The sequence below is a fragment of the Dreissena polymorpha genome, chromosome 5 (assembly GCF_020536995.1).
Source record: "Dreissena polymorpha isolate Duluth1 chromosome 5, UMN_Dpol_1.0, whole genome shotgun sequence".
NCBI lineage: Eukaryota > Metazoa > Mollusca > Bivalvia > Myida > Dreissenidae > Dreissena > Dreissena polymorpha.
The window spans coordinates 34,672,592-34,731,897 of NC_068359.1; the positions used below are offsets into that span (position 1 = coordinate 34,672,592).

General features: G+C 35.4%; 1 protein-coding gene and 1 long non-coding RNA gene across 2 annotated transcripts; both read left to right on the forward strand.

Annotated features, from left to right (window-relative positions):
• Nucleotides 1–212: 212 nt before the first annotated feature.
• Nucleotides 213–53,106, forward strand: LOC127831147 (plasma membrane calcium-transporting ATPase 4-like). The gene is made up of 4 exons (XM_052356139.1): nucleotides 213–635; nucleotides 44,409–44,705; nucleotides 51,408–51,599; nucleotides 53,084–53,106. Exons 2-4 carry the CDS (start codon nucleotides 44,531–44,533, stop codon nucleotides 53,104–53,106), a joined length of 390 nt encoding a protein of 129 aa, XP_052212099.1. The 5' UTR covers nucleotides 213–635; nucleotides 44,409–44,530.
• LOC127881713 (uncharacterized) lies at nucleotides 44,736–47,743 on the forward strand. The gene is made up of 2 exons (XR_008050212.1): nucleotides 44,736–47,118; nucleotides 47,274–47,743. It is a non-coding gene; the product is annotated as an uncharacterized LOC127881713 (long non-coding RNA).
• Nucleotides 53,107–59,306: the final 6,200 nt, after the last annotated feature.

Below are 59,306 nucleotides of genomic sequence, written 5' to 3' on the forward strand. Positions count from 1 at the left end.
CATTTGTGAGCAGCAATTTTTGTATTCAGAAAATATAGTGGTCTGTTTAGACTTAGTAAGAGAGCTGTTGATGTTTTATTTTTATTATAAGATATGGACATAAACATAAGAGCTATTAGTACAGATCTATGAAATTTGTTTACATGCCTTTAAAGTAAACATAGATCTGCTTAAGTGTACTTAACTAAACCAAGGGGGGGGGTGTGAGGTGTGGGAGATAGTTTTTACAAGTGGTTCGCTTGATCTACTCTGTGAAACCTGCTTTATAGAGATTAAGTGATAACGTTTTTGGACAGATTAAGACTGTGTAGTTTGGCAAACTTTGAACGTATCGTATTTAATCCGCGGAGATTTATTAATGCTTTACATAGCTTTAAATAGCTTCCTTTTCAGAGTATGTGTTGTAGCATGAACGATTGAGCAAATGATTGTATATAATATATGCGTGGATGAGGATCAAATGTATATTTACACCAGCTATGACGTCAATGGCATAATCATGTGTCTCTGTGGTAATTGAGTGATATGCAGTTGGATAGTGGTTACAATTAATAAGCTATTCACACAATTAACTGCTTGAATCTTGATTTTAATCGTATATAGAAGAGGATATGGAAAACTGTCAGGAAGATAGTGTTAGTAGCATTTAAACAATTGCTTTTTTATTGATTATGCAGGTGTCAAGGACAATTAAAAAAAACACAAACAGAATTGACTGACAGGTAAGAAGCATATCGATGCATTGAACATATTTTAATATTCATTTTGAGGTAATTTATTTTTAAGCTTTAAACTCAAAAACATCAGTATGTTATAAAAACTTATCAAATCGTTATTTATAGTGTATGAAGGTTAGTTATTAAGGTACTGACTTTAAAGGTGACTTTGCAGAATTAATTTCACTTATATATTGGTGTTTCTTGTAACAAGAGCCTTGTCACACAATAACGATTGGTAACAAAAATATGTAAACAACATATACTTTACACATGAACATTTATCAATTATTGTTTGTACACCCTCGCGTTTTTTTGCTGACCAGAGTGACACATTTCCCGTGGACTCACAAAGCATTTGTTACTCTTTGCTTTTATATAGCAATTTATTTTGCAAGTGCATAAATGCTTTGTACTGTACACAACTTTTGTCTTTTAGCATTTTAATTTTGCACATACATAAATGCATTGCACTGTACAATTAATTATTGACTAAAATTGCTCTTGGTGCTTCTAATAATATCAACCACCTTGGATCTTAATAGAAACCTTTCATTTTATTAGCTCATCTATTTTTTGAAAAAAAATTATGAGCTATTGTCATCACCTCGGCGTCGGCGTTGGCGTTGGCGTTGGCGTTGGCGTTGGCGTTGGCGTCGGCGTCCGGTTAAGTTTTGCGTTTAGGTCCACTTTTCTCAGAAAGTATCAATGCTATTGCATTCAAACTTGGTACACTTACTTACTATCATGAGGGGACTGGGCAGGCAAAGTTAGATAACTCTGGCGTGCATTTTGACAGAATTATGTGCCCTTTTTATACTTAAAAAATTGAAAATTTTGGTTAAGTTTTGCGTTTAGTTCCACTTTTCTCAGTAAGTATCAATGCTATTGCATTCAAACTTGGTACACTTACTTACTATCATGAGGGGACTGGGCAGGCAAATTTAGATAACTCTGGCATGCATTTTGACAGAATTATGTGCCCTTTTTATACTTAGAAAATTGACAATTTTGGTTAAGTTTTGTGTTTAGGTCCATTTTATTCCTTAAGCATTAAAGCTATTGCTTTCATACTTGCAACACTTACTAACTATCATAAGGGGACTGTGCAGGCAAAGTAATGTAACTCTGACTGGCATTTTGACAGAATTATGTGCCCTTTTTATACTTAGAAAATTGAAAATTTGATTAAGTTTTGTGTTTAGGTCCACTTTATTCCTACAGTATCAAAGCTATTGCTTTCATACTTGCAAGATTTATGAACTATCATAAGGGGACCGTGCAGGCAAAGTTATGTAACTCTGACTGGCATTTGAACGGAATTATGGGCCCTTTATACTTAGAAAATTGAAAATTTGGTTAAGATTTATGTTTTGGTCCACTTTACCCCTAAAGTATCATAGATATTGCTTTCATACTTGGAACACTCACAAACTATCATAAGGGTACAGTAAAAGGACAAGTTGCATAACTCTGGTTGTCATTGTTACGGAATTATGGCCCTTTTTTGACTTAGTAACTTTTAATATATGGTTAAATTTTGTGTTTCGATCCACTTTACTTCTTAAGTATCAAGGCTATTGCTTTCAAACTTCAAATACTTACATGCTATCATGAGGTTACTGTACCTGGCAACTTTAATTTTACTTTGACCTTTGAATGACCTTGACTCTCAAGGTCAAATTATTAAATTTTGCTAAAATTGCCATAACTTCTTTATTTATGATTAGATTTGATTGATACTTTGATGAAACTACTCTTACCTGACATACCACAATAGACTCCACCCAAACCATCCCCCGTGCCGTCCCCTCCCCCCCTCCCCCCTCCCCCCCTCCCCCCCCCTATTTTTTTTTTTTTTTTTTTTTTTTTTTTTTAAGATCATCTCACAAATGACCACCACACCCTCACACTATACCCCCCCCCCCCCACCCCACCCCCCCCCCTAATTTTTTTTTTTTTTTTTTTTTTTTTTTTTTTTTTTTTTTTTTTTAAGATCATCTCACAAATTACCACCACACCCTCACACTATACCCCCCCCCATTTTTTTTTTAAAAATGGTTATGTTTGAAATACCGTCCAACCATCGCACCCAAACCCCCCCCCCCATCGCCCCCCCCCAACCCCCCCCCCCCCCCCCCCCCCCCCCCCCCCCGGATTTTTTTTTTTTTTTTTTTTTTTTTTCGCTTTTTTGGAAGATAATGTAATAAATGTCCACAACCCCACACTATACACCCCTCTTCACTCCACTCCTCCCTCCTTTGTGATTGAAAATGAGAGTCCCTTCACCTTTAAAAAGAAAATAGATGAGCGGTCTGCACCCGCAAGGCGGTGCTCTTGTTCACCAAAGCATAACTGTTACTTTCATTTTGCAAATAATTATTCATGAAGTCATGTGACATAAATATTATGGGATGTATGTATATCCATATTTGCTCACTGAGTTGGATTAAAATAGAAACCATGCATTTACTGAAGAATTACTGCACCTTTCATTTTAAAATAAAAAATCATGAATTCAATGTAATATGACATAAATATTATATGGTGTGTTATCCAGATTTGCTCATTGAGTCCAGAGATGCCCTGTCTGTCATACTGGTTGACAGCACAAGTTCAGACTTCATTCATTCATGAAAAAATCATATTCTTAAGGCTGCCTCATTAGTATTCCTTTGGCAGATTTTCCTAGTCTTAATGTCAATCTTTTATGACCTTAGACAGAGGTATAAGTTTTGCTGACGCAGATTTAGTCTTTTTCACACACTGCTGACATCACTTTTTTTGGTTCCCAGGTTCACTATTGACTATATCTACATTATCTGGATGCAGACGTTCAGCTCCTTGCTTAATATTCATAAACATTAATAATACTTATGTGGAAGTGCTTTTTGGTGAAAGTTAGCACATCTTACTTGGATAATTGTCAACTTCATGTTAGTTTTTTGCGACTCCTTCCCAACGGAGGTTTTAGATTTTTTTAAAGTTAAGAACATTCTTGAATTATTGAATTAATTCAGTGTGTTACAAATGGAATGTATCTATCTGTTCATTAAACTTCAATTAGTCAATTTGTAAATAGTAAATTATTTTTATGCTCCCCCAAAAAATTTGGGGGGATCATATAGTTGCCGCTTCGTCTGTCCGTCCGTGTGTCCGTCCGTGCACAATTTTTGTCCGGGCTATTTCTCAGCAATTAATGACCAGAATTCAATGAAACTTTATGAGAAGCTTCACTACCAAGAGGAGATGTGCATTTTATCAGCCGGTTCTGGTCGGATGATTTTTCACAGAGTTATGGCCCTTTGAAATTTTCCATTAACTGTACATATAGTGCAATTCTTGTCCGGGCTTTTTCTCAGCAACTAATGACCGGAATTCGATGAAAATTTATGGGAAGCTTTTCTACCAAGAGGAGATGTGCATATTATTAGCGGGTTCTGGTCGGATGATTTTTCACAGAGTTATGGCCCTTTGAAATTTTCTATACAAACATTCTTGTCCCAAACATTCTACTGGGCCCTCAAGACGTTTTCTTTTATCTGAATATATAGTGCTATATTGTGACAAAAAAAACTTTGGGGAGCATCATCCGTCTCTGATGGTTTCTTGTTTTCATTTGTCTGAAAAATATAATTGTTACACAAGTCCTGAAAGACTTATTTTGTAACATATTTATCATGTTGGCGAAAACGCATTGTTGAAATAAATTATTAAACAGTGCCAATTAATCAGACCTTGCCTATGTATGAAGAATTGTTTCTGCCATGTCAGTTATTGCTTCCCGTCTGCCCTGAAATATTCATGTTACTGCTCTTTGGCTAATTAAGTTTTGACTGATCCTTTTGGAAGTTTCACAAGAACTGGTGTGAACAGTTTGGCTTGCTGGTATGGGTAATAAAGACTGAATGTGTTGACTGCAGCCACAAATAGTCAGAAGGACTTGCCTGGGGAATATTAATAGACCACACACCGTAAGGGGAAAACTGTTTTGCCAGATTTATGTTGACTGTGGCACTGATATGAAGTGTTTTCATTTTAGCTGCATCATCCAAAACTAGGTGTTACGCCATATGGTTTCAAAACAGCAAACACTCAGTCTGGTCAGGAGCTACCCTGTCCGCTACCCTGACCAGACTTTGTGATTGCTGAGGCTGGTCGGGTAGCTCCTGACCAGACTTAATGATTGCTGAGGCTGGTCGGGTAGCTCCTGACCAGACTTTGTGATTGCTGAGGCTGGTCGGGTAGCTTCTGACCAGACTTTGTGATTGCTGAGGCTGGTCGGGTAGCTCCTGACCAGACTTAGTGATTGCTGAGGCTGGTCGGGTAGCTCCTGACCAGACTTTGAGATTGCTGAGGCTGGTCGGGTATCTTCTGACCAGATTTTGTGATTGCTGAGGCATGTCGAGTAGCTCCTGACCAGACTTTGAGATTGCTTAGGCTGGTCGGCAGGTACCCTATCCACATATGGGTTAAGACCTTTTTAGTTCACCTGAGCACAACGTGTCCGTAGTGTGTTGTGCGACGTGCGGCGTCAACATTTGACTTGTTAACTCTCTAGAGGCCAAATTTATTGTCCAATGTTCATGAAATTGGTCAGAAGATTGGTCTCAATGATATCTTGGATGAGTTCGAAAATGGTTACGTTTGCTTGAAAAACATGGCTGCCAAGGGGCGGGGCATTTTTCCTTATATGGTAATATATGGCTATAGTAAAATCTTGTTAACACTCTAGAGGCCACATTTATTGTCTGATCTTCATAAAACTTGGTCAGAAGATTTATCCCAATAATATCTTGGACTAGTTCAAAAATGATGCCCGTTGGTTGAAAAACATGGCCGCTAGGGGGCAGGGCATTTTTCCTTATATGGCTATAGTAAAACCTTGTTAACACTGTAGAGGTCACATTTATTTTCCGATCTTAATGAAACTTGCTCAGAAGATTTGTCCCAATGATATCTTGGATGAGTTAAAAAATGGTAACCTTTGCTTGAAAAACATGGCTGCCAAGGGGCGGGGCATTTTTCCTTATATGGCTATATATGGCTATAGTAAATTCTTGTTAACACTCTAGAGGCCACATTTATAGTCCAATCTTTATGAAACTTGGTCAGAAGATTCATCCCATTTATATCTTGGACGAGTTTGAAAATGATGCCGGTTGGTTGAAAAACATGGCCGCCAGGGGTGGGGAATTTTTCCTTATATGGCTATAGTAAAACTTTGTTAACACTCTGGAGGCCACATTTATTGTCCAATCTTGATGAAATATGGTCAGAAGATTTGTCTTAATGATATCTTGGATGAGTTCGAAAATGGTTACGTTTGCTTGAAAAACATGGCCGCCAAGGGGCAGGGCATTTTTCCTTATATGGCTATATACAGTACAGCCAAAGCGGAACAAACGTATTTCGCGATCCGCGGCGGCAAGGCGAAACGAGTCGATGCCGCGTCAGTCGTTGAAGCCGCGTCAGTATGCGGCGGCAAGTCGCTTTTCGCCGCGAAACTTCGCATCTGTCCGCCGAGGCATGCCGCGGTCCGCGACATGATGCCGAGTCGATGCGATCATGAAATATTATTTTTTTTAATTATTAGTTACATGTAGTTAACAAATTTTGAAAGAACAATTATAATAATAATTAAAATCATAATAAATTTATTGTGCGCGGATTGTATTAGCATATACATGTAAGCATAGCTAATGTGTCTGGCCAATTATTAAGTTTGTTGCCCGCCCGTATAGCGTATGTATTTCACACATAAACAAGGTCACGTAATTATGTTTTCGCACATACAAGTGGTCAAGGCTGCAGCATATGGTGGATTTATAAATTAATTGCATGTTGATTCCGCTATTATATTTTAGCTGAGAAAATTAGCAGTTTGAAGCCACATCAATAATCAAGACGGTGACGACGTATTTGTAGTTTTGTTAATTATCAGCTTATTATAACTATTGTTTGAATATGCGTATATAAACACGTTTTATTTTGTTCATATTATACAGTTAATATCGCTACTAATTACCCGATAATCCCGTATATTCCAGTTTTAAAGCAAATGCTGGTAAATATTTACGATACACAAACATTCTCGATATTTCCTTAAGTATCAAATACATTTTGGCATTTGATACTATTTATAGAGATGATGAAATAACGTCTAATCGGGGCGTTTTTTTTCTCCACTGAACACGCGATTTACACCTGACGTGATGTTCATGTATTTATACAACACAAAATACACCCAAACTTTCCAAACGACGTTCTACATGTCTGCATAATTTTCGCGCGCTTTTTATGAAACAAAGGATATTTTAGCACTGTTTATTTGACGCTAGAATTTGCCAAAGGACGCGTTAGCATTAAAATTCGGAAGTGTGTTTCGGATTACAAATTTAATAATGATAATCGAACGAAACATAAACAGTTGCGCGTAATTAATTCTACGCTACACATACATGTATGTACATGTAGGTGGATATCTTTTCACTCGATCCGCCGCATACGTATGCGGCGGATTTACTCCGCGAAAGTACGCGTGGTTAATACAGACTCAGCGTCGTTGCGCGGATCGATGCCGAGTGCCACGGCGATACGCCGCGTGAACACACGATTCGGCCGCCGCGGACTAATAATCTGGCCGTGGCGTAGCCGCGGATTATGTTTGTGCCGCTTTGGCTGTACTGTAAGGCTATAGTAAAATCTTGTTAACACTCTAGAGGCCACTTTTATAGTCCAATCTTCATGAAACTTGGTCAGAAGATTTATCCCAATAATATCTTGGACAAGTTGAAAAATGATGCGGGTTGGTTGAAAAACATGGCCACCACGGGGGCGGGGCTATTTTCCTTATATGGCTATAGTAAAACCTTGTTAACACTCTAGAGGTCACATTTATTTTCCGATCATCATGAAACTTGGTCAGAAGATATCTTGAGTGAGTTCGAAAATGGTTTTGGTTGCTTAAAAAACATGGCCACCAGGGGCGGGGCATTTTTCCTTATATGGCTATTTATGGCTATAGTAAAACCTTGTAAACACTCTAGAGGCCACATTTATTTTTACGATCTTCGTGAAACTTGGTCAGAAGATTTGTCTCAATGATATCTTGTTATCTCAGGTTAGCGACTTTGGGCCTTTCAGGCCCTCTTGTTTTGAATGCCGCTACTCATATGTAGCTCAAAATGAATGATTTTATGGTAAAGTGATGTACAGTTTAAGAAATGCATACAATTTTTGACTTATCAAGCAAAATTATTGGCAAAATTATTTTAAACACAAAACTTAAAACTTCACATGGATAAGAGTGTTTTGATCACCACTGTTTTATACTTCTTTACCTTCTAGATTACTAATGCCCATTTTAAAAGACCCTGGTACCAGCAGCATTATAAAAGATAGAATGTTTGACTAACAGAAACAGTGTACATCTGTCTTGTTGGCTTTTCTATGACTTATTAATTTAATGGGCATACAAACTGTCCTTGTTTAAACATTCCCATGGTTCTTCATTGGAATAATTCCTCAGAACATAAAGAGATATTGATTGCCCATTGAATAAACTGTTGCAGATGTGGATCCACTTTTGTCAATAGCTATTTGTTGCCTTGTTTGGGTATCACTATGGCAAATTCAATATATTTATGAAGGCTTTCCAGAGGTTTCTACTTCCAACCGCACTTAGCCGGAATCTTTTTTTTTGTACATTTTAATGACCAAACCACTGAAGGTGTATTTACTCTATGAATTCTGGATCAGAATCGATCCTTGGAATTGCTGCTGTTAAGCTTGACATTCAATAAAAGCGACAAGTTGTTTTGTTCCCATAGAGCTAGATATGGATTGATTGGATGTAAAGAAATGTGTCAGCAATTTTAGTACTTGATTAATAGCATTCATTAAAACTTTGAACATTAGTATTTTGTGTCATAAAAAAGTTTGGGAGCAGTCGTCTAGTGGTGGGAGGCTGGCTTAGAGATCGAGAGGTCCCTGGTTCGAATCCCGCCCTGGTCACTGGAATTTTCCTGAGCAATAAATTTATCCCACATTTGCTCCTCTCCACCCAGGTGTATAAATGGGTACCTGTGAGAGAAATAAGCCAATGCTCCGTGGCTGCATACTGCGCCTAATGTTACGGACGACTTCTGACCCAGTGATCAGGGGTAAATGTGAAGTCGATTGAAGATCTACTAGTGTATCGAAATCAGACTATAAACACACCTTTACTTTAACTTTACTTTATACCTTTACTTTTACTTAAATTTACTTTATACAATTATGAATTAAAAATAACCATATGGTTTTTCAAAGTGCTTATTGCCAAGGTCACACTTTCACTGGATTTGCACCAAATTAGCAATGGATATTATTCAGCATCATTAGTGGCAATCTGTATTGGTTCGTAGCTTTCTGTATTCTATCCGTAGTTAGAAGTAGTAGTGCAGTAGTAGTAGTGCAGTAGTAGTGGGTGCACACCCATGACATTTTTCTGACATGCTAAAAACATGACCAGTCCTGTGCAATCTGGGACAACACTTTAGCACAGGTATTGAGCCCAATTTTCCCAGAACAAGTCTTATTGTGAGTCATGATGCAGATTGAAGACTGGGCTGTGCTTCTGTAAGAATAGTCAGGAATAAACCACCATATGGTGCATAGATTACAATACAGATTCAATCAACATTAATCAGTTTTTAAAATTATTTATGTGATGCTTTTATTTCACTGCCATTTTTATTTTGTTTTAAAGGTGTGACAGAGTCCTCAAGTAAGAAAATGTTTCTGCAAACAAATATAGACTTTGGTACCTTTAGTTTACTTTTTATACGCCCGTTTTCAAAACGGGAAGTATAATAAGATCACCCTTGACCCATATTTGAACTTGACAGACATATCATCTAGACTCAACTTCTGACCAAATTTGGTGAAGATCGCATGAAAACTACTTCAATTATAGAGCGACACCATGCTAAATGCTTGAATTGCACTAAGTGATGTTGTCCAAAACCTTCAAATGGGCGTATCTTGTGACAGTTTGGCACTCTTGTTTTGAGATTTGAACCCCTTCCTTATCTCCCACCCACCATTTAAATGAACTTGTTTACAGATTGTTGAAATGACAATTTTCCAATTTGTTGTGAGCAAAATTTTATGTCCTTTTGTCCTCTTAAATAGGTATTCGCAAGTTCTTTTCCAGTTCTTTGCCATGATTTGTATCAACTTGCCTTGATTGGTATTAGTTTAAATTGTGCGTGTCCCATGTCTGTTTATGTAACAAATCTAGATACAAATTATTTACAGCCATTAATTACAATGCAACCTCAGGTTTTGTGTATGTACAACTACAGATAATACTTTTCTCAAATACACCCACTTGCCTGAAGACACTTATCATTTATCAAAAAGCTTGTGTTACGCTTATGAATTAATTTTCTGACTTCTCTTCTGACTTGTAAGGAATATCAAATCTACTAACAATAGTTTTAATAGAATGATGGTGTGGCTTATGTTTCAGTTATTTTTTTATTGCTTGTTCTTCATTATGCACAACTGATTGTTTTCAAGTCTTGTTTCAGTACTAAAGCAAACTTTGCAATCTAAGCTAAGGACATCTATTATGAAAATCTTGAATATATTCCAGTGGCCAGTGGCTCAACAATGGATCAGAATTGGTCTTCATCAGTATTAAATGTTGTGCTTTTTAAGAACGTGAGGATTGTTAAAGAAATTAATACATTTCATGTTTCCTCATTGAACAGAATTATATCTTAATCATGTTTGTTTCTGGGTCATGTGGTATCAAAAAGTAGGTCACTAAGTCGAATTAAAATTAAACGCTTTTGAACGCAAAGGAAGGCAAGTTTATTGCCCAATATTCATAAAACTTGGTCAGAACATCTTCTTGAATGGTCAGCCCAGTGAGGTATGATTCAAAAACATACAATTTGGAGGGGCAGTTTTTCTTATCAGACTATAGGAAAACCATTTGAACACTCTAAAAATCTCATTTGCAAACCACTAATCATCAAACCGCTAAGAATATTAAAAAAACATTGAGTCGTTATGATATCAAGTGTTGTGATTTGTTAACCCATTTCTGCCTAGTGTCTAGAAAAAAGGCCTTGGCAAACAGCGTAGACCCAGATGAGACGCTGCATAATAGTTAAAACCAGAACAGCCTTTGAATACTTGCAGTCTTTTGAGGTTTTATGCTTTTTTTTCTCATCAGTATCTTAGGGTTGGAAATGAAGCCTTTAAAACTGGAATATATTAAGAAAAGCCTTAATTCGTCCCCTACCGGTTTCACTGGAGGGGACTTCTGGTTTGGGCTCTGTGTGTCCGTCAGTCAGTCAGTCAGTCAGTCAGTCTGTCACACTTTTCTGGATCCTGCGATAACTTTAAAAGTTCTTAATTTTTTTTCATGAAACTGGAAACATGGAAAGATGGTAATAAGGACATTATGCACGTCATTTCATTTTGTCCGTACATCAAAAATTCTGGTTGCTATGGCAACAAATATATATATAAAAAAAATTAAAAAATCTGACAATGGTGGAGCCGGTAGGGGACTTATATTGCTTGACAATAGTCTTGTTTAATTTAATTTTCTATTGGACAAAACACGTCAAAATGCATATCCAAGCAGTTAAGGGTTGAGCTTTGCAGCAGTCTGTAGAAAGGTTTTGAAGGTGTACAGCAGCATACCTGAATCAGTGAATTTTGTCAATGCTTGTGTTGGGTGGCATATAGCAGTTGAACTGTCCATCAGTCAGTATGTCAGTCTGTCCGTCCGTCCGTCCGAATTTTTTTTTTAACATTGGCCATAATTTTTGCAATATTGAAGATAGAAACTTGATATTTGGCATGCATGTGTATCTCATGAAGCTGAACATTTTGAGTGGTGGAAGTTCAAGGTCAAGGTCATCCTTCAAGGTCAAAGGTCAATAAATAATAATAAAATAATTTCAAAGCGGCGCGGTAGGGGGCATTGTGTTTCTGACGAACACATCTCTTGTTTAATATGATACCATGAAATGTCACGTTAGGGTAACACAATGCAATTTTGTGCTGAAATATAACACACTTTTCAAAGACTGTACATTCACAGCAAGCAGTATCTTCTTGGTACTGCTGCTGCAAGCAATTAAACAAGAACTGAGAGAATTGACACATAATATTACCAGCTCCCTCTGGCCACTCTAATATTATTAAGTCAAGTTTCATATGAATCTTAATCACAAATTGATTTCTTTAATATATGCCAAGAAGAAATATTTAAATACTTGGTATAATATAACTATTCATTGAGCTTTTGTCTTTTTGGAATTCGCTTGCATAGTTGTTTGAGTAACTCTGTAGTAAGTTCATAATGAAGGGTATCGTAGATATTGTGTCTTCAAGGTTAAACACACCTTCATTGAAGTCTGGTTTGAATCAGCATTTTAGCCTAATTTATTGCCAAATATATTGCTTCTTCTTGACCTTTACACATGCAATAAAATCTTGATTTTCCTTTTGGTGAATTCTTGAGCAACATGCCAAAGACTTGTAATAAAATAAGGCTGAAATAACTTTCATTTAATGGGAAGATTAGAATCACTGTGATTCATGAAACCATTACTGAATTGATATTTCACTATGAGAAATAAAGATCAATTATTTCAATTGTCAGCTCTGTATAAAAAAAGGTGAAAATATAAAACAAAGTGTTGCTATAAAAACTGAAATTAAATTCCCGGTTTAACAGTTTAAAACAATTGAAATGCTTGAAGCTGTTGGGAAGATTTTAAGAACTAACATTTGTATAAGCACAGGGTTTTGTCAATTGTCTTTGATGCTTGATATTGGCGTGGAACTTGTAAATACTGTGAAACCATTTATTTTTCGTCAGCACGAAATTTCGTCCTCTTTAAAAAAAATGACTATTTCGTCAGCACTTAAATTCGTCCATTTCTGGTTTTGAAAAAAAAAAGCGTCTGATTTGTTTGTAATGTTTGTAATACATGTAATACGCGATTGCGAAAAAATCGTGCTGGGGAAAGAGGGGTGACACTTGGTAGTCACTTGCCTGCTAGCAGGTGGGCCTTGTTTGGCATATGCCAATTAACAAGTCTGTTATTTCAGGTGATAGTAACTGTCCCTTATTATTTTATGTCATTGACACGTTCTTTGTTATGATAAGCGGATAAGTGGGACTGAATAACGTTGAAGAGTGTTTTAAACAACGAAGCCCATTGCCTATTAGTCTTTTTCCATTACAATCACGGACAACCAAACACAAATCAATATGTTGTTTATTAATTTGTAATAAAAGCGCAGAATATATTTTGGTCAGGTGTTGATCACACATTGTCATATTTTAATTGCGTTTAATAGTATTGTCTTTAATCTGGATTCGCCGCGTGTTGGCTGTATAATCTGCAACACCCCTGAAAAACACAATACACACGATGGGTAATAAAGTTGTTAACAATTAGCGCTAATCAACACTATTATACCTAAACGAAGTCGACGCATTCGATACAGCCTTGTTGCATTCGCGTTTTACAGGAAATGTCAGTTGTCAGTACACTGTAAAATGTACACCCCTTTGTGTCAAAACCGGATTTCACTTGAGTGTGAATAGTCGACTGTTTCATGTTCTTTTTATCAATACCATCCGGGTATCTGTATTATAAGTATACCAGTCTACAAACAAGGTGCGCGCTTCCGCATATGGGTATTCGGACGTTAAAAAAATTGACCTACGGTTTAGCGTTCACGCCGTCGAACGCATTTAGCAATATAACTTGTTTTTTTTTTTCACTATTTCTTTACTTGCAAAAAATACTAGTGGCTTATAACTTACCTTGCAATCTTTTCTTCTCGCATTTTGCGAGTGTGCGAGTGTTAATTTCGAGCCCTGTGTATATGCGTCAATGACGCTGGATTTAAATGCCTCATGCCTATGGTAATTCAGTCTTATTTGATTCAAATATGGGACATGATTGTTCGTTAGGATCTTGAATTCGTCCATCGGTCGAAGGACGAAAAAGACTAAAATTAATGTCTGACGAATAATAATGGTTTCACAGTTCTCTTTACTGTAAATGTTTGAAAATGATAATAAAAAATCAATTCAAAACATGCTAATCTTGAAAAAATCATTTGGACATTCCAGTAATCAAAATTTATGTTCACATGTTTGCTAGAACGGTTTAAAAATAAATTATGAAAATATGGTTCTTTTAGGGAGGTCTGATATGAAAGGTGTTATACAACAATGATTTATTTGATGTTCCAGGGACTTTGATCAAAGTATCTAAATCAAATACAAGTCTCAGAAAATAAAAGGCTGTTCAGATGGCAACCATTTAGATAAGATCTTGTCAGATCTAAAGCAGATTTTTACTGTTAGTTTTGCTCTATAAAGGGGAGATAGGAATCATTATGTAACCGCACATATCTAAATAGATAAAATATAGGTAAACATCCTTTAAAGAAGCATCAGAAAGAACAGAATGCTAAATGGTTCATGTTATACTGTTTTTATGCCCCCTTCGAAGAAGAGAGGGTATATTGTTTTACACATGTCGGTCCGTCCGTACATACGTCCATCCGTCCGTCCACCAGATGGTTCCCGGATGATAACTCAATTACGCTTAGGCCTATGATCATGAAACTTCATAGGTACATTGATCATGACTCGCAGATGACCCCTATTGATTTTGAGGTCACTAGGTCAAATGTCAAGGTCACGGTGACCGGAAATAGTAAAATGGTTTCCGGATGATAACTCAAGAACGCTTATGCCTAGGGTCATGAAACTTCAAAGGTACATTGATCATGACTGGCAGATGACCCCTATTGATTTTCAGGTCACTAGGTCAAAGGTCAAGGTCACAGTGACCCAAAATAGTAAAATGGTTTCCGGATGATAACTCAAGAACGCTTACACCTAGTGTCATTAAACTTCATAGGTACATTGATCATGACTCGCAGATGACCCCTATTGACTTTCAGGTCACTAGGTCGAAAGTCAAGGTCACGGTGACTTGACACAGTAAAATGGTTTCTGGATGATAACTCAAGACAGCTGATGCCTAGGATCATGAAACTTCATAGGTACATTGATCATGACTCGCAGATGACCCCTATTAATTTTCAGGTCACTAGGTCAAAGGTCAAGGTCACAGTGCCAAAAAACGTATTCACACAATGGCTGCCACTACAACTGACAGCCCATATGGGGGGCATGCATGTTTTACAAACAGCCCTTGTTTTTGTAGTTATCATAATAGTATATTGAAGTTAATTAATTTAAAAATAATTGTGTTTGTCTTTTCAGAAAAGATAAAATATAATTTTAAAGGGATTCGTTCACAGATTTTGTCATGTTTTGAAATTTGCCTTAAATTGATAAATGTAAACATTGGAACTAAAGAGCTAAAAAAACTAAAAAAGAATTAAATTAAAGAAAAAAAAAAGTTATCCTCGAATCACAGACCCTTGCAGTTATGGAGTCTAACAGTTAAACCACTCAGGCATCCATGCTTCAACAATTGATAGAGTATTTATACTTTATATAATTTATTCGCATATTGTCCCAAATTATAATGATAGAGCTCTCCAAATTATACATTCCTTTTGAGTTTGTAACGCTGTATTATTTTCAGGTATTTAAATCGTCAGAAGATGAATATAAATGATATTTTTGAGCATGATAAATATTTCATCGCAAATTATATATAACTACAACAAAAATGTGCAAATCTGAAACATTTTTCATCAAATTTGTCAATGTATCAACTGTGAACACTTCACTTTTATTTTTTATGCCCCCAAAGGAGGGCATATAGTGATTGCACCGTCCGTCTGTCTGTCTGTCTGTCTGTCCGTCACACTTTGCATTTAGGTTTCAAAAAATGCTCATAACTTCTATGTCGCTTCAGATGTAACCTTCATACTTCGTATGCATGTGTATATGGACATGGCCTTTCCATACGCACACAAATTTTGACCCCTCTGACCTTGAACTTAGGGTCGGCGTTTAGGTTTCAAAATCTGCGTTTTATGTCATCCTATAGTGACATCTCTTGTTATTATTCTCTTGAACACTTACATATAATAAGTATCAAAGCTATTACTAATTTTGAGAGAAATGCATATTTACCCATGTTGCTAATTGGTTCTAGTAAGTAGGTTGTAGTTTCATTCAAGTAAATAATTCTTAAACACTTCAAAATTGAATTAACATTGGAATAAAAACAAAGACAAAATTGGGTTTGTGATGGCCATATATAATTTCCTGAAAATCAGTGAAAGGAACATGGGTGGGTGTATGTAGATGGATGAAATGTGGCACGATCTCCATTCCAGCACTAGCAGCATCATTTATCTTTTATCTGACTGAGAACATCGAGCCACTAATTAGGAGCACACACTCCCCCCTATCCTAGCGGCATTCCATCTGCCTTCACCACAGCCAAGGGCAGTGTTAAGCTAACTAACACTGCTGCTAGATAGAAGCTGCTACTTCTCATAATTCTTGTAAATACTATGGTAGATGTTCAGGTGTCTTCTGCAGCATGTATATAATATGGAATGTGGTTGATTCCTACTGTTACAAGTTTCTCTGTTTCTCTGTGACTGGCTGTGTAGTATAATATTTAGTGGCTTTAGATGATAGAATCAGCTCTTTGTGTGGATTCAGTTGTAAATACCAAGCATCTGTAAGTGTATAGGAACAATTGATTGTGAATTAATCAGTGTATCAGTGAATAGTGAATGCCAGAGAAAATTCTGGAGACTGGATACATACCTAATTATACATGTGCCAGGTGTTGTAGAAACTACAGTTAATGAAGAATATCCAGAATATTGAGTGTGTTGTTAGTGAAATACTTAACCTATAAAGACACAAAAAAAAAGTCATGGGATAATAACACTATTACCAAAGAAAAATTACTTGTGAAATTCTTAGGTATGTTGCACATTTCAACATTTTTGTGTAGTTTTGCTTGTTAATGACTTTATTATCATGATTCAACACTTTCTGGTTTGCATGGTTAATTGTAAAGTGTGCAGTGTGTCTTATTAGGGTCTGTATTATGCTGTTTTTGTCCATAGTTGTACTTAAAAGTGGAGCATCAGTCAGCCTTCGTGTATGGAACGCATTCACTGTCTTATAATACCAAAACTTGTGATATTAGGTCAACCTACTGTGCATGAATGCCTGTAGCCATTATATATATGCATAATCACAATATATAAATACATAATTTGAATATTTACAGATAATCACGAAAAATATCTGTGTATAATACATTTGTATCTGTATATTTTTACATTTTATCTCTATATAAGAAAATTATATCTTTATATATTAATGCTTTATCTGTATATATTCAAATTATGTATTTAAATATTGTGATTATGCATATATATAATGGTAACAGGCATTCATGCATAGTCAGATTGACATAATAATATCACAAGTTTTGGTATTATAAGACGGTGAAGGCGTTCTATATTCGTGCCTAAAAAACAACATTATTTATTGGTAACCTTGAAGTTGGGGGCAGTGTTAATGTTTTTCATATTTGCTCCTTATGGACTGAAATGGTCAACCGATGCTCAGTCATTTACATTCAGTGATCGCTTTCATAAACCATTACTTTGACATTGATCTTATCGATAGAACAAACAAGCTTGATAGCAATGTTCTCTTAAAAAAAATTGGAGTAGCCAGTTATATTTTCAAAGTAGCCGGCGACTAAGCAATAAACAGGTGTATTTTGGCCATTTCAATTGACATTATGGGAAAAGTAGCCGGCATCTAAATTGAATGTAACCGGTGAAAGCGCCAGCTACCGGTCCTCCCAGAGAACACTGGATGGGCCTTTTTTTCTGGAACACCCATTGATGTTGTAATTCTTAACACAACATACACATAAAAGCAGTCACTGTGAATTATCTGATAATCTGTTCTGCACATGCAATTATGCATATCTATTCTTCACCTTCAACAATCAGTAATTCTACTTACAAAATTCTGTATAAATGGTATAAATTAGCTGTGACCTGCCGTCGCATTTAATTAAGTCTTAACCATAAAAATAACAAGCAAATGACATTAACAATAACAACAACAAAATATGTGGCAAGAAACCTCACAGATCAATACATATATTTATGAGAGTCTGGAATTTTTCGTTAGCAGTGTAAGAAATAATTGGGGGAAACATTTACAGCAATATCAACTGGGTTTGCTGAGAACTGTGAAATGAAAATCACAGAAAAGGCTTTCTCTTTGTAGTCTATAGATGTTCAATAAACAGATAATGAAGGTAAGGATAAGTGGAAGGACATTAAATGTGCTAGTGGGTGATGTGACGTACTGTGTTGTATCCTAGCTAATGTGGGGTGTTTATTGGAAATGTGCTCAGAATACTGCCTACCAACCGCCATATGCTGTCAGTGGGTGGGGAGAGAAGTAATATAAGGTAATGTTTGCATACTGTACATTTTGTAAATTTGCTTTTTCTGCATAGCTGTCTCTAACCCAGGTTTTGACCTGTCCAACCCAGGTTTTGACCTGTCTAACCCAAGTTTTAACCTGTTCTAACCCAGGTTTTGACTTGTCTAACCCAGGTTTTGACCTGTTCCAACCCAGGTTTTGGCCTGTCTCAGTAGCCAATGAAACGCTGGAGAAATTTCCAGCCAGTATACCCACCAGTTGATCAAAATGAATACTTTTTTATGCCCCTGGATCGAAAGATCGGGGGTATATTGTTTTTGGCCTGTATGTCTGTAATTGTATGTGTGTGTCTCAAAACTTTAACCAAAACTTTAACCTTCATTAAAGTTTGTTCATTACTTTTTGAATATTGAAGATAGCAACTTGATATTTGGCATGCATGTGTATCTCATGAAGCTGCACAGTTTGAGTTGTGAAAGGTCAAGGTCAAAAGTCAAAAAGATTAATTCAAGGGAAGTAATAAGCTTTAAAAGTGAGATAATTTGTAAACCTTCCAAATGATATATTGAAATTTTATTTCAAAGCTGCGCAATAGGGGGCATTGTGTTTCTGACAAATACATCTCTTGTTGAAATTGCTTTAGCTTATTTGATCAAATTCCTTCAAAACTTTGGCTTTTTATGTCCCAAGTCTATACTGGGAGACATATTGTTTTTGCCCTGTTTGATGGTTTGCGTCAAACTTTAACATTGGCCATAACTTTTGCAATATTGAAGATAGCAACTTGATATGTGGCATGCATGTGTATCTCATGAACCTGCACATTTTGAGTGGTGAAAGGTCAAGGTTATCCTTCAAGTTCAAAGGTCAAATATACGGGGGGGACATAGTGTTTCACAAACACATCTTGTTAAAAAGGAAAACTGGTTGTTAATTAGACTATTTTCTTGAAATTGTTAACAGTTTTTCGCATTTTCCTTCTGAACCTTAATAATTTTATTTTTTGCTGAAATCACTGTTCCAATGTGAAACACTATGTTAAAATGAAATGCAAATGATAATGAAATAAAATAATAAAATGAACTGTTTAGCAAATATCATGGTGAAATAAGAATTGTTTAGCAAATATCATGGTGAAATCAGAATAAAATTAATGAAAGAAAAAACAGATTATCTTGCAACTGTATTGTAATAAAATGACATGACATTCTTCTAAACAATTCAATACAAATATCTTTTAAAATGTTAATCTGTCTTACTCTTTGTTACTTTGCCAGTATTAATTTCAAACACTTAAAAAGTATTTTATTTAATTACAACGTATTTTTTTTTAAAGGTATTAAATTGGGGTTATGGGTTTAGAATTAAAAATGATCTTATAAGACATCTGCATAACACATAGATAAGAAATATATATTATGCTTTAATACTTTACAAAAGTGGTAGCCATAAATGGTATTGGCTTGGGAACTTAAGCATAAGTCTTAAAATTGTTTCTGTTCCTGGCTTTATGAATGTAAAGTGTGAAATATGCATTATATCATTTTTGGCTAAAGTCCTATTTGGTCAAGTCCATTGTTATGCTCTTTTTAGTTCAATACAGTTAGCAAAAGTATTGATGGTATATCCTACATTGTAATCCCATAGTTACCTATATACAACTATGTTGAACAAATACTAATACATTTAATAGGAAATCAATGGGTTCAATCATCGATTGAATATAACCATGCTGGGTTTGCATTGAATGGAGAACAATGGCACATTCTGGAGGCAGTGGTGACGTAAATGGAACCAAAGTGTGAGCAGACTCATGTATTTCACCAGTTCGGTTAAAACCAGCTAAGCATTTGCTTTGGATAATTAATACCACATGAGCGACAATCAATGGCTATTTGATGTACCAACCTGGTGCTTTGTGAATAGATCAGTCTGATAATCATTTAATAATCCCTGGGAACTGACCTAAGGTATATAGATCATTTTTCCATTGCTCTACTTCTGTTTCCTGATTTACGTGGTGCATGCTTATTTTGGTTAATATGATCGTGCCTTTGATTGTTTGTGTATGTTTGTTAATGGATGGGTATTAATAAGCAGGGCTGCCTGGATCACCGACTGAGGGTTTAACTTGACCTTTACATCTCTAACCTATAAGCTGCCATCACGTGTGCCTTATGTAGAAACCTCATGGGATTTAAATTGCTGTTTGTGGATTGACCTTGTTCAGACATTGAGATATACTTTTTAGTGGCAGGATTATTTAGCTTTATTGTGGTGTAGTAACAAGTATTGGGCTATAAAAATAAACATTGGAATACAAGGTGTGAAAAGGTTACTCATACAGTGTGTGACACTGTGTTTGGTTATACAAATCAAGTGGTAAGTTTTGGAATTTTCTGTCATTCACATATTGCAGTTGTTTTCAGCATTTGAAGAATAATTCAAGATTTTGATAATGTTTTTTACTGAACATTTTGTATTTATTATACATGATTGTTTGCTTATTCTAATAATAACCCTGCTGTTCTATATTGAGTGGTTGCATCAAGTACAGGGCCATTGTAAACATCCATCTTATTAATTGTGTGAAAAACAGTTTTATTATGCAAATAATATTTTGTTATAGACGGAAGCTGTATGGTCATTTTAAATCATGTACAATAAATGCATTAACTTATGAATTACATGTTGGTGCAATGTAACATGTGTTTGGCAAGTTTCTGATAACAAAAGAGCTTGGAAAATAAGCTGTAAACATGTTACTCCTCTTGTTTTCCTTGTGATTGTTATTTTGTCTTTTTGTTTAAGAATGACTGAAAAGGTTACGAAGCACAGGTTTTTGACCAAGGCCATCCTTAAAAAATTGTTTGTTTGGCATTACCCGACCCAGGAAAATTTTGGTGGGTAGGTAGATAGGGATTTTTTTTAAAAAGTATTTTGTTTTCTGACATTGCACTCCGACATATACCAAACTGAAAGGTAATTATCCAAAATAAATAGGCGACTCAAATAAATACCGGCACGCGTTTTGTACATTGCTATTCTAGATATCCTTGAAAGAGCATTCAATTAAATGTCGCAAATAACGGAAAAGCATAAAAAGGATAAAAAAGGATAAAAATCGGAAAAGAAAAATTAAGCAGAAAGAATTTTCGGCGAGCCAAAAAAAATTTTTTGTGTGGAAAACAAAAAAAAAAAATTCAGTCTGACCGATTTTAGTGGGTCGGTCGGGTTATGCCAAACAAAAGAATTTTTAAGGATGGCCCAACAGTAAATATTTTCCCACATTTTTCACCAAACAAATTTGGATGCGTTTTACATGACTGCGTGTAATGCACAAAGCTTATGATGGTTTTTGGTCCCTGACTGTAATATGAATGGAGTAATGCAACTGTGAAATGAATGGAGTAATGCAATAGACTGTGAAATTAAAATAGTGCTTGGACCATTACACCGACATAATTAAAATAGAGCGTAGACCTTAACTGTGAAATGTTTGTGAAATGGTGCATGGGCTATGACATTATTATTTAATATATCAATACTGTATTGGGACTTACTTAACCCTTCCCACTCAGACAAAAAGTGAAAATGACTGTGCAAACAGCATAAATCCAGAACAGCCTGCGAGTAACTCGAAGCCTGTTCAGGTTTTATGCTGTTTGCTGCTCATCAGTAACTTAGGGTTGGAAATGAAGCTTGAAGTATTAAAACTTGAATACAGTAAGAAAGGTCTTTCATTAAATTGAACTTTCTAAGGCCACGACTTTTATATTTCTTGGTTTACAAAACCGCCGACCCTAATTTTTGGAAAATGGAGAAAAAAAAAAAATCGGAAAATCGTCTTTTTTTTAAATATTTTATTCCCGACCGCACTTCAAAATGAGCGAAATGAGAAAAAAAACGATCCGGTTTGAGTACGGTTGAGAATAAAATCAAGTAAGTACAATCAACGATTGGTTCACATATATTGCAGAGATCGGGATATTTTTCAATGTGACACATAATGTACCAGTTCTTTTATGGGCACTTCTCAAAATTTATTTCGGGTAAAAATTACAGACAATAAGAAAATCAGCGTCAGTCAAATGTCGACCCCATCAAAATTTATTTCCGTGTCTGTGACGCAACTATATTGTTTAACATGTTAATTATATTAAACAAACCCGATAGTATTTGATAATAAGTATAAATAATCCAATAAAACACTGCCATTATTTACGATATATGTGTTTAGGAATTTTGTAAACACGTCCGCCATAGTTTATAGGAACTGTACAGAAAGTTTGGAAATCGGAACAAATCGGTATATCTCGGAAAATCATTGATAAATGTATTTGTCGTTTCAATGCTTAGGGCCGAGTAATTTCGGCAAATCGGAACTCAACTTGTGTAAAACACTAGCTCAATTAACCGTTAAACTCCGCCTCCGTTCTCTGCAAAAAATTCGAAGGCGGAGCTATGCACGTGCTTTTATTAAATTGGAGGATTGCAATTGAGAAACAAACACACGATTGGTTCGGCATGTTGATTGCTAGACAAAGGAAGCCAATTTTTCGGCGCGAAATTTGTCGCTTTATTGCTTCCGACAGAAAGCGGCTTTCCTTTGATGACGTCAAACTGTCAATTCACACAGACTGCACATTTTCGGAAGACTTTAACTGACTCCTTGTTTACAATTCCAGTAAAAAAAACACTTGCTAACATTAAACTTTGGATTAAATTATCAAAATAAAGCAAAAGCGAAGTTGACAAATATGATTAAATTAATTCGCGTCAGTTCAAATAAGACGTTTTGCGTTGTAAATCAACGAGTTTTCATGACAACAACAACTTTGACAAACATTGCCGCGACGACGCATGGATCGATCTACCTCGATTTTTTTTTCATGTACGATCTCATAAGTCGAGTAAGAGCAAACACATACCGGGTAATTTGTGTATGAGTAGTTTATCTTATATAAGATTTATGCAACGGGCATCGCATTGCGTAATGGTGCGCATCCAATTATGGAAATGAAGTGCAGTTTTTCGTTTTAATGGGAGAAGAACGCATGTCATGTAATGGAGTGTTTAAAATTGCCTGATGTTACATAAGGTGCTGTTAGGACTCATTTCATTTGAAGATATAGATGTGTTTCATTGCATAATTTGATTTTTTGTCTCTGTGTTAAGGTTATAAAAGATAATTTTATGTTGTCTTTGTTCTGATGTTATTAGCATTAACTTTTTTTTCCAATGATATTTTTTTTTTTTTTTTTTTTTTCGACCGCCCGATGGACCATTTTCAAAATAATTTTTGTAAACCAATAAAAAAAAAAGTCGTGGCCTAAGGGACTATAAATAGTGGTTGGAATCAGTTCCCCGAAACCGAGTCGATTAATCAGAGGCCATAATCAGTGATTAATCAGCATTTTTAACAATTTTTTTTTTTTATATTTGAACCAGTTTTTTGTTGATAGTAACATTATATTGCTATATTTTATAAAAAAGAACTTTATCATGACTATTCCTTATGTGTTTTGTTATTTAATAATGAATAAATGCTAAAAAAATCTTGCTTCGCGCTCGTGTTCGAATTAGTGAAAAGCTTGTGGCTGCAATGTTACGTACTATGTTGAAAACGGTGTTTAACGCCAATAACAACAACAAAGCTTGTACAGAGTGAAGAATATTACAGATTGGTAAATAAAAGCAGATCTTTAAAAAGTAATTTTATTTCAAAAGAACAACTTTTATGATCATTATCAGAAGAATATGAAAATATCTGCTTAAATTTGGACCTTATGATAATAGTTTCTTGACCACTAAATTTATGAAATAAAATATAAGAAAATACAATCACAATGTTTTATAACATTATCAAAATTCAATTGAATTAAAAAAATAAATGACTAGTATTCACCATTATTAAGAATTAACTTAAACATTTTATACAACATAAAAAATAAAAAGTTCCTTTTAAGAATTCTAAACTTAAATTAAGGAAAGGGAACAAATTCTTCTCTGACCGACATCTGGAATGAATTGCCTATACACATAGGTATTACATAGATTGGTTTTAAGAGGTTGTTTTATCCAATAAAAAGCTCGTTTCAGTTCAGAAATGGTCTTGTAAAAAAAAAATCGTATGATTGGTATGGTAAAAAATTTGTCAACTTTTCGGCGACTCAAAATTTTCATCGTCATCGTCACATCAGCAGCAATTCGTTGACGACGCGTCGACGATCTGATTAATCAACTCACCACTAACTATAAATGAGTATCTAAGTGGTAAAGGGTTAACTTAAGGTCAGGTTATCAGGTCTGTATACTGATGTCCTTGTGTTGGAAGATTAGTATTGTTGTTTGTTTCCAGGTAATGTATGAAAACAATAATGTTTGTAATTAGCATCTACATGTATGTTCAATTATTGTGTCACAGTATTCAATAACATCCGTTGTGGCATTCTCACATTCAATCTATAGAGACAGGTAGAGAAAGAACCTGATAAAGCAATAACCATGGATTGAAATATCATATGAAATTGTTAGTGCTAATTTCATTGTGTTTGCTATCCCGATCTGAAAAACATGTGGTGAATAACGAGAAAAATAAACATGCTAGACAGACTGGTTAATATGACTATGTACCAGTGACGAGCAATGCGTAGGTGGTTAAACCAAACATTTTTCTGCTTGTTTATCATTGACAATAACATAATAACAATAGCATTGTTGATAGAGGTGGCCAGAGTCTTGCCAGAATCACCAAGGAAATATAAATATTAGAAATCAGGCTGTCTGAATCTGTCTGGTAATGGGAAATACATGAGATGGCTTATTAATCAATGAGAAGTGAAACTTTGCAGCCAGTATACTGCCTGGTTATTATTATTTCTGGTGAGATTTGTGAGTTTTTGCTTGGTCTAACAAGAATTGGAGAGTTCTATATGAGTTAGTAACTGATCCATTTAATCTCACAGTGAAAGAATGTACTGCTATTAGGTACTTTTGATCTTCATATAACATAAACAAGTAATATGATATCAAAAGTTAGTGTTTCATTTTGACACATTGAAATCCCGTAATTATATCTCATTGGGTAGACAACTACAACAGTTATCTTTTATTAGAAGCAAACAGGCAAATGCTGATAGCCTATTCTGGCTTTCATGAAAGATATTCAATCAAGCTGACCTTGTATTGACCCCGGAATCTGCAAAGTGAAATGTATTTTATTGAAAGTGCACAGTATTTATTTATTTTGGCCTGATGGTGAGAAATATCTCAAATGTTTTTTATTAGCTGCTGAAAAGGTCAATTAAGGTCAACACTTTTGTTAGGCATCTAGGCTGCAAAAAAAAGTTGAACTATGAATGATAAACTTGTTTAATGTACTGACATTATACTCAAGAAGTAGCAAGGAGTAATACCAGTATGGTCGTTTTGTGTACTGTCAAATTTATCGTTCATGATAACTCTTTGAGTGGTATAAGGAAAAAGCAACCTCTTTTGCCAAAGAAATTAATTCATTTTCTTAGACGGTGACATTTCTTCTAGTCTCCTCAGAACTTAACCTCTCTTTCTGAAGAATTTAAATCATATTCATACCTGTTGACATTTCTTCTAGTCTCTTCAGAACTAAGAACAATCTTCATCAATGCAAGACAATGACACCGTTTATCTCAATGTTATTGTAATGATCGGCATTCTATGAAGGGAATGACCTTGCAATTACTGGGCAGGCATTGCAGGGGATCCATTCTCTATAGATTTCCTGAAAGTTCAAGTGTGCATTGATCTGATTATTCGTTTGTTGCTATTGATTGCCAGGCCACCACAGGACTTGGTCAGAATGATTGTTGTCAGTTTCCTTGGAATTTTTGCCCTAGCCCTGTCTCAGGTAAACAAATTATCGGTCTATTGCCATTCAGGCTGGAAACCGGCACAATCAATTAATTACCATATTTTGTCATGTATAGCCAGAAGTTATATATGGTAAACTTTGTTACTTTTCTGTGGTCATGAATTGTGCAGAATATTTTTTTATTTATCTGGGTCTAATTGCTGCAACCAGTAGTGAAAGAGTTGTAAGCAAACTTGATGGTTTTCCAATTACTGGCTTTGGCCAGTATGTGAGAATTGTGCTTTCATTTTCCATAATAAAGAATAATTAGTTGATACAGTGTCTTGACTTAAATCTCAGTATTCTTAACTATTCAAAAGAAGTTGTTCTCCGTTATAATCAATAAACTTATATGAAAACTAATTAGGAATAATTATTAAAAGCGCTTTTATCCGAAACACATTTTTCGAAAGAAATATATAATTTATTACAGAAAAAATGTCAACTTAACCTGATGCATTCCACATGCCCTGGTTTTGATGTCATTTTGCATGGTGTTGAAATACAAAAACAGAACTTTTTTACCATATGAGTGATGATAATTTTAACAGATTTTCATTGTCTCTGATAACACAAATTGCACCGATCTGATAACACAAATTGCACCGAGTCTGCGTGAACTCAGAACTGGTAACACCGTTTTAGAAAACAAGCAGCTCTTGCTGGCACAGGACTTCACAGCCCTCCGGTATTGGGGTACCAGTACCAAAATTTCTACCCATGATTGCAAGCTGGATAACTCCTGGATCTCAGCTTTTGGCTTGATGGAGTGTGTTAGGGTGTCTGGGGTAGCTGGTTCCCGGGTATGAATGTCATTATGAGTGTCCTGGGTTAGCCTCCTGCATTCTACAGGCACAATAAAGCACATGAATAAGTAAATAACATGTGCCCTGTGACTGTGTCTGGTAGTTATATAATGGGTGTAGAAGCATGCATTTATAATCTTGTGGTGAAATAAAACATAGTTAAATTGGCATTGATGTGAGTTTGGACAGTAAAATAAAAAGCATAACCAATTTAAAGAAGTTTACTTTAACAACATTGAAAGGAGCTCTTTTAAAGCAGGCCTTGTTTGTGATGATGGCTATTGTTTACCATCAGTTTTAAAGAGGGGTAATTTGAAAAAGTGGGTTTTTTATTGAAGTGGTTTACTCAAGCGGGGCTGAGAGCTGATGGCCATTCAATGTGGGAAATGATCGGACACACTTGACTGTTGCCCTTGGTGAGAAATCATGTACCAAAACTATGCAATTTACGGCTTGTTATCTAGAGCTATATAGGTTAAAGTTGAAAAATACCATTAACTGGTCAGATGCTAAATAAGTATGCGTTATATGTAAAATTTCAGCCAGTTTTTGCTGAATGACATGGGCTGGATAAATCATATCTAATTGTACAGGGGTGTAAACCCCCCAAAATTCCACTAACCCTGTAGGTTTACTGTGATTTCCCTGAGGAAATGTGAACTTGCTTGTACAAATACATGTTATGAAACTTTTATAAATAAATAAAAAAATTAAAAAGTTTAACAAAAATTTGATGTCTTTCATTGTTGTATTTCGTTCATTGATTTAGTGCAGGTATTTGATCCCATTCCCAATAGAAAAAAAGAATATTTTTTTCCAAAGGGGACCTAAAAACTCATAATTGAAGGTGTTTTTTTTCGATCTCAACATTCAGTTAACACTGTATTATGTGAATTGGGAATAAGACATCAATTTGGGAATAAATTGTGTTTTATCAAAAGTGCATAATATGCAGTTTTATATGTTGTATTTATCTACTTTGACAATTTATAATTAAAACAGATACTTGCATATATAATAGTATCATTTAAATTGATTTTACTTCAAAACTGGATTTTTTATTAATTTAACAAAAAATCCTCATGAAATGAAACTGTGTCCATGGCGCATGGACACGGTTTAAAAATACACTTTAAATGATAAAAATACAATCACTGTTAATGAAAAAGTCATGGAAAATTGCTTATTAAGCTTAAATTATAGATAATATATTACAAAAATAAATGTAGATCATGAAATGAATAGTTTTGTTAGAGAAAATCACCAAAATGATGTCCATTCCCAGTTTGATGTCTTATTCCCAATTCACATAATACAGTGTTAGTTCATCTCCCATCGATGTCATTAAGTTTAGCCTTAGTAATCATACTATGGAAAACACTTGCATTCTCAGTTTTGAAGCATTTGTTAGCAAGACAACAACACACATTTCCATTTTGAATGCTTGCTAATGCTTGTGTTAATAAATAATGTAGAAAATCATCATTGAAGATGTTGAAATTCATCAATGTTCTTTCGTTCGTACTTCCTTGGGATTCGGTTTATGTCTTGGGTTTGGTTGATGTGTTTATTCTTCATTGAATGCGATGATGAAAAATTGCTTTTAGAATTCAATAGGATTTGTGCTTTGATAAGGAGGTTGCATGATGTTTTTTTTCTGACAAATCTCACCCGCATGACAGTGAAATAAATTGAATGCAGTAAAATCTTGTATGAAATTATGTATTGTCAGAGTGTTGCTTTCAAAACAACTGGATAACTTTCCGAAATGTTAACACAAATATTTGCATTTATTTCTTGAAACACATCTTAAATGATATGATTTTTTTATCATTCTGCGATTGTTTAGTCTGCACTTTCCAGATTTGTGTATTCCATCTGGGTTCCACTTGTCCATGTATACAATAATAGTGCCAGAAAAAAATTGTTAATTATTATTGATGCATTTGTATCTGGTGCTCTGTGGAGTGTACCCATATTATACAAAAATTGGAGACAATGATTTTCTGCATTTGTAATATATTTTAGTTACTCACATGCTAAATGTTTCATTATCATGTAATATTATTGCTTAAATATTGAACAACAATTTAACTTTTAATGCAAGTAACTTCTTTTAAGTGCATTGATTTAACGTACAACATATAAGGATGTAATTTTGCTGACCCAAATTATTGTCAGTATTCTGAAGTAGAAAATAACAGTAACATGCTTCATTGTGGGGTGAAGGCCAACATCTGCATAGTTGTTTACTTATAAATACTGTATTTTGAAATAAAGAAATTGTTTATGTTGGGTTCAGGTTTTATATGGGCTTATTTCAAGACACTGTATTACATGGAGGTTAATAAAGTGTAAATCTTTCTGTGCTATTCATCATTTTGTCTTGAAATCATTCTCTTCTATCAAAGACTAGTTAAAAAAATGTCTATGGAAAACAAACATTGTGTCATCTGACTCGAGGTAAAATAGCTTTTTTTTCTACATTTTTGAGTATAGAAATATATCAAAACTAGAAATGGCGCGGCAGAGGCCGACACGTATCCCCACGCCGAATGTTTGACCTAGGTGTGCCCCAGGGTTGGTAATGGGGCCATGCATAGTTGAGATTGACCGTATTGTCATAAGAGAGGTTCAGTATCAATTTGAAGTGAATCGGTGTAGAAATGAAGAAATTATAGTAAAAGGCAATTTTGGGTGGGTGTGGTCTATGTGGGCGGGGCGCCCCAGGGTTGGTAATGGGGCCATGCATAGTTGAGATTGACTGTATTGTCATAAGAGAAGTTCAATATCAATTTGAAGTGAATCGGTGTAGAAATGAAGAAATTATAGTAAAGGCAATTTTGGGTGGGTGTGGTCTATGTGGGCGGGGCCCCAGGGTTGGTTATGGGGCCATGCATAGTTGAGATTGACCCTAATGTCATAAGAGAGGTTCAGTATCAATTTGAAGTGAATCCATGTAGAAATGAAAAAATTATAGTAAATGGAATTTTTTGGTGGGTGTGGCCTATGTGGGCGGGCGCCCCAGGGTTGGGATTGGGGCCATGCATAGTTGAGATTGACCCTAATGTCATAACAAAAGTTCAGTATCAATTTGAAGTGAATCCGTGTAGAAATGAAAAAATTATAGTAAATGGAAATTTTTGGTGGGTGTGGCCTACAGTACAGCCAAAGCGGCACAAACATAATCCGCGGCTACGCCACGGCCAGATTATTATTCCGCGGCGGCCGAATCGTGTGTTCACGCAGCGTATCGCCGTGGCACTCGGCATCGATCCGCGCAACGACGTACTTTCGCGGAGTAAATCCGCCGCATACGTACGCGGCGGATCGAGTGAAAAGATACATGTATCCACCTACATGTACATACATGTATGTGTAGCGTTGAATTAATTACGCGCAACTGTTTATGTTTCGTTCGATTATCATTATTAAATTTGTAATCCGTAACACACTTCCAAATTTTAATGCTTACGCGTCCTTTGGCAAATTCTAGCGTCAAATAAACAGTGCTAAAATATCCTTTGTTTCATAAAAAGCGCGCGAAAATTATGCAGACATGTAGAACGTCGCTTGGAAAGTTTGGGTGTATTTTGTGTCGTATAAATACATGAACATCACGTCAGGCGTTAATCGCGTGTTCAGTGGAGAAAAAAAACGCCCCGATTAGACGTTATTTCATCATCTCTATAAATAGTAACAAATGCCAAAATGTATTTGATACTTAAGGAAATATCGAGAATGTTTGTGTATCGTAAATATTTACCAGCATTTGCTTTAAAACTGGAATATACGGGATTATCGGGTAATTAGTAGAGATATTAACTGTATAATATGAACAAAATAAAACGTGTTTATATACGCATATTCAAACAATAGTTATAATAAGCTGATAATTAACAAAACTACATATACATCGTCACCGTCTTGATTATTGATGTGGCTTCAAACTGCTAATTTTCTCAGCTAAAATATAATAGCGGAATCAACATGCAATTAATTTATAAATCCACCATAATATTGCTGGAGCCTTGACCACTTGTATGTGCGAAAACATAATTACGTGACCTTGTTTATGTGTGAAATACATACGCTACGGGCGGGAAACAAACTTAATAATTGGCAAGACACATTAACTATGCTTACATGTATATGCTAATACAATTCGCGCACAATAAATTTATTATGATTTTAATTATTATTATAATTGTTCTTTCAAAATTTGTTAACTACATGTAACTAATAATAAAAAAATAAATCATGATCGCATCGACTCGGCATCATGTCGCGGACCGCGGCATGCCTCGGCGGACAGATGCGAAGTTTCGCGGCGAAATGCGACTTGCCGCCGCATACTGACGCGGCTTCAACGACTGACGCGGCATCGACTCGTTTCGCCTTGCCGCCGCGGATCGCGAAAAACGTTTGTTCCGCTTTGGCTGTACTGTATGTGGGCGGGGCGCCCCAGGGTTGGGAATGGGGCCATGCATGGTTGAGATTGACCGTATTGTCATAAGAGAGGTCCAGTATCAATTTGAAGTGAATCGGTGTAGAAATAAAGAAGTAAATGTAAAATAACCTAAAAAAATGAGTGATAATTTCTGACGCGGCCCCACCCCAACCGCTATAACTTTTGACCCAGGGGTCAGATCAAAATTCCAAATAGTGCAGGGTCGCACATATGCTCATAGCTACCATGTGTGTAAGTTTCAAGGTTCTAGTGCTTTTAGTGTAGGAGGAGATAGTGGCCAGGACGGACGGACAGACAGACGGACGGACGGCGGAGATAACCACAATATCCCCACCTTTTTTTCAAAAAGCGTGGGGATAAAAATTATTAGTTCAATGAATACTTATATCACTCACTATTATAAAAAAAAACTAATTATGTCAAAATGTCAAAAAGGGTGAAAATGTTTGTGTTTACGGTTTGACAACACAATTATTGCCATTCCAGTGTCCTCTCAGACCAGAAAACGATATAGCTATTAAAACTGCACAAGGTCCAATACACATTGCCAGAGTGCTGGCTCTTCTTGCATTGATACATTGTTGTCAAATACCTACTTGCTATTGGCTGGCCAGTAATTTTCAGTTGGGCCATTGATAGCTATGTGATTATAAGACCTTGTAGCCAAATTAAGCAATGTCAAATACCTACGTGTTATTGACTGGCCAGTAATGTTCAGTTGGGCCATTGATAGCTATGTGATTAGTAGACCTTGTAGCCAAATTAAGCAATCTCAAATACCTACTTGTTATTGACTGGCCAGTGATGTTCAGTTGGGCCATTGCTAGCTTTGTGATTATAAGACCTTGTAGCCAAATTAAGCAATGTCAAATACCTACTTGTTATTGACTGGCCAGTAATTTTCAGTTGTGCCATTTATAGATATGTGATTATCAGACCTTGTTGCCAATTGAAGCAATGTCAAATACCTACTTGTTATTGACTGGCCAGTAACATTCAGTTGTGCCATTGATAGCTATATGATTATCAGACCTTGTAGCCAATTGAAGCAATGTCAAATACCTACTTGTTATTGACTGGCCAGTAATTTTCAGTTGTGCCATTTATAGATATGTGATTATCAGACCTTGTTGCCAATTGAAGCAATGTCAAATACCTACTTGTTATTGACTGGCCAGTAACTTTCAGTTGTGCCATTGATAGCTATTTGATTATCAGACCTTGTAGCCAATTGAAGCAATGTCAAATACCTACTTGTTATTGACTGGCCAGTAACTTTCAGTTGTGCCATTGATAGCTATATGATTATCAGACCTTGTAGCCAATTGAAGCAATGTCAAATACCTACTTGTCATTGACTGGCCAGTAATTTTCAGTAAGGCCATTGATTGCTATATGATTATCAGACCTTGTAGCCAATTTAATAAATGTCAAATACCTACTTGTCATTGACTGGCCAGTAATTTTCAGTAAGGCCATTGATTGCTATGTGATTATCAGACCTACAGGGCTCAGCCTAGGTTCAAACTTGAGGGAGAAGTGACTTCTCCCTGAGCTGAAATTAGGGAGAAGTGAGGCCACTAGATGGAGAAGTGATTTCTGTTTGGCGATTAATAAAATCTTTGCTTGTTTTATGCCCCTCATTACACCAAGCCTTAGTATCATCATCAATGACAAACAAATGCTATTTTCAAAATCAATAAATCCTTACATATTAAGTCACATAAATCAATTCATACAAATAAAACTTGTGATAATCCCATGTGCATCATGAAAATAAACAGTACTTTAAAAATGCAATGAAAATCCAAACCCTATTTACATCATAATGTACATGATAATTAGTCAGTGATTTTTTCACCCAATTGGGAACAGGTCCATGCCATTGGGAATTCTTCGCGCCATGAAATCACCAAATTGTGGTAAAAACGAGTCTTAACAAAACACAATCTTAATGCATGGGACATATAGTATATCTATTACTGTTTATCCGAATTGTAAACATATCCTAAATATGTACACTTGAGAATGCCATACCTGTTTCATTTAATCATCCAAATTTTCCTTGTTGTTATCTGGTTTAACAAACCTTATTACACGTACATGTTTGTTAAATCCAGTTATAATGCTTTCTCCATTATTGAATCACCATTACTTGTAATTTGAATCGCCAGCTTTGAATTGAACGCAGGTTTAATGTTACAATACATCTGCCATTTGCAATGTCGAAGGTCATGAGTCATGACGTAGCAATTTTATTCTACTCAGATAATTTATATCTAATCGAGGAAATGTGTTTGCTCAATGTCTATTGTGTAGTATTAGGACTTGTTAGTATAAAAATGAACTGTGATTCCAGTTTATATAAGATGGGTGTTATTCGTAATTATCGGTGGATTAACAAACTGACAAAACTCGCTGGACTTTAACAGTAGTGGATCTACGTGAATAATAGACCTTTGATCAATTTTGTTTTTCTTTCATAATTTTTCCGACTTTCTTTAACCGTGCCGTCTGCCAAAAACCTGTAATTATCGAATGGTCAATAAAATTATCACGTAATCATTAGACAACTTACAGCACGCGCAAAGAGGTTGCGGGATATAAAATAAAGTCGTTTACGTATGGATACGATAGATAAAATTATGGAAATTAGCACTACAGTTTGCACGGGTGGGTTGTTAGTTTTTGTTTATGTGGTTATGAATTAATATCTGACAAAATAAATTGCACATCGACTGGATAATTAGTGTTTAAGAGTTTTGAAACACGAAACAAGTAAACTGTAGAACATACTAGAATAAATCGTATTCATATTTACTGTTGGGAATGTGTTGCGCGTGTAAACTTTTTTGAGCGTAAATATATGCCTATAACAACGTCATTTCATCGCTCAGGCAAACTACTGCATATGTATATACAATGCGTGCGTTCTCATTGGTAACTATCGATGTCAATGTACTGCTTAACTCCACCTGCAAGGCGTGTACTAATTGGGCTTGCAGAACAGAGAACTATCCAAACTGTCGGCAAAATGACACTCGCTATGATCTTTTGATCTAAACCGTTTCTGTTTGGAGTGAATGCCCATGTATGCTAGTTGCCTGGATAAGCTTTCACAGCAGTCGATCTTTTGCTGTGATAATAAACTGATAACATAACAAGAGTTATCAGTGACTTTATGACATGTGAAAATAGAGAATTTTTAGATGAAAAAGTTGAGAGAGAAAAACGTCGATGCTGTAAAAAAAAGAAGGCGAAGTCAACTTCTCCTTCATGTTATAAAAGGGCGACATTATTATGTCCCGGGCGAAGATGTCGCCAACATCGCCCTCACGGCTGAGCCCTGGACCTTGTAGCCAGAGAATTGCGATTTTATGAAATATAAAAAAGGGGGGTGTCACTTCAAAACATGAGAGAAAATATTGTTTCCCTTTGTGATTACTGTGTTATTATGCTATATATTTGACAAGGCCCTCTGTATTTTTTGCCCATATTTCTTAATTGTCTTAATTGTCCTGGAAAACCAGGAAGAAAGGACATAAATAAACACTTATGCTGCAGTCAAGGCAATATTATATACACAGCAGCAAAACAGTTATTTCTCACTGGTGTGGGTAGGTGGGTCAGCATGGGGCTTGTAAACCACATGTCAAGTATTTGAGCAGAGATTTTTTATTATGCCCCCCTTCGAAGAAGAGGGGGTATATTGCTTTGCTCATGTCGGTCGGTCGGTAGGTCGGTTGGTCGGTCGGTCCGTCCACCAGGTGGTTGTCGTATGATAACTCAAGAACGCATACGCCTAGGATCATGAAACTTCATAGGTAGATTGATCATGACTCGCAGATGACCCCTATTGATTTTGAGGTCACTAGGTCAAAGGTCAAGGTCACGGTGACCCGAAATAGTAAAATGGTTTTCGGATGATAACTCAAGAACGCATATGCTTAGGATCATGAAACTTCATGGGTAGATTGATCATGACTCGCAGATGACCCCTATTGATTTTGAGGTCACTAGGTCAAAGGTCAAGGTCTAGGTGACCCGAAATAGTAAAATGGTTTCCGGATGATAACTCAAGAACGCATATGCCTAGGATCATGAAACTTCATGGGTAGATTGATCATGACTTGCAGATGACCTCTATTAATTTTGAGGTCACTAGGTCAAAGGCCAAGGTCACGGTGACCCGAAATAGTAAAATGGTTTCCGGATGATAACTCAAGAACGCATACGCCTAGGATCATGAAACTTCATGGGTAGATTGATCATGACTCGCAGATGACCCCTATCAATTTTGAGGTCACTAGGTGAAAGGTCAAGGTCACGGTGACCCGAAATAGTAAAATGGTTTCCGGATGATAACTCAAGAACGCATACGCCTAGGATCATGACACTTCATAGGTAGATTGATCATGACTTGCAGATGACCCCTATTGTTTTTGAGGTCACTAGGTCAAAGGTCAAGGTCACGGTGACCTGAAATAGTAAAATGGTTTTCGGATGATAACTCAAGAACGCTTTTGCCTAGGATCATGAAACTTCATAGGTAGATTGATCATGACTTGCAGATGACCCCTATTGATTTTGAGGTCACAAGGTCAAAGGTCAAGGTCACGGTGACCCGAAATAGTAAAATGATTTTCGGATGATAACTCAAGAACGCTTTTGCCTAGGATCATGACACTTCATAGGTACATTGATCTTGACTCGCAGATGACCCCTATTGATTTTCAGGTCACTAGATCAAAGGTCAAGGTCACAGTGATAAAAATCGTGCTCACACAATGGTTGCCACTACAATGGACAGCCCATATGGGGGGCATGCATGTTTTACAAACAGCCCTTGTTTACTTAATTTGTCTATAATACTTTATAGTACATGATTGTTATCTATAATTTTATTGCATTTTTCACATGAATTACCAATCTCAATGATTCAAGTTTTATTGGTAGATAAATGGTTTACTTTATGCTGCAAAACTTCCATGTGGATTTTTGCACACACACAAACAAAGTGCACTTAATGTACAAAATACAGTAAATCTTGTATTTAGAGACCACTAAAGGGAGTAACCAAAAGTGGTCTCTTAATAAAATGGTCTCTAAATTAAAAAGGCCATTTGGGATAAATGCGGACCTTTTATTTTAAATCCAGATGCAGGATTATCTCCTTTTGACACAATGATGTCAGCTTGTGTAATCAAATGAATCTAAATATAAATAAATGAATAAAAGAAAGTTTTTTACTAAAAAAATAGTTTTATTTGTTCTCTCTAATTCTAAATACAATGTAAATGGTTTGCACTGCAGATAATGGGTTTTTCCGACTCCAAACTCATTCGCGATAAATTTACATGCACTTTTACTCTTCGACACTTCCAATACCCGAATTTTCTCATTTAACGTTAACACTTTCCGTTTTGACATTTTAATTTCTGCATTTAAGCTTATATATATATATCTTATTCGATTATGGTACATAGGGAAATAAATAAAACACCTCGATTGAAAACTAAATAAACAGACCTGATTGGAAAATTTACTAACACAAACTTATTAGCATAATAACAATTAAAATTTTTTAATGAACGGATTTCGACACATATTACAGATTAATAGTTTATTAGTTTATTTTTTACAACTCTTGAGAACACTGTGAAATGTTTGACGCTTCGGCGCATTGTTTCTGCAATAAAATCGGCGATCAAATTTGTCACTTAACGTCCCAGATAATAAACTCTTTAATCCGTAGACTGTTGGCAATACATCACTGTATTATTCAACACCACAAATTGATATGCAGTCAGCATTATCACCGGTCAGAACCAGTCATCGAGACAAAGGAAAATGGCAGGTGTGAAATCAAAACAAAGATGTAATCGATCATCTTATCGGCTTAGATAAACAATTAACACTGATTTGTACCTGAATGGTCAACAGATTATTTACTGCAAAGCGGTCGCTTAATTCAAGACTTGGACATCAAAATACACTAAAATCTGCGGTCGCTGGTCGCGTAAGACAAAAGTCGCTTAAAACAATATGAAAATGTAGTAAAAACGCTCGGGCGGGATTCAAAGTGGTCGCATAAGACAAAGGTCGCTTAATTCAAGTGGTCGCAAGCACAAGATTGACTGTACTTTAAATTATTGAAAAAAAATCAAATTGTGTGTCTCAAACTAAAACAATTTAGTTGCTTTTTGCAATTACCATTAGGTTAAGGTTAAATTGTGAAATACATGAAAATATACAGGTATGTACACATGTTTCTGTAAATATCCGTATTAATAATGCACGATATTTGGTATCTAAATACAGAATCCGTGAAAGATTTTAACGTCATATTCACGAGGGAAAGGTTAATAGTAGTAATATATTGTATACTATCACAATGAAAACAATCAATATTATAATTTACCTATGAAACTTTATGAATGATGATGATGATTAAACATTGATGAAGTTCATGTTCTGTTAATTTGATATTTTTAAGATACAATTCATCAGAAGTTTAGTAGACCCGGCCATGTGCTGTGTGTTGTCAAGTGCTGTAGTGAATGGTTCAGTAATGGCCTTTGGTATGATGCACACTCTGGGACACACACTGCTCATTGTGTTTGTTAACTCAGTGATGGATAGAGATGTGTGATAGTTTCCCTCTGAAGGTATAGGGTGACTGATTGCCTTTGATGAGCTTAACCCATTTATGCCTAGTGGACTCTCCCATCCTTCTACATTGGATCAATTTATTTCCAAAATTAGGGATGTCTAGTATATTTATTACTATATATTCAGAACATTTCTTACATAAATTCCTTTAAGCAAACAGCGCAGACCCAGATAAGACGCAGCATCATGCGGCGATTCATCTGGGTCAACGCTGTTTGCCAATGCCTTTTTCCTAGACGCTAGGCATAAATGGGTTAATTGTTATTGTTCACAGGATATTTTTGTAAAGAAATTTTATAGAGAAATGTGATATGGCGTCTAAAAAGTTCCCTAATTGTGCTTCACTAGTTACATGTGTTGAAATAGTTTTTAAGGTTATTTCCAAAGCCCAAGTCTAAAGTCAGTATGGGAAAGGATCTGGTACACAACTCTGGTCTAAACATACTGCAGCTTCCACACTCAGAATCTCAAAGACTTCATAAAATTAAAATAAAAACAGTTAGACAGCTGGCTGTGAAACACTTGACAGTCCTCTCACACTCAGTGTTACCTGTCATCAGTGGCTGTCAGAATGGACATGATGACATCTCAGGTGATAAACATGACACTTTCATAGATCACAAAACTTGTCTGGACCATTGTCTGGTATAGTTATCATGCCTGTTTCATACAATGATTCTTTCATTGATAACATTTTTATAGATGCCAGGGAGCTGAAAATACACTATATATCAAAAAATGTTTTCATTAAGTATACTGTATATTATGTGTTCAAATGCACCATACATGTTTAACTTAATACTCTCAGAAAATATTGATCAAGTCACTTTCATTGGAGAATCTCAATTGTTAAAAGATAAATATTTTTACAAAATAATATGTTTCCAAGGCAATATTACCCATTATTAGCTGATTCCTTAATTAAGTCAGCTACTACCTTAATGTGTGAGGTTGAGAATAGATAAAAAATTGAGAATTGTAATTCATTCCAGTTCAGAAATGAATTTTCATAACACGCATTAAAATTCTCATAAAAAATCTAATTATAATTGAGCATAATAACATCATAATTATTAAGTTGTATCGTATTCCCTGGGAGTGGAGAAGTATTAATTAAAATAAATACATTTGCACAACAGCAAAGTGGGGGTAATAAATTCTTGTTGTCATTGTTAACTAGCACTAATTAATGGTGACTATTATTTTCAATATTAGTTACTGTGTATGAAAATGACACCAGCTAAAAGTGCCTGGCTGATTTATTACAGTCGGTTTGATTGACATTTAGCTCAAAATGGTTTCGGGGCTGTGAGGTATACACACTGCTGTTCTATCAAGTATATACATGCAACAGGCCTACTTGGTTAATTATTAGTAGTTGTTTGGTGTTTAAAGGACAAATTAAGTAGTTTCGGTAAATAACTCTGGACCTATTGCATTCTGGATACATGTACTTTGCATTCTGGATTCATGTATGTTGTTCAATTTTGGTAAGTAAATCAGATTGTTATACAATTTTATGAAACTAAAAAAAGCTAGCTATTAAACACCCATGTGTTGTACTGGAACAAGCACTACTTATTTTTTCGATATCATAAGTGATATGGTACTCCCTGTTTCAAAATCATCTGTACAAAATGAGCGCAAACTAAATATAACAGCTACAACAAAATTGACAGAATGAGTATAGTGTACTGGGAACTCAGGTGTGTGAATTCATGGCTGAGTAGATTGATTAATTACTGTGTTTATGGACTAGAGGTGACATATTTTCCTGTTACTTGTAAAAAGGTGACACTGTAAATTTGTACAAATACAGGATATTTAATATCCTCTATTGGATGTATAGTATGGTGAATTTATGAAAATGTTAAGTTAAGGCTCCTCGTGCACATGTTTGTGAAAAAAAAGTATTACAGACTTGCCATCAAACATAAGCATGAGCACACAAGTTTGTTGATATTGTTGAAACAATTGGATTCACTATTAATAAAAGGTGACATTGCACAATGAAGAGTTTTGCATTAAGTCACACTGACTAGTTTAGTTGGTAGAGAGATGTACTGCACTTTTTCTAAGGATTGCATTTTGTTTTCCAGTAATTTGTGTAATGATTGGTCATGAGGACCCTCCCCCCCTCCCTCCCCCCTCCGCTTCCCCTGATTCAAGTCTGACAGTGTCTGTTGATGGCAAAAATATATGCAGGTAGTACTGGTAAACCAGCTTACCCAGGCAGTAAGTGTTACAAAACTTAGTAGGTCATCTGAGTACCACCATTACCATGATATGAATTAAGTAGTGTTAAACATGATGACAAATTCAGATAAACACATAAGCTGTTTTGCTGCAGGGAATAGCTAGATGAGTGATATATTGCACAAAGAATTGTCTCTTGAAGTGTGCAAAATAAGCAATGTTCTGTCATTACAAATATTTGCTAAAGGGCTGTACTTGTTATTTCCTGTGGCTATTAGCAGTTGAACACAGGTGGGCGTGTGACCATTGTTTTCAAGTGTCAAAGTACTTGTGTGACTATTTTTGTAAGTTTCAACACAAAGTATATTTGCTTGCAGTTAAACAACACTCGACAATTTAACTTCTGTACTTTAGTGCTATGAAGTATCTTTGTTGCTCCGGTATGATTGCATCTTTGCTATGAAAATGTTTATTTATAAATCTAGATGCATGGGTCAAGACTCCACTTTCACATACATGCCTGCCGTTTTCAAACAGTAAGACACGAACAAGACATATTAGAGAAATACATTTGGTCATCTTAATAGTGTTAGTACAAATGTTTACATGTATGTGTTTATTGATACATTAACCCTATACCACATAGATACATATTTTGACATGTTTGTAGTCCATTAAAAAGTAAAATTTAATTAAAAGACTTTTCTTACTAAATTCAAGTTTAAAGGCTTCATTTCCAAACCTTAGATACTGATGAGCAGCAAACAGCATAAAACCTGAACAGACTGCCAGTTACTCGCAGTCTGTACTGCTTTCATGCTGTTTGCACATAGCCATTTTCACTTTGCTTCTGATTGGGAAAGGGTAAAAATCATTTTATGCGTAGAAAATAATAAGTTTTACATATGATGTTTAAGAGTTGTCTCTCTTGTTGTTTGCCTTAATTATAATTATGAAGTATCCTGTTTTATGAAATGAGGCAGGTTAATGGCATCAGCTCATTATATAATAAACATAATGGAACCATCATATATTGTGTTTGATCATATTTCTGTACCAGCATGTGGGTGTATGATAAAAGAGTGCCATGCGGAGCAGTTGTTCTTTGAATTTCTTGTTTTATTGTAGACAGGTGCTTTGTTTTATTGAACCAAGAATCGTAGCAGAGTTTACACCAACCTGTGAATTGAATCCATTACAAGTTCTTCATTCAGACTCCCTGTATAAACTGTGAGTGGGTATTCCTTAGAAAACTGCCAAATCTTCTGCCAGTCTCTAACAATACAAAAATACTACATGGAAAATAACATCAACACATCGGCAGCTGAGTAATTTGCATAATTATGTTGCAATCTTGAAGTCAAGATTAACCCTTTACCACATAGTCATTCGTATTTTTAGGCATTTGTAGGCACTTAGAAAGTTACATTTAATTAAAGACCTTTCTTACTATATCTTTAAAGGCTCCATTTACAACCCTTAGTTACTGTTGAGCATCAAACAGCATAAAACCTTAACAGACTGCGAGTTACTCGCAGGCTGTTCTGGTTTTATGCTGTTTACACATAGCCATTTCAGTTTGCTTCTAAGTGGGAAAAGGGTTAACAATACAAAAAATACTACAAGGAAAATAACATCAACACATTGGCAGCTGAGTAATTTGCATGAATAATTTGCCATCTTGAAGTTAAGATTAAGTGAGCTAATTAAGTAAGATGTACCGGAGTGTTATATTTGGAATTGAAGATTAACATAACTGCTATTTGTAAACTTGGGTACATTGATCATGACTCGCAGATGACCATTATTGAATATCAGGTCACTAGGTGAAAGGTCAAGGTCACAGTGACAAAAAACATATTCACACAATGGCTGTCACTACAACGGAGAGCCCATATGGGGGGCATGCATGTTTTACAAACAGCCCTTGTTGTAAACTTGGGTTGATTAAGTGTAGAATGAAGCATTATTGCCTTTTGCTTTTTTATGCGTGACGTAAGATAATAATAATAATTTACTATTAAACTTTTAGTGCATTGATCTAAAGAATATAAGTTGAATTATTCATTTCACTTTTTTAATGCCCTGTTTATTAACCTAACTACATTTGAAGACAAATTTGCACATACTTTCATTTTTGTTTAATGGAAAGCAGCTTTATTTTATTTAGATAATGTGTCTCCATAAAACAGACATTTTTTTAAAAAGCATCTTATTTCTAGGTAGAGCCATTGCTTCCTGTGTTTTGCAAAAAAACTTATTTTTAAGTTAACAAGATAGACTGTTGACCGTATTGTTATTCTTTGTAATTTACGGTGTGTCAATGAAGTTTAGTTAATAAACTGTTAATACCGGTAAATAATCTAGTTTAATTTGTTACACTGCTGTGACAAAGAAAAGTTGATTTATTGTTCTCATTGTGTATTGTTAACTAACCCTTTCAGTGCTGGAACCGAATTTTAAAGGCCTTTGCAAACAGTTTGAATCCAGATGAGATGCCACAGAACGTGGGGTCTCATCAGGATTCAAACTGTTTGCTATTTTGATAGTATTCTTTGAAAAAAAAATCGAAGAAAATGCTAATTTTAGAAATTCTGCAGACAACATTTTAGCAGACGACAAATGTCCCAGCATGCAAAGGGTTAAGTGTTCGATTGCCTTGCAAGTACAATCAAAACAGACCCAGTTTTAATTGTATTATACAATTTATTGATACCAAAATAACATGTTTAAGACATGCACATTTAATGTAAGCCCAACCCGTCTTAAAAACTCTTCCATTAGAATTTTAGTACCAATTGCATGATCACTGCCTGTGATTCTGATTGGAAAAGGTGAAAATAAACATGTTTTTTTCAAGATCAATTGTTGGTTGTCCTTGAATTCATTATAGGAAAGATTCCTAGAAAACATGTCTCAGCTAGTTTAAAGCATCACTTAACAGCATTAAGTCCCAGGCAACCAGTGAACTTATGTTTACCTTAGTTACTACACTATGGTCCATATAAAATCAGGTAAATGTCAATGGCTGTCCTGATACTGTGTCAGCATTTTTTTTTTAAATTTGAATATAGTCAGTTACTTCAGTGGTCAGGCAAGCAGTAGAAAAGGGGGTTAAATGCTTGTGCGTAAAGAGTCATCCCACATTAGCCTGTGCAGTCCGCACAGTCTTTAAAGGACAACACTTTCTGCCTAAGATAGATTTTCGTCAAGAAGAGTCTTGTTTTAAACAAAACATTTCAATAACAGCAGAAGCATCGTCCCTGATTAGCCTTTGCTGACTGCACAGGCTAATCTAGGACGACGCATTTAGCACATGCATTAAGCCCCTTTTTCACAGAGCGAGGCTCATAAATAATGTAAGCAAATAAATATAGGAAAAATATGGAAATATGAAAGATTTTAATAAGATTTGCTTCCATTATGTTTCTGGTTCAATGACATTAGCAATGTGAGATCCTTGTATTTGGAGACATATCAACAAGTAATAGATAACAGAATTCTCAATGGAAGGTTTCCAAAAAAAAACAAAAATATATTGATAATCTCCCATCCAGCTACAAGTTCAACCTTAGTTAATATAATAATGAAAACACTTATTCTCAATTTTGAAGCATGAAGTGCAGCGAACTTTCTGAATCCAAAGGGAACCACAGCCCAATCCCCAAAATGGTGGGATAAAAAACACTGACACTGCATGCCCTTTAAGTGTCTGTATGTCATCTTGTTGGTCCAATACTTTACTTTCAAAGCTAATTTTGATGAAGCTTGATCAAAATTGCATGACAATATTGTATTAAGAAACTTTGAATTGGTATAGCTGATAAATAGAACTGCTTTGTAAGTGTTCTATGCTTTTGGACAATATTTCAAGCTGTTAATAGAAATACTCGGGTAACAATGATCTTATTATGTGTTGTAATACACATGAACAGTTTGTCTTTATGCTTAAAGTGTTTATTAGGTTACCTTGGTGTAATGGATATGACGTACGCCTAGAAACCCGGGATCACTTGTTTGATCCCCACAGTTGGAGTGTTTTTAAGATCTCCCCCATAGACCTGGTTCAACCCAGAAAACGGACTCAAAAGAGTTTCAATAAGTCTAAGGCTTTCAATGTTACAAGCTCAAATAAATAGGCTAAAATTATGTTAAATTTACAATAAGACAGTGTTCTTTAATTGTCTATTTGCAGACAGCAGCAAAGCATTGACATTACGGCGAGGCTAGGCTAGAAGCGCAAGTGGTGACTTGGTGGCAGGCAGCGTCGACTGTGCAGGTGCTACTACCAACAAAGCAGCAGCTGCAGTCTACAAGATGGCTGCCAACGAGGGGGAGCAGGTGGACGCGGTGCGTTCAACGTTCGGGCTCACCGTGCTGGAGCTGAGAGAGCTGATGAAACTTAGGAAAGAAGAGGGGTTTGATACCGTAACAACCCAGTTTGGAGGGGTTACGGAAATGTGCAAGAAACTGTATACTTCAGCCAATGAAGGTTTGTGTGTTCGATATTTTGTACCTCCTAATGGAGTTTACAGCATTTAAAAATGGTTTAATGCATGTGCATTAAGTGTAGTCCCAGATATTCCTAAACTTGATTTGTTTGCTAAGAAGATTCTTAAAACAAAAAATACCATAAAAGTGGAAAGTGTTTTCCCTTATCATCCTGTGCAGAATACTTGCTAATCTTTTACTACACTTTACACACATGCATTAAACCTATGAATTAGTAATTTTATGTTGTAATATTTCATCCAATGATGGTTTGTGTGATGACATGTAATTGTTCATTCAGTGAAGATTTGTGTGATATTTGATGTACATATAGTACAGCTTTTTTCTGCCCGCCAGTAGGGTGGCATATAGCAGTCGAACTGTCCGCCTCTTTCTGTCAGTCTGTCAGTCTGTGCGTCCGTCCAAAACGTTAACATTGTCCATAACTTTTGCAATATTGAAGATAGCAACTTTATATTTGGCCTGCATGTGTATCTCATGGAGCTGCAATTTTTGAGTGGTGAAAGGTCAAGGGTCATCCTTCAAGGTCACAGGTCAAATATATGGCTTCAAAGCGACGCAGTATAGGGGGCATTGTGTTTCTGACAAACACATCTCTTGTTGTCCATGTAATAATATTACAAAGGATATGTCGTTATTGAAGTTTTTAAAAAGGATTTTCAGAGCTTTTGTGCTTGCTTTGGTCAGCAAACAAATTAGTCAGTGCTATTTTTGTAGTGACTAAAAAATACTTGTAATTCTATATTTTCTTCATCTTTAAGTTCAGAAATGCCAAGACTCTTTGTTCAGTTATTCCCTTGGAAGTCTATAAATAACAGATCATCTCTTTTCTGAAATTCATCAAAATTCTCGTCATAAAATGACAGTTTATCATGCACAACAAATATAAAATAATGCTTCTGAAAGCATAATAAGATTTTAATTTTTTTTCTCTTGTCAGTTGGGAGTTATTCAATTTGATCAAATAATGATATCAGTCGAACTGGTTTTTGAAAAAATTAGTTCTTTATTGATGTAGCTTAATGAGTGTGGTATAATTACAGTTAATATTAATATAAGACCGAAAATATCTGTGTCTGTTTACTGTAACATGATGAAAATCACATGGATCAGTAGGTAGTTTTTTTGCTCACCTGGGCACATGGTGCTCACGGTGAGTTTTTAAGATACTGTGCCGATTGTCATCTGTCAGTCCATGAGTGTGTGCATTAAGTTTTCTTCTTATGACTTGATTGGCAGATTTTTATGAAACTACAGAAAATATCATACGGTGACTCTTTAAAATTTGTTGAAATTGTTGATTTCCGATTCATTTGAAGGTCACTGGGACTGAAAATATATTTTAAATTGAAAATTTGAAAAATCTTGTCTATAACCACAAGGGTCATTTGTTAGTATTTGGTGTGTAAGATTGTCTAGTGGTCCTCTACCAAGTTTGTTCAATCATGGCCATGGGGTCAAAACTGGGCGGACTGTCTTTATTCTTTATTAATTTATGTTTGGTAGCCAATTTGTATACCTTGGTAAATTTATTCTGCCATGATTTCATGTCTTGAAGAAGCAGTTGCACTTGTGATCACTGGGATTTTATTTCATTTTGGCTGTAAATGTTTGTCACTTTTCAATGCAATGAAAGCAGCTTGTGACAGGTTTGACACAAGTACATATCCTTTAAGAAAGTCAGACCCACATGAACATCATGAACATCATGAACATGTTTATAATGCACTTATTTTATTCAGTATATTTTTGCATAATTAAAAGTTGGTGACAATATGCCTTGTGCATCCAAAAGATTGAATCCTGCATTTATGAAACACAACATTCCTTATCTTGTGATCATTTTTATACGCCCGTCTATGACGGGACGTATTATGGTATACCCCGCGTCCGTCTGTCCGTCCGTCCGTCTGTCCGTCCGTATGTCTGTTAATGTCGTACGCTACGTCAAATATCCTTCGATGGATTTTTTTCAAATTTCAACACAATCTTAATATTGATAAACCCTGATCCCCTTTCGTTTTTGACGGAATTCTGAATTGTCGTTCCAGAGTTATGGGACTTTGTTCGTCAAAATTTCGTTATTTCATTGAATGTCCTACTGTAGCTATATAAAAATGTTAAAGTTGTTATAACTTTGGTATGCTTGGACCTAGAGTCTTGAAACTTGACATGAAGGTTGGCCAGAACTAGTAAGTAACCCCTGGACATTTCAAGGTCATTCATTTGAAGGTCAAGGTCACTGTGACCTTGAATGTAAAAATGTTAAAGTTCTTATTTCATGTTATAACTTTGGTATGCTTGTACCTAGAGTCTTCAAACTTGAAATAAAGATTGGCCAGTACTAGAAGATGACCACTGGTCATTTCAATGTCATTCATTTGAAGGTCAAGGTCACTGTGACCTTAAATGTTAAAATGTTAAAATTGTTATAACTTTGGTATGCTTGGACATAGAGTCTTCAAACTTGACATGAAGGTTTGCAAGCACACTTAGATGACCACTGGTCATTTCAAGGTCATTCATTCTAAGGTCAAGGTCACACAAGGTCACTGTGACCTTAAATGTTAAAATGTTAAAATTGTTATAACTTTGGTATGCTTGGACATAGAGTCTTAAAACTTGACATGAAGGTTTGCAAGCACACTTAGATGACCACTGGTCATTTCAAGGTCATTCATTCTAAGGTCAAGGTCACTGTGACCTTAAATGTTATTGTTGTTCATGTATCCTACCGTAGCTCAAATATCCCCCGATGGATTTTTTATACGCCCGTCTATGACGGGACGTATTATGGTATACCCCACGTCCGTCTCTCCGTCCGTCCGTCCGTCCGTCTGTTAATGTCGTACGCTACGTCAAATATCCTTTGACAGATTTTCTTCAAATTTTAACACAATCTTAATATTGATAAACCCTGATCCCCTTTCGTTTTTGACGGAATTCTGAATTGTCGTTCCAGAGTTATGGGACTTTGTTCGTCAAAATTTCGTGATTTCATTGAATGTCCTACTGTAGCTCAAATATCCTTCGATGGATTTTTTTCAAATTTCAACACAATCTTAATATTGATAAACCCTGATCCCCTTTCGTTTTTGACGGAATTCTGAATTGTAGTTCCAGAGTTATGGGACCTTGTTCTTCAAAATTTCGTGATTTCCATGCTCATGTACTTATAAAATAAACCATGTATTCAAATACAAATAAACTGAAGTAAAAAAATGATTCAAAGGGTTATTTATTACCTTACTACTTCATTGGCGAACGACGGGCGTATCATGCGCTCATGGCGCAGCTTTTATTTATTTTGCCACATTTTATTGTACTAGATCAATTGTATTGGAGTATCAAACAAAAGTTCATGGGTTCACATGCTTGATATCGGAAAGAGGATTGTGGATGTTTCAAAGCCGGGTCGTGTAACTCATCAGAATGCTGTTACTTAAAATTTGTTTTGATCATTATTACTTCTGATAATAATAACATCAATTTACATTTTGATTATGTAATTAATTGTGTTGTTGTTTTTTGTATTTCCATAAGCTTCATCTTTAATTTAACAGTATGACATGCAAAAGCAGATCTTGCGGACTCTCATGTAACAACTGTACTCCATATAATAAACTTATTAGAATGCTATTTTTACGCAACAATTTATTTTTACTCAACAGTAAACACCGATTTGTTTTGTTTACCTTGATATCATTATTTCGGATGGCTTTTCTGGACGAAATGTGGATGAATTTTTGTAGAATTTTCGTACCGGTATGATAAAAATCATATCGCAATTCAATATGCGGATTGCGTATTGTGATATATACCGATATACCAGTATATTGTTGCAGCACTAATATTGGATGTGTGACTTATTCTCCATTCTTTTTCTGTCACTGTAATTAGCTCTAAGGGCTATTTAACATTTCTACTCCATAATGCTGTTTTAACTTGAATGGAAAATGATTATGGTTACAATACACATATTTGGTTTTAGATTAAGAGGTCAAACTATACTAATGTAATTTTTGTGTGATTACTGGGCCACTAGCTTAGTTGGTAGCACACTAGACTATCATCCAGGCTTTGTTTCTTTGAATCCAAGCTTGGCCACATAAAGTTGTGCAGTCATTTATGAAGAAATAATTGATACATCCATCTACCTCTGACACCAGTCACCTTCTGTTTCAAGTACATTAGTGTGGCCATGTTTTTAGACCTATTAATTGAAGTAATTTATTATCACGGCCTTGAAAGCCTAAGGCTTATCAAACGCTCTTGAGTCTGTTTTCTGGGTAGAACCAGTAATTGGTGTCTTTGGGGAAGATCTAAAGAATGCTCCCATAGTGGAAATCGAACCTGCAGTGACCTCCCAGTGGCTAGGCTGATGCCATATCCAATATGCCATGGTGACATGTCTTAGAAAAATATTAAGCTTACACAGAAAAAGTAGATATTTATTAAATTATAAATAAAGATAATTGATATGATTGAAAACCAGTTAAAATGGCAAAAAAATCCAAGGAAAACAAACAGGTTTTATTTTGCTTTGTGTAAAAGGCACGGTATACATGATTCTGCTTTAAAATATGTAAATTGGACAATTTCCTATGCAGTATGGTAATAGAGTGCCATTAAGTTGTGTGAAAAATCAGCATGGCACTGAATCTCAGCGGGGGCGAACATTTCTCAGCGTCAAAAGCAACCTTCCAATGGTAGAAGAAATATTTACCAGATCAATCAATACGCTGTTGAGGCATTGCATGGCTTCTTTCTGCATCACCATTTTCAAACATCTTGCAACAGAGTTGTGTAAATTTTGTTGGAGCTTTGATGACTTTTAATTAAGCACCGATATAGTTTGTTGTTTATTTGTATAGTTATTATTGCAATTTTATTTGTATGTTGACCCTTTCCAGCTCAGAAAAAAGAGAAAATGGCTGTATGCAACCAGCGTTAAACCAGAACGGTCTGTGAGTCACTTGCAGACTGTTTAGGTTTTATGCTCTTTCCTGCCCATTAGTATCTTGCAGTTGAAAAGGAAGCCTTTAAAATTAGAATCTAGAAAGACAGTCTTGAATTTTATTTGATTTTTTAAGGGACTACAAATGCTTCAAAATGCTTTTTGAGGGGTAAAGGGTTCATAATCTTGAAAGGCACAAATATTTCTCTTAAGGGTCTTTACCCAATTGGTTTTTTTGTTTTTCCAGTTGTGTTCCAGTAAGTCCTGGTACCTCTACAAATATGACATCAAGGATAATCTAGACATATGGAACAGATGCATATATTACTTGAAACAATATACTTACTACAAACATGTCTTTTTGCTTTCATCGTGAAATTTTATACCTCTTTATTGTTAATCAAACAGATGGATGTAGTAGGTATTAAGGGCCAAATTATGAGGGGTTATTTTTATGCCCTCGGGTCGAATGATCGGGGGTACATTGTTTTTGGCCTGTCTGTCTGTTTGTTTTTGGCCTGTCTGTCTGTCTGTCTGTCTGTCTGTCTGTCTGTCTGTCTGTCTGTCTGTCTGTCTGTCTGTCTGTCTGTCTGTCTGTCTGTCTGTCTGTCTGTCTCAAAACTTTAACCTTGGTCATAACTTTTGCAATATTGATGATAGCAACTTGATATTTGGCATGCATGTGTATCTCATGGAGCTGCACATTTGAGTGGTGAAAGGTCAAGGGTCATCCTTCAAGGTCAAAGGTCATATGTATGGCTTCAGAGCGGCGCAATAGGGGGCATTGTGTTTCACAAACACAGCTCTTGTTTTTACTTAAAAGATGATCTTAATTTGCTTGAATCATCTTTTACATCAATTAATTATTTATTAATTAGAAAATCGGGACATTCATGTTATTATTTTTTGGGAATTTATGTGAATGACTTGCCTAAAATGAACCTGCCTGTTGTGAGAAGAGCCTCAAATTAAAAAATTTGCCAACTACTCACTATAGTAGCCAAATTAAAATAAGTCTGGGGCAATCATATTACTGTTGTTTGGGAGACGGTCTTTCCAGGGTGTGAACTTTAACCCATTTATGCCTAGCGTCTAGAAAAAAGGCATGATGCGGCGTCTCATCAGGGTCTGCGCTATTTGCTCTAAGGAATTTCTGTAATAATATTCTAATTATAGAAATAAATAAACTAGACATCTCTAATTTTGGAAATAAAGTAATCCAATATAGAAGGTTGGGAGAGTCCACAAGGCAAAAATGGGTTTAAGTTGATGAACAGGAGATGTTGCAATTTTTGTACACAGATTCAGTCACAACCATGGTTTAAGATTTTGTAACGAGGCGTATATTTTCTTTCATAATTTAAATTGCATGTAACTGATAGATTTTTTTTTAAATAACTCACACGTTAATAGTTAAATCAAAATTTAATGCAGCCTTTTAATTGGCAAGACAAACGTTAGTAAAATAAACAGTTGTTACCTTTTTAACCCTTTCAGCGCTGGAACTGAATTGTTTAGGCCTTCGCAAACAGTTTGGATCCAGCCATGATCTGTGGCGTCTCATCAGGATCCAAACTGTTTGCTATTCTGATAGTATTCATTGAATTTTTTTTGAAGAAAATGCTAATTTTACAAATTCAGCAGAGACATTTTTGCAGACGACAAATTTCCCAGCATGCAAAGGGTTAATAATAATATTTAATTTTGGTTTTATGTTTGCTACAGGTTTATCAGGAAGTCCAGCCGATTTGGAACATAGGAGAGAAGTGTTCGGAGCAAATGTGATACCGCCAAAACCGCCCAAGACGTTCCTGCAGCTCGTGTTCGAAGCCATTCAGGACGTCACCCTTATCATCCTTCTATGTGCAGCTATTCTGTCATTAGCATTATCATTTTACGAGGGTGGTACACTCGAAGGTAATGACTGCATCTGCGTACTTACTTTCAGTTTTTACTCTTTTGTCACTTTTTTGAATTCTCATCGCTTACATAAAGAAGGGATGCAACTGGTTACAAAAATTATTGACTTGTTAACCTAGAATTGTAACTGGTAAATAATCGGTTAACTTAACAGCCTACAACTTATAATGTATCCTTTAAAACTGTTGTATTCCTTGTTCTTGCAATCTCTTTAAAATTAAAAGTAATCTAAGATTTCTTTTGTTGATTACAAGAGCCGCCATATAAGGATTTTGATAAAAATGATTTTTAAAATTCACTTAATAGATTTGTATTGGTATGTTCGATAGTGTATCTATTTAAACAGCGCAAGAAAATGGTAAGAAATTCTAAGAACTATACACAAATTTAGAAAGTTCATTTTCATTAATTCATTTTAATGGCGCCACTTTTGTTTTCCTTTGCGTCATACTGCAAAATGTTTTGTTTTTTTGTTCATTCCGTTATAATTTTAGGGATTTTGTTTTTCCCTTTCAGTTTAAACAGAACGAAAATGAAATATTTTAAATTATTACTGTATATTCATTTAACAGTGGTGTTAATAAGTATTATGATCTTAAATACTGCTAGTTACTTATGCTTTTACACAGGCTGCACAGGCCAATCTGGAATGACTTAAGCCCAATTTTCCCATAACAAGGCACATTTTCTGTATTTATTTAAAGCATAGCATTGCCTAGACACAATTGAAATATTAAACTTATGAAAATCGAAGCTCAAATATTTCAGGCAATCTTATAATCGTAGTCTATGGTTTATGTTGATAACAAAGTTAACAGAGGGGATTGTGGGTAGTTAAATGGCTTTAATACATTTTTGTTGAGCCGGTCCGGTTAAAGGTCAAGAAATATAAATTAAACACATTAAAATTTGCCACTTTGTATACATTTTACATTATACATTTTAGCTCAAAGAGTTTCACCCTTTTTCACTCAGAAGCAAAGTGGCAATGGCTATATGCAAACAGCATAAACTAGAACAGCCCGCATGTAACTCTAAGGCTGTTTAGGTTTTATGCTGTTTGCTGCTCATTAGTACCTTAAAGTTGTAAAAGAAGCCTTGAAAACTTGAGTCTAATAAGAAAGGTCTTAAATTTAATTTAATTTTCAACGGGACTAGAAACGCAACAAAGTGCGTATCTGAAAGAAATGGGTGAATTAACATAAGATGCTGGATGCAAATTTCAGCATTGTCCAATTTTACATTTCAGAGGACAAGCAAAATATGTGTAACTGTGTATACTTGTGTACATCTTAGCTCATAAAGAATTTAATAGACATATGAAGTTGAATGTAAATTTCAGCATCGTCATACAGTACATTTCAGAGGACAAGCAAAATATGTGTAACTTTGTTTACTTGTATAAATCTTAGCTCATAAAGAGTTTAATAAACATAAGAAGTTGAAGGCAAATTTCAGCATCGTCCAATTGTACATTTCAGAGGACAAGGAAGGTGGTTGGTGATTCCTCTCATAAAGAAGCGGGGTGGATCGAAGGTGTGGCCATCCTGGTCGCGGTCATCGTGGTAGTGTTAACAACTGCTTTTAATGACTGGCAAAAGGAGAAACAATTTCGTGGATTACAAGCGAAAATCGAACATGAACACCAATTTAGTGTAATTCGTAGTGGTGAAGTGATCCAAATTCCAGTCGGTGAAATTGTTGTAGGAGATATATGTCTTGTTAAATATGGTATGTATAAGCTTTCACTTTTTATGTTAATTTTTGTAAAACCCACTTGCAGACTGTATTTCATTATATATCATTCATCAAGCAGTTTAACAAAAACTTTACCAAAAAAATGATCACCATGTGGAGACAGCGTGCCACCCTCAACGTCTGTGTCAATTGCTGAAAGGTCAAGGTCACACTTTGAGGTCAAAGGTCGGTTAAGATAATATGTACACTACGCGGCCCGCGATTTTTGACAAAATCACCGATCACCGCGTTAGGGCCAACGTGGCAAATCGCGGTGATTCGCCGCAAATCGTGGTGATTCACCGTGATTACACTCTACGGGTGATTCGCGGTGATAATAAAGCTCCGCCGTGATTTCACTGCGACCATCTCGCGATAAAGATCAGCTGTTGAATCATCACAAAACACCGCGAATCGCCGTGATTGGCGTTGACCACTATATTTAAATTTCAACTTATTAACTAATGTCATTATTATTGACGATCAAATTATATCGCGAAAATGTATTCCAATATGAAAGTAAACACCATACTTGCTGAATGTCGAATCCTGATTTCCAGACAATATCTTTATTTGTTGAAATAACAATTGTACAGTACGGCTCACGCAAAACCAACAAAGTTCGCGGCAACAGATTCTTTTGTTCTCGAAGTTTCTCTGCAGCCACAAACTCCAAATCATGCCGAGGCACTCGGCGATAATTTGCGGATATAAGAAACAGGTACAGATAATAACCTGATATTTTTACTTCTACGCGATTGTTTTAACATTTCGTCAGCTTCTCTGCATACTTAATACAATTACCATCGGATGTCATCTGTCAATGATTTTGTAGGTCAGTAACCATATCGAAGAAATTTACATAGTTTAATCTTGGAAACGAGACTTTCTTTAAACGTTGGAATAAACGATATATATTTGCATAAAACTTGCTAAAATACACAGACGACACAAATATAAAAATGTCTACCATTTGAATAAAATCAAATGGTTTATTTGTAAAATGAATACTTTCACCTCGTCCCGATTTTCAGAAATGACTTACATGTGCATCTAAATTTAAATTTACACATTGCTTCAGATGATGTACGCGTCTCCAATCCCGATTGGGCTGCTAGATCTATTTAATAAAATAGTAGCGTGTAAAATTCATTTGATGGAACAATAGTAAACGTTTGTCTTTACTATTTCTCGAGCAATGTTGAACGGCATATACTTTTGAAAATGGAAGCCCGTGATCATTCGGAATTATCGTTATTTTAAATGTTTCAAACATAGTTTGTTACACTTAAAATTAGGCGGTGAATTGTTGAATTGGTGGCATTCTGTTTTCAATTCGGACCTCGTGCAATTTTTCAGATCATAATCTCTGTGCTTTATTACTCGAACTTGTTAGTTTCTGACCACGTGTGCTACTGAAAGTAACCATCGGGCTGTGTATTATGGTCTGTGGAAATTGCTAGGACTCGTGTTGATGATCCCTAATGTTAGATAAGCATGTGCACTATCGATTGAGTTGGTAAGTACAAAAGTTCTACTGAAAAGCGCCGACTGCGTCTTTGTTTTATTATCCAATCAAGCCCCCGAACAATCCAATATCGTGTGTATTACCAGAAACAAACTTAAGATAAGCACGTGTCGTCTGTCAAAACAAGGATTGTATAGCTGTTACATATTGAAGTAGCTCACACAGTTAATTCCCATATAGTCCTATGCTCTCGGAAACAGACCTGCATAAAACATTTAAAATAACGATATTTATTTCATAAGATTTGCTAATATATATATATATATATATATAATATTATATGTTATATATATATTATTTATATATATATATATATTTGACAATTTCAATAAACAGATATTGGTTTATTTCACAATATTAACTCCATTTCTCGATTTCCAGAAAATGACGTGTACATGTAGCATTAAATCTAAACTTAAACATGGGTGTGAAATACATGTTGACATTTTAAAAAGGATACTCAATTATATCTGCCAACAATTGCTTATAATCCCATATTGCTATAATCTCATTGAAGATTATATATGTACATGTAACGTAGGAAAATCGTTCTTCACCACGTTGACCGGGAACGCGGTGGATCGCGATGAATCACCGCAGAGATTATATTTATCGCATTTTCGGTGATCATGCTCGACCTAAGCGTGATAAAACGCGCGAGATTGCGGTGATTTTTCACCCGTAAATAAATAATGACCACCGCGTTCGGTGATCTAGGCAAAAATCACGGGCCGCGTAGCGTAGATTGACTGGATTGTAACTGCATCAATCCTGAGGCAATATAAAAAAATTAGTTACCATAATTAATATTTAAAATGTAGGCGTGAAGAAAGCTGTTCTGGACTGTAACTGCAATTCTTCATGCAATTTAAAAAACAAAAAGGAAATAAGTTATTTCAAAGTCACACAGGTTAAAGGTCAAGCAGGCATTCTTTTCAAGTAATCTACATGTTCGCTGACAGCATCTTGTAATATTTATAAATGTTCAAGAGAAGGGGATAAAGTTAATTTGCGTACACTATCAGGGGTTTTTCCAGCCATTTTGGGAAAAGGAGTCTGGTCAAATTGGGATTTTTTAATCGATAAAAGTGCGGCAAATTTGGGAAATTTTTAACGACAAAAAGAACCAAATTGGGATTTTTTTATCAACAAGTATTGATACAACTTAGTTTTCCTGGCCATTTGGATAAAAAATCTTATAATTATGGTTATATATTTGTAGGTTGTTTGAAAAATTAAATTGAGATATAGTCTAATAATCATAAGTCATAAGAAACTTCTTAAAAAAACAAACAAATAATAACAAAATTGGGATTTTTTTTAATAATTTTCGGTTTTGGGAACAGGTCCGTTTGCTTTGGGAATGCCTCCGTTTTCCGGAGCGCAGACAGTGCTGAAAACCCCCTGTCTATTAATTTCACCTTGTTTCCTATTTTTCCTCTTGTCATATGTAAGATGTTAAGATTTGTAACAGGCACAATCCTACTTAACTATTGTGCAATAATGTTTGGTAGATATCAACCAATATTTGGAATGTGTCACAGCCCAGACAATAACCATGAGGCAATTTTCCCCAAGTCTAGGGTTTCCCATTTGGTTTATTGTGATTCTCCTGGCCTCTGTTTTAATCATGTCCAAGATATTGGTGTTAGAATTGGAGGAAAATTGGATTACATCTGAATAATAGGCTGAACACTGGTCTCATTAGGCTAACATGTGCAATGGCATACAATGAAAATAAACTTACCGTAAATCTGCGAATATAATACGCCCTCTTATATAATACGCACTCTTATATAATACGCACTCCCGAGTTTTGTCAAAATTTATTGGTAAAAATTGAAAATCCTAGTAAAATACGCACTGAAAAAATCAGTGTCCGAAATCGGACATTTCCGAAAAAATGGGTCAAAATATTATTGTGTTGTGAAAATAGCAAATCAATTTGGGGTTATCAACCATCTGTTTCACAGTAATACCCCGGTTTATTGATCTGGATGTGTTATCATGACAGTTGCATAATAAATATCTCTGTATATTGTTTATATTACCGTTGATTGTTACCGATAACACACAGGCCACCTGCTGACACCCGGGTCAAGCAGTCATAATTGCAAAAGAAAGAAACAGAGACGCTGTTTGTTTGTTTTTAAACATTCAATTCCATTTGACAATATTCAGGATGATAATAATTATAATAATAATAAAATAATAAGTAGACAAAGCGGTTACTTCTGTTTTTATAGTAGTCTAGATAAATTGCTCTTCCAAAAGTGTTACAAACTCGATACTTTAATTAAACTTAAAATAAAATTAAACTGCTTGCGTTTTTCTCGAATCCCTTTAATTAAAATACGCCGCTGTTATTTAGAAAAGTTTGGGAGTAAAACACAAATTAATTATCACCTTTCAATTTAATTCGGCAATCGGCAGAAAGGTGTAATAGTAGCTTCATAGAACTAATTATTTAATTACCACTCTATACTTCAGATATGGTAAATATTCGGAAGAATGATAAAAGTGGTCAGCTTATAAATATTTATTTACGGGTATTGTCACGTTGTTGTTTTTTCATTTGCTAATCTCTTTATACAACTTAGGGTCTGGTCACTATTTTGTAGGCAGTCGACGATATTAACTGTGTATTCAAAGTATACATTGTCTGCGCGTGAATGACCCCAATATTAAACCTTCGTTAAAGTTTTATCATAATATTTTTAAATATTCAACACATCAACATGGTGAAAGGTCAAGGTCAAGGTCATAAAATAAAAAATGTATGGCTTTGAAGCGGCGTAGAAGGGGGCATTGTGTTTCTGACAAACACATCTCTTGTTAAATCCTGGATATTCAATTAAAGAATGATGGGCTGGCAGGCAGGAGGAGGTTGGTTTGGAATAGGTGGTTTCCTCAGTGACTTAATGTTTGCATGCAACAATCTTGATTAAACTTTGGATATAAGAAGCTTTCATGGAGATCTTGCTTGAAATAAAATTTGGGATAAATAACATCCAAATAATGTCTGTATCTAGCTAAAATAAAGATACTGCTTTGGATGGCTTAGGGGACTTGGCATCATTTAAGTTACAGTAACACTAAACTTTCCATGCATGCCACAAATACAATTGTATTTGTGGCGTGCATGGAAAGTTCAGTGTTACTGTTACTTAAATAAAGAAAAATGAAATATGCTCAATTACATTCATAACCAGCTTGATGTTGCATTTGGTGTTAAGTCTGGTTTTTGTCAAGATCGGTGTGACTAAAAAAAAATACCAAAAATGTTTTTCAGTAAAAATGATATTTCTATGCACTTTTTTGACGAGAAATCAGTATAGTAATATGTGGTAACAAAAATTCAAGTAAGCAGACCAAAAGTTTCTATCGATTGACCCTACGCTTGTTGAATTAAGAAGTAAATTATGTATACGCTAATTCCCCAACCACCATAGACCCCAAGTTAAATTTTTGCGAGTAAAACATAACAATGGTACCAATTTATAAAACTCCTGGTTGTAGCAACAAAGGTAATGGCCTGTTGTTATATTTCTGTGTTTATTGACACATTATTGATTCCCATCAATTGTGTGGCATGTTGTTTTAGTTGAACAAAGCGTTAATTGACAGTAGGGTGCGCGCTAGAGATAAAATTTGTATTATTTAGACCATGAAATATGCATTATTAAAAAACAAGTTCCAGGTTAACATTTGCGTGATAATTTAACTTTCTGAAACAATCAGTTAACCGGTTACCTAGTTAACCAGTTGCATTATAGATACACTACATATATCAATAAGTCACCAAACGTATTATTTAATTAATATTAAACCTGGACTTTTGCATGGTAACTGAACTGTATATTATAACCCTTTCCCACTTAGAAGCAAAGTGAAAATGTCTATGTGCAAACAGCATAGAACCAGAACAGCCTGCGAGTAACTCGCAGTCTGTTCAGGTTTTATGCTGTTTGCTGCTTACCAGTATCTAAGGGTTGGAAAAAAGCCTTTAAAATTTGAATCTAGTAAGAAAGGTCTTTAACTAAATTAAATATTCGAAGGGACTACAAATGCGTGAAAATACGTATCTAAGGGGCCCATAAAGGGTAAAGACAAGTCCTATATTTCATTACATCTTCACTTTGATCCTGTTTCAGGTGATCTGCTGCCTGCTGATGGTGTTATTATACAAAGCAATGATTTAAAAGTAGACGAGAGCTCACTTACTGGGGAGTCGGACCATGTGAAGAAATCAGTCGACAGAGACCCTATGCTTCTATCAGGTAAATCGACATTCTACAGCACTCGTCACAATTCTTTACTTGTGTAGCTTATGTGGCTTATTTCATTTAGTAGTAAATTATAAATTAATGTAAAAACACAAAATTCCAGTTATTGTGATAATTTGTCTTTGAAATTTACATTTTATCGCCATGGAAAAA

What these genes read in the sequence shown, in the direction of transcription:
- LOC127831147 (XM_052356139.1), top strand. Translation starts at nt 44,531, where the DNA reads ATGGCTGCCAACGAGGGGGAGCAGGTGGACGCGGTGCGTTCAACGTTC. An exon ending in GTATACTTCAGCCAATGAAG is followed by an intron (nt 44,706 to 51,407) that starts GTTTGTGTGTTC and finishes TGTTTGCTACAG; the next exon opens with GTTTATCAGGAAGTCCAGCC. An exon ending in CGAGGGTGGTACACTCGAAG is followed by an intron (nt 51,600 to 53,083) that starts GTAATGACTGCA and finishes TGTACATTTCAG; the next exon opens with AGGACAAGGAAGGTGGTTGG.